Here is a 69,140-nt window from a genome sequence, read left to right on the forward strand (position 1 = left end):
TATGCTTAAGCTACGTGATGATGATGAAAACTTTATTTATAACAAGGGAGTTTTGGACACGTCGGTCCTTGGGCCCCCGCACGGCCCCACTGCACTCAAACGTTCATGTCCCGGAGGCTCATGACGCTGGCAGCCCGGCCGGTGGCGATGGCTGGCTTGGCCGGGTCCTCGGAGCGCAGTAGGGTCTCCCAAGCCTCCCATGAGGTAAGGTGCTCCAGGCCCCGCGGGGGAGGATCCGCCGGGCAGAGGAAAAGAATATGGTCGAGGGTGGCTTTGGGGTGTTGGCAGAGGGTACAGGAAGGGTTCGTGTGGACTGGGTGATATCGCGAGCGTATATAAGGGGAGGGCAAAGTGCGTGTTTGGAGCCGCCTCCAAAGTGTCTGATGGTAATTGTCGAGGGAAGGATGAGGTGGGGGGTAGAGCCGACGCTCGGCTTTGTAGGCCTGCGTCATTTCACTGAATGAGTGCATGCGCTCCCGCGAGAACCCCAGGTCGGAGGCCGCCGGTGCCCGGTTGAGAGAAGCTCGGGCTAAAGCGTTGGCGGCCTCGTTTCCGGGATTCCCGGAGTGGGCAGGCACCCATATCAGCTCCACATGGCGGGGCGGGTGCGCGGCGAGGGAGTCCAGTATGCGAAATGCAGGGACGTGAACTCTCCCGCGAGCAAAATTTAGTATGGCAGTTTTGGAATCTGACAGTATATATCGCGCCTCCGTGCGGGTGATGGCCAGGGCAATGGCGGCCTCTTCGGCCTCCTCCGAAGTGGCAGTAGGGGTTATGTGAAGTGTGGCAATGGGTTGGAGGGAGGGGTTCGTGATGGCGACAACCGCGTCCTCGCCCGTGCATGCGGCATCCACCCAAACGGCATACGGTTCCGTGCCATAGTATTTGTGGAGTGCCCGTGCGCGAGCTCTGCGGCGGGGTTCGTGGTAGGTGGGATGCATGTTTTTGGGGGGAGGTTTAATAAATAAATCGCGGTGAATGAGGCGGGGTACCTGGAGCTGTGTGGGATCGGTAACTGGTAGGCGTATACCGAGGGTGTGTAGGATGTGTCTCCCGGTGGTGGTTCTCGCGAGACGTATGTATTGTGTCTGTCGGTGGGCCTCAATAAGCTCCCCTATCGTATTGTGCAGGCCTAGTTGAAAGAGTTTTTCGGTTGAGGTATTTTGGGGTAGGTGTAATGCTGTCTTAAATGCTGTTCGAATCATGGCATCCAGGGTGGAGATTTCCCTAGCCTGGAGTTTCAGGTAGGGGAGCGTGAAGATAAAGCGGCTGAGGACGAAGGCATGAATGAGACGACATAGGTCATGCTCCTTCATGCCCCGGTGGTGTGCAGAAACGCGGCGGATTAGGTGTGATATCGACACAGTTGTCTGCTTGAGTTTCTGTATGGTGAGTGTGTTTTTCCCGTTGTTCTGGATGTGGAGGCCAAGTACCCGGAGAGTGTTTACCTCCGGGATGGGCCGGTTTTCCAGTGTCACGGTGATGGGGGCTGTGGGACAGTTTCGTGTTGTGGGGCGGATTATGAGGAGCTCCGACTTCTCCGGTGAGCAGGAGAGTCCGATACTCCGCGCATGCGTTTGGGTGAGGATAGCCGCGGACTGTAGGGTGTTCTCTATGTCTCCATCACTGCCATGGGTGGTCCATAGCGTGATATCATCGGCATAGAGTGTATGCCGAAGGTGAGGGATGGTTTGTAGCTTGTGGGCAAGGGGAATGAGAGTGACATTGAAGAGGAAAGGGGAGAGGACGGACCCCTGGGGGGTTCCGACCCCACTAAGGGTGTATGGGGGGGAGATGTGGGGACCGAAGTGAATTTCGGCCGTGCGGTTAGTAAGGAATGTTTGAATATAGGTGTACATACGTTCACCTATGTTCAAGGGGGAGAGAGCCGCCATGATCGCTTGATGGTCCAGGTGATCAAAGGCCTTGGAGAGATCCAAGGCTAAGACAGCTTTTGTGTGACCCGGAATGAGGGGGTCGAAAATGTCCTGCGTGAGTTGGAGCATGGCGTCCTGTGCTGACAGATGGGGACGGAAGCCCACCATGCTGTGCGGGTAGAGGTCTTGCTCCGCCATGTGTTGGGTGAGTCGAGCGAGTGCGACGTGTTCGAAAAGCTTGCCTAGGCATGAGGTTAGTGAAATGGGACGGAGATTTGAGGGTGTAAGTGGTTTGTGGGGCTTTGGTATGTAAGCTACGTGGCGGCAGTGGCAGACGTGCGCTGCATACGTTGGCATTGACAACGTTGTGTCATTTTAAGGAAAGGAAGTGCGCATAACTGGCTCCCTTGGTCAGTGGACGCCTAAATCGCGCTTACATGTACGTGGGGTGATGATAGATGCGGTCTGCAGGCATTGGCAACATTTTGCCCGAAACTCGGCGCTGAAGCCATAGGCTGTCGGCGTTCATTGTGTTCATTGGCGTTTGCGTTGGCAATGTTTTACATTTCGATCATTTTAATTAAAGAAAGGAAGTGCGCATAACTGGCTCCCTTGGTCAGCGGACGCCTGAATTGCGCTTATAGATGCGTGGGGTGATGTAAGAGATGTGGGCTGAATGCGCTGGCGCTGAGAACGGTGAGCAAACTCCCGCGATCAACCATTAACTGACACCTGCTAGGGTGGCAGGGTGGGTGTGGACTTTAAAGTACATATCGCGTGTTGCGCAAATAAACGCACGCGGTAGCATGCTTCTCCCAGTTAAACGGGCGCATTGTTCAAGCTGAAATTTCTAACCGAAGTGTCATTTTGTTGACAGAATTGTTTAATCCTACATTTTTTTGGGTTACTTGCCTGAATCGATCAAAAAAAAGTCGCATATTCGCATCGTCTGCGGCGACAGCGAAGGTAATCACGCCGTTCTGTCAGCGAAGGCACCGGTAGCGCCATCTCGTTTGTTGGCCGTGAAAATTCAGCAAAGGAAAGAGGTTCGGGAAGTTTGAGGACGTTCTTTCAACTGTTTTTTTAATGATCACAAAAAAACTTAACTTGCTGAAAACTTAGTTCGGCCAAGCTAAGTTTTCTGTTAGTATTAATAACCAGTTGAAAGAGCGTCTTAAAACCTCCCTAATTTGCTGAATCTTCACGACCAACAAACGAGATGGCGCCACCAGTGCGATCGCTGACAGAGCAGCTTAATTTCTTTCGTCGTCGCCGCAGACGATGTGAATATCCTACTTTTTCTGTTCGAATCAGGTAAGTACCCCAAGCAAACGTGGAACAAAACGATTCCGCCGACCAAATGCCACTTCTGTGCGAAATTTGAGCTCGAACAATGGGACCGTTTAGGTGGGATTAGCATTCTGCCGCGTGCGTTTGTTTGCGCCACACGCGACAAAAAAACAAACAGGAATTTCTTACCAAATATGAGGAGAACATCCCATTCCTCTCGCTCGCAACGCCTCCCAGGGCTGTGACAATCATTACAAGACCAGGAACTGAATGGCATGCTAATACCGGTAAAGTAAAATATCTGCCACGCATACACTATAGATTTTCTTGTTCAGCGAAATTGTTAGAAGCGTGAACGATTGGCTGCCACGTGGCTCAGTGCTTATGGCAGTCCACTGCTGATCCGAAAGGCACGGGTTCGATCCCTGCCACGGCGCTCGAATTTCGATAAGGGAGAAATTCTAGAGACCTGTATACTGTGCGACGTCAGTGCACGGTAAATAACCACAGGGGGTCGAAATTCCCAGAGCCCTTTACTACGGCGTCCCTCATAGCCTGAGTCGCTTTGGGTCTTTATACCCCATAAAGGAAACCAGAAGCTTGAAAATACATCATTAGGAATGGCTGCAATGACCTTAAACATTTTAAAATTTTATTTTGTTATGAAAGTAGGAACTAACGACTAAAACAAGCAAATATCCGCATCAGAGTTCGAAACTTTCTATAAAACATGCTCTTTTTTTTCAATCAAGTACGCTCTTCCGCTGCGATTGGGTGCAACCCTTTGCACAAATATGGATATCTTCTTTCTATGAAGGAGTTAGCACTCTACTCACAACGAATTCAGCCCGCCAGACTTGAATACGAGCTCAACTGCACTGGTGTCGCAGGAACTACTCGGATGTAGTTCAGCAGGAGGTACTCCATGGCAGAACTTGAATTGCCTTGCCATTTGCACAACGCACGTTTCTACCTTCTAATGGCATACAATCCCATTAGAAGCAGCGTAAAAGGCACAATCAAATTGATATTACAGGGATGTCAGTGGAGAGCGGACCAGTTGCAGCGACTATAATCTATTATGTACACCAGTAAGAACCGATGCTCACTTCTTTCTTTTTTTCATATCTAACTAACAACAATCGAGATTGCATATAATGTTATGTCTCAGAAATATTCACGACCGCTGAATTGGGATGCAGAGCGTTGTTATAGGTCGATTTTTTTTATATCATTTTCATCCTTTAGCTCAGGCTGCGTGCCAACCCGTCGCCAACAGCGACTACGGGTCAACGGCAACCCTCCTCAAGACCGTCCTCGCCACTTTGGAGCCTGCACAATCTTCGTGTGCTTCTTTCGATACCTGGCATGAGGAAGAAGATCAATTATCGCCGACAGAACTAAAACAGGTCACTCTTCAATATTTCCACGAGCAGCATGCAAACCGGGTGCACGTTTACACCGACGGCTCACTGAACCCCATCACTTCTTCTGGTTGCGTGGTCATCCCCGCAAGGACTACCGAAAATAGAGTTAGGATAGCTCACCACACTTCTTCGACGTGTACAGAACTCACCGCTCTTCGTGTCGCTATTGAACACATCAGTCAGCAGCGCCCTCAGCGGTGGTCTATTTTCACCAATTCCAAAGCTCCCCTCCAAGGCTTACAAGCTGCTCTTCGCCGAGGAGCCCATGGACAACTGATCGCAGAAATTCGACAACTACATCACTCTGCCATCAACAAAGGACATGACATTATCTACCAATGGCTACCGGGGCACAACGGCATAGCAGGCAATCACGGTGCGGATGAGGTCGCGCGAACTGCTCACGACGACGGCGATTTTGTGTCGATCCCCCTTTCGGGATCAGACGCAGCGGGCAGGCTTCACGCACTTGTGCGGGACATCACGCTTGCCGCGTGGAACTGCGGGAAGTTCTGCAATTCACGTTTGAAATCCTTGGACCCAGATCTGAAGGCGCGGCTTCCATCAGGCCTACCGCGACGAGAAGAAACTTTGCTGCGGCCTCTGGCTTGGTGTAGCTTTCACGAACCAATACTCATTCTTAATTGGTATGGCTGATAGCCCTGCATGTGCCATCTGCGGTCATGACGAGACTATAACCCACATTCTTTGTGACTGCCCTGCCTACAGCGCCGAAAGGCAGTCTCTCAGCCGTGCGATAGAGCGTCTAGATCCACGCCCACTGACGGAAATGAAGATTCTCGGCCACTGGCCGCGGCGATCGTCGGCGTTGAAGGCCTCCAAGGCAGTGCACCGCTTCTTGCGAACTTCTGGCCTGCATGATAGGCTGTGACTTCAACGAACACTGACTTTTTAGAGCGACGTCAATTTTCTGCTACTCTCCTTTCTCTTTCTTTTTTTTTTATCCCCTCACTCCTACTCCCGTGTAGGGTAGCAAACCGATTATTCTTCCGGCTAACCTCCCTGCCTTCCCTCTTCTATCTCATCCTCCTCCTCCTTCATCAAAAGAGGAATGCCAGAAAAACAACCTGAAACTTCACACATTTTAGGAGTTAAGGACAAAGAAACAATTTTAATCGGCAATTAGGCAAACTAATCCTGCATAGCACTGTGCATAAGATGCAGCATGGATAACCATGCTGTGCAGCTTATGTAGAAAGAAAATACCTTCTCAAGACATATTAGCTTTTTCACACTACAGTCTGGCAGCGAGAAACTTCCAGGCGGTTCTTAAATACATCATGTGCTCGATATTAGCTGAAAGCTAATTATTCATTGAAACTTGTCGACGACGTTGAGTAGAATTGACTATCAGTTAATGAACAGAATCGTGTGACTAAGAGAGTTTTATGAAAAGATAGAGCTGCAGCTTTAAGCAATATACCGTCTACAAGGCTGCAATAAAGCGCCTCCGTTTCAGTTGGGTTTCAGAGCCAGCAGAAGACTACATCTAGTGCAGTGACCGTACTTTTGTGTGCTCATCGCTACAATATCAGAAAATATGGTTCATAAGCTACACAAGTCAACGATTTAGAAAATTTAACCATCAGTGTTGTGTACTCTTCGTAAGTGAGTGAGACTCAAGCGACAACCACCACTAGATTATTCAATGATGGCCCCAGGCAGCACAACAACATTGGCCGAAGGTCGGTCAACTGTTGGCAAAAATTGGCACGAACATCGGTCCTACACTGGCATTTGGGCTGAGCGCTACCACTTTACATATTGGACCTACTTTCATGCCAGTTTTGGGCCAATGTTTGGACGATCAAGCGGCCAACGCAGTACCGATGTTCGTTCTGCAGCATGGGCCAGCAAAGGTCTCATACTGGTATCCAACTTTCAAACATTGGTAGCCAGCTTTCAAACATTGGTAGCCAACTTTCAAACGTTGGTAGCCAGCTTTCGAATAATGGTTTTCAGCTTTCGAATAATGGCATCCAGCTTTCGAATAATGGTTTCCAGCTTTCGAATAATGGCATCCAGCTTTCGAATAATGGTTTCCAGCTTTCGAATAATGGCATCCAGCTTTCGAACGCTGGCACATGCAACTAACCCACTCGCCAATGGCCGGCACTGTGGATGGATGTACACACCATTCTACCTAGCAAATATTCATAACAGAGGGTGCGAAAGAATTCCAGAAAAAAGACTCGTTTATTGCTTTGAGTTCCAAGAATCACGCTTTTAGCCCGCACAGGATGGTTTGCGCTACCACCAGCCACCCTGGGGAGTAAGAGCATGGTGGCAGAGGCTGTGGGAAAACAATTTATTTTCAAGTTTGGTGTGTGCCGATCAGGTTGGGCAAAGCATCTGGGCAAGCTGCTGCGGCACGGCTAAGGCATCCATAAAATGCTCAACGGAGCTGTCCTCCAGTGAACTAATCCGTCATATCCGAAGTAATCGTTGCACTCCACTTGCAAGGGGACTGCTGGACTGCATTCAAACAAATTCCTCGTCCAGCTCTTGCACGATGGCCTCACGAAGCGCCAAGCCTGCAACGATCGAGATGCATGATGGCATGGTAAGTTGAATTATGGCCATCACAGAACAAAAACAAAAATGATTAAATAACACCGAATTTTGTGAAACACAGTCATCGTGAAGACACTAGCAACATATTATACAGGATAATTTTTAATTTATTCTTAAGAACCAGCACCACATTAGTTGCACAAAGTGGAATTTAATTTACTAAACTTCTCTTATACCAAATGGTTTAATTTAGTCCAGTGCGTCGTGTCGCACTCCCAGTAAATATATTCAATGCGAGATAAGCAAATTAATGTGATATTTAAAACAGATTAATGTATTATTTTGTTTTAATATCATAACTCGTATCTCTAAATTGCGAGCTAATTTTTTATTCAAGTAAATATGCACAGGTTGTAGCGTCTCTTCCACATGGACGTCAAAACAACATTTTTGATTAGTTTTTTATTAATAGGGTGTTAAAAATACGGCTTGCGATTTTTTGCGAAATACGCTGAACGCAAGGAACTCAGGGCACCTTTGTTTTACCTTAGTCGCTTCGCATGCATGCTATAATTGGATTCGAAACTGCGACTTGCAAACCACACAAAAATACTAGTCTGATAGTCCAGAGTAATGCCCTTTTTCATTGCGAGAGAACTTGGGCAAAAGCTTTAACCAGAAATTGCGGATTTTCTATTGAGTCTGCAAGTGTAGAAGGCAAAAAGAAACAGTACGGAAGTATTACACATATTCTTACCAACTGGTCTGCAGGGGAAAATTAATTAAGCGGTTCTGATTTCCGTCGTGCATAAGCGGTTAAGGACATATTCCCGAATGCATCCCATCTCAGGTCATATGAGTTCAAACCCGCTGTTAGCCAAAGTAGTGAATCTTCAGTGCGTTCATCTCACCAAAGACGAAAAATAAATTCTGACCATTCGGCCACAATTCCACTGCGCACGACGTCAAGCAAGCCATTTCGCAATGAGAGTGGGTACACAGAAGTCGTCCTCGTGCTTTTTGGCTCGCTCTGTTTTCCTGCCGAAAAAATAAAGGCGCATGTAGTCAAGGCAACGTTTACTACAAAAACAACTTCAACTTCCAGACGTATATCAAGATAAAAGAGTTTTAGTACTTACAAATAAGATCTTGCAGGCGGTACGAACAGCGTCGGAGCTCTCCTAATATATGAGCGTGGCTTTTCGCGTGCACAGACTATGAACGGTGCTAGCTCGAGTGTGCATGCATTTTCGTCGTGTTGGTCGTGCACGTGGTTGGGCTCCGCCGTGGAGTCAAGAATGTCTTATTGTGATGCGTCGCGCGGTTCCAAGACGAGCAGTGGAGACGATGGTGGGGGGGAGGGGTTGGCTGGAGCGGATAGAGTCCTTTTCCCTTACACAGGTTTTGTGGTTCCGAGAAAAGTCCTCGAGCTGAAAGGTGGAGACAGGGAGATCGTGGAAGGGTGCACGAACAGCGAAGCGCGTAGCTGCGCGCAAGGGAAAATAGCTTTGAGGAAGTGACAACCAAAAAGAAAAAAAAGCGCTTCGCGGGGTGGGGGGTTAGCCCGCTACCTAAAAAAAGGGCGCGGCCGGGAGAACAGGTGGGGAGATATGGGAACACTTGAAAGAGAGAGGGAAAGGGGCCAAAACACGTGAAAAGGGTTTGGAATGTTTGGAGAACGAGTCACATGGCCACAGGCAGTACGGAAAGCAATACCTACAAGGAACAAGTGGATGGGAAACACGGAAGCGTCAAAGTATTGCTACAAAGCTGCAGCAAAAGCCCGAAAATTTTGAAGTGAAAAACTTTGAGCTTCAAGATGAATTTCGCCAAAACGACTTCAGACACTCGCGTATTTTGTGGGGCCGTATGATGTGGATTCTGTTAGTTCAAGATAGCTTAAAATGTTACCACATAATAACAAAAATATAAAGAAAAAAATATCCAAGCAGAATGCGCGCTCTTTCATAGTTTCATGTACCGTACATACGCCAAACAAGCTAGGTTAACATGCGTCTAACGCCAGTTGTCAGTCCATTTATTCAGTGGTCGTCGAATAATCCTCAAATTGTTTGTTGGTGTGGAAGTTTCGCGCAAAAAAAGCAGAAACAAACAAAGGCATGTTTAATTGTGGTTCGCAACTACTTTCGATGGTTTTCATCAATAAAGGTCATGTTCGAAAGAAAAAAAAACTTGCGAGTAAATATGCAAGGACGTGAGCAAGAGCTATATTGCCCCCAATGCAAATTACGCAACAGAAGAATAAAATGGTCAAAAACAACAATTTCCAACACTACGATTTGCAGAAAAGGAAGGAAATAGCAAATCAGAAAACACGGGAAAGGCGCGATCACAGGGCACGAGGTAGGGAAGCGTAGGAATCGCTTAGCACGTGTCCGCGTGCGTTTATGAAGCACCCGCCTAATATTTCACGAGCGCAACGCATAATTCGAAATTACGAGGCGACTGCTTCTTTTCTGGACGTTGCCAAAAATGAGCACAATTTCGGTTTAGCAATGCACTTGCGCTAATCTATTACGTTTGTATCGCGATCTCCATGAAGCAGACACCAGTTGCGCACTGCGGCAGTGAATTCCTAGAGCGAATAAAAAAAAGTGATTTTTTTATTTCAAAAATTTAATCAAATCAAACTTATTTGATTTTTGTTGAAGGCGCCTGTTGACAATTTTTGTTGAAGGCGTCTCGGGTGTAATCAGAACGTTAATTCTGATCAACAGGACTTCGATCGCAATTCTCCTAAACGTATTATTGCTGCTCACTGCGCAACCAGAGTGCAGCTTTTCCAACGGAATCATGGGTAGCTTTGCTCACAAACTGCAAAAGTGTTCGGTTAAAATATAATAATAAATAAAACCAAATCTTTGAACTAGCATGTTTTAGCGCGTTCGAAAATTATGAACTGCCGATATCGTACTCGACAATAAAAATAATTTTGAACCCATTTTAATGGATGACACAATGTTTACCAAAGTTTGCCAGTATACTTTGAACACTGAATAAGCGGTGGCAATCCTAGGCCAATATAGCCAGCTCCCGGAAATGGCATAGCCAATTCTGGCAAAGAGTAGAACAACACTGGCTAACATGGCCCATGATAGCCAGGATTCGATGATGGCACAGCCAGCAATGGCAAACAGTGGGGCAATCCTGGCTAACCTGGCCCATGATAGCCAGGATATAATTACGGCTCAGCCAATACTGGTAAAGCGACGGACAACCAGGGCCATTGTTGGATGTGCTAAGGAGTGGCACAACCAATATCGGATGCTCACTGGCAACTCTGGGCCTAGTTAGGGCCACGCTTTGCCAGTGGATTTCCAATATTGGCCCGCTGCCGTGTGCTACCTGGGGCTGCGCCGCTTAGCAGGTGCTATATATCTTACGGATAAGGAATTTGATAAGGAGTGTCCTGGTTTACGCAGCTGTGAGCTACTTGCGCCATAAGTCAACTAACTGCATATATTTCGCTTCTGTGCGGTCACCTTGACTATTGCATAGAGCTCGTTTACTCCAGGCATCAATCGAAACATCACCGCTCCGGCACAGTGTGTAATTACGCATTAATATTTGTACGCATAGATAGGTGGTGCTCTGGAAGAAAGTATTTCGGGCGGATTTTCATGGAGACAGAAATACTGCCGGACCGCAGTTGGTGCGCAAAATAAAATCTTATTAGCTTTATTCAGTATATGGCACCCCTTTGTTGTCAAATATATATAGGAAAGAGCTTTAAGACCCAGCTTAAAAATTCACTGTTATAGTTCGATGTATTCTAGGACTAATACCAGACTTTTATCGAGCATAGTGTGGGGAATAGGCTGGCCTGTTGGCAGTTAATTGAGACAAAAAACATACTAGGACTTGAATGGGGAATTTTCACGAATACAAACGGGTAGGAAAACCCACTACCCTGTGCCTGGTGTGAACTCCGGGATGGAGAATCTGGCATAGATCTTGTGCTTTTTAGCTCATGTAAACAGCTTCTTGTGTTCTTGTTTGTCGCATTTCTAAAAAATTAAGACCACAAACAATTTAAGTCTGAGCCATGCAGTGGGGCTGTTAAGGTATTTTCAGCTTTCAAATTTCGTTGAATGCGAGAAGAACTCAGAACCTCACTGCTCGAAAACTCAGGACTAGAACCGATCCGAAAAGAGCGCCTCATGCAACGCACTGAAGCGGACTCTTGGAATTCATTACGCTGGACGAAAAGTGAGAACAAGTATTAATCAGAGAATACACACTATGGCGAAGCGCTAGTGTCTGAAGTTGCGACTTGACTTAATGAGCCTTACGCGTTTGTCAGAATGACCATCCAGAAGCGAAATATAAGCAACTAGTTTCCTTATGCCTCATATAGCTCTGAGCTGAATAAAGCGGAAGCCTCATTATAAGCTGCGTTCTCTGTACAATATAGAGAAGCTGCTAAGCGCCGCAGCCATTACTGCCCAGTCTCGCGATGATTGGGGTTTGAGTAATACTTCATTCACCTACAATGCACAGGACACATGCTTGCCAGTTTTTCCCGGTGTCTTGATAGCTAATTAAATACACTCTGTGTCCTTATTCAGATGAGCAAACAGAAGTGCGCTCACAACAGTACTTGCAATGACCTGGCCACTGTAAACCATACCACAGAAAAAAGGCTTATTTGCAACCTTCTGTAAATCGTACTGATCATAGCCACAGCTGTTTATTTTGGAAAAATTCTTTTAGGGAGTCATAAGATTCTGTATAGTAACTAGTATTCAAATGTGTTCAATTTCACGAACAAGCTTCAAGCGCTAATTACATCTCTTCTAATATCAAACAGGGATGCATTTAAGAAAAGCCTGGAAATCAGTTACTGCCAGACGACAGTTCGCGGAAGCTGGCTTGGCTTGAGTTGGTAGTTCTTCCCTCTGTAATCTGCACAGTCTTGTTATCTATAATACAGGACCGCCTGCGTAATGGTCGGCAGTATTACTTTACCTTTAAGAAAAGCTAATTGTTTCTCTGTAGTTTTTTTTGTAAAATGTGACGGGAATAACTATACAAATCGCTTTCAGTTTGTTTTGTCTCGCCATTCCGCTTTTGATAGAGTTGCCATTGACATGCACCTGTTTTTTGATGGTGAGTTTACAACCAACCTCAGGAGAACAAGTGAAAAAAAATGATCGAGAAGTGTAGATTGAATACAGCGGTCTACGTGACAGTCCAGAGGCCGTTAAGATTTGTAACATTCGCCTCTAACTAATCCCTGTAACTAAAAAGATAACCTGCATCTAAAGAACAGCAGTGATCATCAGTTTTCAATCAGTACTGCTCTATAACATATTGCAGTTGTTGGAGAAGGTCCGTCCTTTGCAGACATTCCTCTAATCAGTTGTGTTTTGGTATTTTGCGCTATTTCAGATCTCAAAGTCTCTTGCTGCCAGACCTAAGTTCGCGGAAGCTGACATGGCTTGAGAAGGTATTTCCTTCCTACATAAGCTGCACAGCTTGGTTATCCATAATGCTGCAACTTATGTACAGTGACTTGCAGGATTGCCTTGCCTAACAGCCGATACAGATAGTTTGTTTGTCCTTCACTCCTAAAACGTGAGTAGAATTGAATTTCAGTTTCTTTTTCTCGGCATCCCACTTTTGATAGAGGGTTGCCGTTGACGCATAGTCGCTCTTGGCGACTAGGTGGCGCGCATCCTGAGCTAGAGGAGAAAAAATGATATAAAAGAATACATTTATTACAATGGTATGCGTGACTGTTCAGCGGACGTGAAGATTTGTGTGACATTGCATTTTATGCAATCTCGATTGTTGTTATTGAGATATGAAAAGAAGAAAGAAGCGAAGCGTAAATTCCCAATAGTCTAAAATCTATTATGGTCACTGCAAATGGTCTGCCCTTCATAGACATTCTTTTTATATCAGTTTGTATTTTTGCCTTTAAGCTGCTTCTAATGAGATTTAGTGCATTCAGGAGCAAGAGACGTGCCCGGTGTAAATGACAAGGCATCTGAAGTTCTACCTCGGAGTACCTATTACATAACTACGTCTACTTAGCCCTTACGATACCAGTGCAGTCGAGCCAGCACTCACGTCGGGGGTGTTGAACTCGATGTTAATAGAAGTGCTCGCTTCTTCAGAGGAAGAAGACATCCAAGCTTTTGCAAGGGCGTGCACACAGTCGCAGAAGAAGAGCGTACATCATTGCAAAAAACAGCATGTTTTACAAAATTTTTTTAACTTTGAAGCGAATATTTGCTAGTATTAGTCGTCAGCTACAACTTCCAGCGAACAATAAAGTCAAAATTTTTTACGTCCTCCAATGCAGCCCATTGTAGTTGTGTATGTTCACGCTTCTCATAATTTCACTCAACCAGAAAAGCCAGTGTGTCCATTGAAAATGTCTTACTTTAACGGCATTAGCGAGCCATTTTGTTCCGAATCTTATAATGGAAAGGTTAAATTATAAGGTAGTTGTCGCAACATAATTTTCAACTGCCGTCTCTCAAGCTGGGCTTCTATTCGCCGTGACACAGCCCACTGCAATGCGGAGTCTGGGTGTTCCAAGGTGAAGGAAAAGAACTGAAACTCATGATTTCATTAGTTTTTCCAAAACCCAGAGCAGCTACTATACAAAATAATAATTTTTAGATGGTTTTAAGTGGAAACTTCCTTTTCTGAGGTGTTTTCTAGAGCCAGCACGACATAAGAGCTTCGGCAGTGAACGCGCCTGCGTGGGCTCATTGCTGGAGTCGCCGAATGGGTTTGGTTTGGTTTTTGTCAATGTAACGTCTGAGAGTGACTCAGGCTATGAGGTCAAACAGGGGTGGAGGGCCCAGGGTAGTTTCTACCACCTGATGTTCCTTAACGTAAGCTGGGATATAAACCCGCTTCTTTAAGTCCATTTTGGGTTAGACAAACCCTTAAGCCATTTAATGAGCTTCCTACTGGCCAGATGGCCTGTGATGATTACCTGATGATTAGATGGGTTAAGTGTTTATCGAGCTCAAAAAACCCTATAGGTTAACGGCCCAGAATCGGTTCTTTAGGGTCAGCATCCGAACACCCAGGATTCGAGAACTGCACAAGCCACCGTGGAAGGTTCGCAAGCATTGACATTGTTATTTGCATGTACATGAAGTTGCATATATGACTTCAAGGCAATGCTTGTATTTTCGTCCTCGAGGTGTGGGAGGCCGTCGTTCAAGGTGCACCTGGCAGTCGAAATGATGTATTTATGAGGTCACTAGGACAGCATGCTATAATGTGCTAAAGGATTTAGCAAGCCTATCATAAGATGCAGATAAAGGGAATATAATTAGGGATATCTGATGGTGCTGCCAGCTAAATGTAACAAAAATTACGAGGAACTTTAGCGGCTAAAGTGGTGAAAGCGGAAGACAGAGTGCTGCATTCCGCTACGCGATTGTTCACTTCACATTCTGTTGGTGCATTAAACCACTCCGCAGGAGAAAAGGTGCTACAATTGCGGAGTACGCAATCCTCCACCAGGACATGTCGATTGCAAAAAGTACTGCATCGTCTGTGACACATCGAACCACTCCACCATTTACACGAACTGCCCGGCAAGACAGAAGAACTACACCACAAGAGGGAAAAAGACCAGCAAAGCTGATGAAGCCGTAAACCGACGCCATCCTTATGGAGACACTGCTGCACAGCGCACTCTTCTAGATGTGCAGGAGAACCAACCGACTGAGCAGAAGCAAAAGACGCGGAGAAGAACGAGACTAAGCACGAGCACAAGACTGAACATCGACCCAGGAATGAGCATCGGGCCAAATTGAACCAAACCCATGTCGACCGGCCGGGAGAACTGCAAGGATTTAGCAGCAACACAACACTGCCCACGAAAGGGAATCAGAACAACGCTCCAAACAAGGCACTCACCGTCCTTCCAAAGAAACCTTGGAACCTAAACACACAACAATGGCCACCCCTCGCACCAATGAGGAAGGAAAACCCAGTAGCCACCACGGCTGCCCACACACCTTTGGAGCAGGCCATGGAGATCGAGTCCAGAACCATCGGACAAACAAGATAGGAAAAACCACACGGAAAAGCACACAGTGGACTCCGTGAACACTGGACATAAGAATATGGAACGCGATTCCGCACAGCTTCAACCTCTTCGGGGGCCCAGTGGTACCAAGATAGGCGCCACCGAGCCACCCAGCACAGGTGGCAGTCAAATTAGTGATTTGTCGCGGGAGGTTGCTCGGGCAGAGCACCCCGAGTCTTAAACACATGACCGGTGGCACCTCCCTTAGCGAAAAAGAGGATGTGCTTAAAATGCATTTCAAACATATTGTATTAATTTCATATTTAGTTCGCATTTTTGTCCCTATGCTTAAACTGCAATACGGATGCTTTCTAAGTATGCTACGAATAATATATTGAACGTTGTTTAAAATACGTGAAAAGTACATTTTTGCCCGCTTAGCATATTTATAATGCATTAAAAATATACTAAAATACCCATTAAAACATTAGATTACATTATAAATACACTAAAGACATACATTTAATACATGAAAAATATATTTACTTTGATATATTTATGATATTTACTTTATGATTTATGATATTTACAAGTAAATGATATTTACTTTTATCATTTTGTTCAGAACAAAATGATAACCGCAATTATCATCAATCACAACGTACGTGAGATTATAAGGTCACCTGATGGCATGGGAACGGCAAAGATACCTACACAGCAAACCATGGCGGAAGGGCCGCAGCAAACAACAAATGCTCCGGCAAGCGCCTTGTTTTGTTGCGACCAACGTTACTAGAACCAACTCTTGGTTGCGACTGAGGGAAGAATGAAAGGAAATTGCACGGGCCTGCCTACTGGCTCAGGCGAGCCACCACCGCTGCCACGTGCAGACAGTAGAGAGTAAAAGGTCAGAGGAAACAGATAAAGAAAAGATAAGACAAGACGCACGTCGCAGCAACAACCGGTTTGGTTGGTTTATGGGGTTTAACGTCCCAAAGCGACTAAGGCTATGAGAGACGCCGTAGTGGTGGGCTCCGGAAATTTCGACCACCTGGTGTTCTTTAACGTGCACTGACATCGCACAGTACACGGGCCTCGAATTTCTCCTCCAAAGAAATTCAGCCGCCACGGCCGGGATCGAACCCACGTCTTTCGGGCCAGCAGCCGAGCACCATAGCCACTGAGCCACCGCGGCAGCCTGCAGCAACAACCGCGTCGTCCGAAGCGGACGCTGGCTGAAATAACAGGTAAGCGTCCGAAGCCGCGCTCCCTTCACCTCCATGCGCCTGTTGTTGTTGTTGTGACTGAGAGAAGGATGAAAATGAAATTGCACGGGCCTGCCTACTGGCTCGAGCCAAGCCACCACCGCTGCCATGTGCAGATAGAGGAGAGTTAAAAGATCAGAGGAAAGAAACGAGGCGCGTCGCAGCAACAACTGCGTCCGCCGGAGCGGACGCTGCAGAAAAAACATAAGTTGCCGAGGCCACGCTCGCCGAAGCGAGAACAAATCCCATCGAGAGCGACGCTCTATCTTGCCCCGCGAGGCGTTTATTTGCGCAAAGACTGTGGGCCCCAAAATTATCCGAGAAGTGCTCTACTGGTTGCGTTCTAATTGAAAGGCGATCCAAAACAGAATTGCTAGTCGAACCTTGCGTCAGAAATACATCAGGAGTCGAACTGTCAACCAATAGATACACGGGCGCGTATGGGAGCCGGTCGGCCTTGCCGGTCGTGGTCTTTTTTGCTGGCATATTCGGGCCCCGAAATACCCAAGGCGCCTTTGCCGGTATCATGCTATCACGTTCTCCGCACGTAGTGTAAAGGAAGTTCGTTCACCAACCCAAAGCCAGGAGGCCGCAGCCTCTGCTACCAGTACCCCCAAGCCTGCATGCCCTGACAAGTCGGCGCACATGAAAGCAACGCGCTCAGCTGCGCAGCGTTCGCGGCAGCAGCCCCCGCTTCCTGCTGCGGACTACAAGGTCCTTTTTTATTTTTTTTTATTTATTTATCAATACTGCAATCCCCTCTGGGGATTTTAGCAGGGTGGGATACAATAAATACATAATGAAAACCATAACACAGACAAAGCATATAATACAAATTAGATCCATGGAGCGTATAAACAGTTAAAGACAACACGTTTCTAAACAATACCTAAAACAAATGCCGACAGTGACGATTTTGAAATTTGATCATTGGTTAGTAGATTCCATTCAGTTACTGTTCGGGGAAAGAAAGAATACTTAAAACAGTTATTATGGGTGCTAAAGGCGGTTATTGTGCGCCTTTCAAGAGGCGGGCTGCAGCTGGACCTGGTTCCATCCAGATAGATAGATAGATAGATAGATAGATAGAACTTTTATTCACGTCAATTGCCAGACAACATAAATCAGGCCTACCAAAGCCTCAAAGGGCTTGAGTGGCAGCGCCTGGCAGACAGCTAACATTGGCAAAACAAAGGAAAATAGAGACGTTGCAATGAACTTTGCAAAAAAGAAAATGGTCACCAAACAGAATGAAACAAATATATAACTATTACAACATCAAGAAAGATTACAGTGATTTGAAATTAATACAGTAAATAGCTGAAATAACTACGGGGCAGGAAGCAACACGGAGACATACCGCAAAGTTTTTTTCAGGGTGTATTTAGTTTTCATGCGGAGTACAGTAGGAGGCAAGCTATTGAAACAAGCAGGTACATAGTAATGACGTGTGCGCTTACCGTACCGGGTTGAGGAGCGAGGAATGCAGTAGCGGTATTTTGGTCTTAAATCCCGAGCAGGGACATATGGAACGGTGAACTGACTGTACCAGAAGTGTTTTAGCACAATAGTTTCTGTTAATAAAGAGTTAAAACTTGGAAGCTTTAGTCTTCTAAAAATATCAATGTCATTACCAATGGACAGGTCGTAAGCAATATTCTTTAGAAGCAAACGCAAAAGCGAATTCACCCTATGTTGCCAGCGAACCGTGCAGTGACCATAAACAGTAATTCCGTACCTAAGTACACTATAGGCTAGAGCATGTACAACACATTTACGGACAGAAAAAGGCATAAAATATCTAATGTTATACAGGACACACGATACAGCACGAAGCCTTTGGCAAACAAAAGAAAGGTGCGATTTCCAAGAGAGATCACTGTCGAAGGTCAGGCCAAGATATTTGACCGAATGCGCATATTCAACTGGTACACAGTTGCAATTAAGACAAGAGGAAGTATGCAAATAAACAAGGTCAGTTAATTCAACTTGTTTTAATGGGTTATGAAAACAGATCAGTTTTGTTTTAGAAGTATTAACATTAATAAGATTAAACTTAAACCAGTCCATGGCTTTAATAGCAGCTATCTGTAATGCTGTAACAGCATCAGTGTATTTCTTTGCACATGCAACAATAACAGTGTCATCAGCATACTGAAACAGCAAAGATGGCACACTGTTAGCAAGGTCGTTAACGTATAGATTGAATAATAAAGGACTTAATATAGAACCTTGCGGGACTCCAGAGGCAATTGCCGTGAAATCGCTATGGAATCTTGAAATCGACACATATTGGCGCCTATCTTGTAAAAAGTTAGTAAGCAGTTCCAAAAACGAACCTCGAAATCCCAGCGCAGAAAGTTTATCAAGCAAAAGAACGTGGCAGATGCTATCAAAAGCCTTGCTTACGTCCAGAAAAAGAGAACATGCGACTTGATTCTTATCAAAAGCTGAATTTAGCACGTCAGAGAATTCTTCAAGAAGAACCGTTGTTCCTTTTCCTGCTATAAAGCCGTACTGACAAGGTGATAGAACACTGTGCGTATTCAAAAAATTCGTCATGGTGAGTAATAGATGCTTCTCAAAAATTTGGCCAATGCATGGTAGAATAGAGATAGGTCGGTAATTACTCATAATGTTTCTGGAGCCACCCTTGTACAAAGGTATAACTTTAGCAGTTTTCATTGAAGCAGGTATTATACCAGTAGAAATGATAGTGTTAAGGATAACTAGTAGAACACCTTTAATCACTTCAAAATTTCTGCACAATTCAGAAATCGTGAGGCCGTCATGACCAGGAGATTTGCTACGTTTAAGACTGAAAAGTATACACCTTAAATCACTTTCAGTAATATCAGGAAGGAAAGCAGATTCCATCACACTGAGAGGCATAGGACAGTCGGTAGGAGGGGTTCGAGATGCACCAGAGACCAGAGAAAAAAAATTGTTGAAGTCATTCGCAATGCTCTGTCCATCTTTATGAAAATGCGAGATGAAATATGTATCATTGTAGATAGCAGCGCTCCCTCCTTTCAGACTATTCACCAATGACCATGTTTTCTTGCTGTTAAAACGTGCGTCACTAAACTGAGACCTAAAGTGGTTGCGCTTGGCCAGACGGATCATGGCGTTGACACGGTTTCGTTCATGTTTAAACTGCAGTCGTAGCTGAGAACAGTTTGGGGCACGTCTTGATCGAGCCCAGAGCAGATCCTTCTCTTTAATGGCTGCCAATATTGCGGGAGACATCCACTTATTGTCTAAATTTCGTTGTTTAACATTCACCATGCGGGAAGATTCTGCTTTGTGTGAACGAAAAACATCGACGAACCGATCATATAGGTCCGCAGGGGACACACTGTGTATAAAAGAATCCCAATCATGCTTTGCTATTCTTTCGTCAAGACGCTTATAATCAAGTACTGAGACCTTTTGCTTGCTGTGCATAGATGCAGGATGGCTGGAACTATCTGTTAACGAGCAACAAATGAAATAGTGGTCTGCAAGCTTGACCTCAACCACAGCAGACCGCACCGACAGGTTTTGAGAACGCACGTTGATGTGGTCGATGCAAGACGCGACCAGCTGCCCAGCTAAGTATTCCTCACGTGTAGGGCTGTGGATTGTAGTCGCTAGCCCCCACTTTGATAAAGTGTCCAGATAATCTGCGACCGTTGACACAGTGGGGCGTAAAATATCGATATTCATATCACCGATAATGCACACGTGTTCTTCGCGGGAGAACGATGATAATGCAAAATCTAGCTCAGCTAAAAAGATTCGACCGTTACAACACGGAGGGCGGTAAATTGTGAGAAGAACCAGCGACAACCAAGGTGTACTTAGGCGGAGCGCAACTACTTCTGCTTGAGTGAAAGGAACACTAATTTCAGAAACGGACCAAGAATCCTTAACAAAAACTGCGATTCCTCCTCCCATTCTTTGTAAACGAGTGTAAGAATATAACTGGTAGCCTGGCAGCGAGAACTGTAGTAACACGTCTGACGAAGCGTTCACTTCACTGAGAGCAATGACGTCAAAACTTAAGTGAAAAGGGTGAATTAACGCACAAAAATGGTCCCAGTGTTTCCGTATACTGCGAATATTAACATGAGTAAACTGAAATGAATTGCCTGTTTGATACTGAAAGAACTTCCGAACTTCAGAAAAATCGGAACACTTCACGAAACCTGTATCAGACATGGTTATGTTAGTTTCTCAAGATCCGAAAACTTGTTGATGCGAATGAGAGGTGCGCCTTCGGACCGCTTTGCAAGGACCTTCCCATTTTTGGTCCAGACGAACTCAAAACCCTTTTGTTTGCCCTGAGACCTTGCTAGTCGGAACAGCTCGCGATTAACCCGAGACAGGTTATCGTTAAAAAACAGCCGAGGAGACTGGTCGTCTTGCACCAAATCAGGAAGGCCCTTCCGAGCTCCGAGCCATTTCTGCTTAACAGAAACCGACTGAGTCTGTACTAGGATCGGTGGGATATAGTCGCCTCTGGACGGTAGCCGATGGACTGCTGAGATATCTGCTGGTTGAAAATCGGTAATGTTTAGTTTGCCTGCTAAGGTACTTAAGAAAGTGTGCAAGTTTTCATCAGATTTGACCGGAAGGCCGTGAATCTCGAAGTTACATCGTCTGCTGTATTGTTCGAGATCATTTATCTCTCCACTCATCCTGTCAATCACTTCTTTCTGGGAAACTACTGTTGAAGACAGTGATTGAACTTGTGACCGAAGATCTGCAAGCTCAGCCTGATTAGTGGTCACTCCAGCAAGCACAGAGTCATACCGTGACGAAAGGAAGTCAATAGCTGACTGTATGTCCTCGACTGCTGAAGCAACCTTTTCACTAGCTTCCTTGACCAACAACAGTTCTTCCATTTTCACCATCAGTGCTGATACAGTGGTAGTCAAAGTATCCAGCTTCACATTCAGAGCAGACAGTTGCTGCGAGAACGAACCACCATCGGGGTTGGATGCTACGTCAGGTTGCGCCACCGAATCATCCTTGCATGAAGGACACTTCCATGTTTCACGTGTTACCGTACTCATCTTCTTGTAGGCGTTATCAGTAACTGACGAGCAGTTTTTCCCCAAGTGAAATTCGCCCTCACAGGCACAGCAAGTCATAAATTTCCCATCTTTCGGTATGGCTTTTGAGCAAGAAGTACACAAAGAAGACATGGTGCAGTCAGCGGCAAAACACGAAAAGTGATGAATTACAACAGGTGTAACCAACACTCACCTGCCAAAAGCGAAGCAAACGTTTAGACCGGGACAAAGGTTTGCCGCTGACTGCAACGGTCCACGAAGTTGACGGTCTTTAAATAGTCGGTGATCGGCGCCAGGGGGACATCTTTGGCAGGTCCAGAGCGAATGAAGGCAAGGATGGCTTGCGATGTCGAAACAACAGCTTTCTTGAGCCGCATGCGCAGATCAGTCACCCGAAGCAGTTGCGAAGGTGATAGCCGTTGAAGATACGAGCCGCTTTCCGGCTGATACTGTCCCCTGGCTTGCAGAGCTCACCTGCCAAAAGCGAAGCAAACGTTTAGACCGGGACAAAGGTTTGCCGCTGACTGCAACGGTCCACGAAGTTGACGGTCTTTAAATAGTCGGTGATCGGCGCCAGGGGGACATCTTTGGCAGGTCCAGAGCGAATGAAGGCAAGGATGGCTTGCGATGTCGAAACAACAGCTTTCTTGAGCCGCATGCGCAGATCAGTCACCCGAAGCAGTTGCGAAGGTGATAGCCGTTGAAGATACGAGCCGCTTTCCGGCTGATACTGTCCCCTGGCTTGCAGAGCTCACCTGCCAAAAGCGAAGCAAACGTTTAGACCGGGACAAAGGTTTGCCGCTGACTGCCGCTGACTACTACGGGAAGCCATCCTCCAAGCGGCGTCCCAGCTTCACGAACCAGCGCGTACCCAAATCGGGGTACACCCGGTCAACAATACCTGCACCGTAAGCACGCCCCTAAAAGATGACGCGCTCGCTCTGGTTCGAGTAACCACCATCACAATCCAGGGCAAGGTATTCGCCATCGCACCTTACATAGCACCGCCGGACGGAGCAGTACGCGGAGTGATCTCTAGTGCGTACTGGAATGAGACCCCGACAGAGATCCTACAAGACCTGATCACCGGCAACCCAGACGCCCTCATCGTGGACGCCAGCCGAATGGGCTCCACGCGTTCCATCCTAATAACTTTCCGGGCTGGACCTGTCCCACGCGCCGTTCGGTATGGAGGAGCCCTCCACAGATGTACACCGTACCGAGGGCATATAGACGCCTGCACGAACTGCCGCGTCCCCGGCCACCGGGCGGATGTATGTGTCCAGCCAAGATCAAATAAGTGCCCCCGCTGCGGTCAGTCCCATCCCAAAGATGTGCCTTCATGCACCCCCAGCTGCATTCTCTGCGGAGGCCCTCATATGAATGGCACCGGGAACTGCAAGGCACGGGGCCGCAAACTAGCGTCCACGAGGAACGCTCTCTCTCCTCCGGATACATCGCGGCTTTCCCGCTGCGATCAACCAAGAACAGCCAGCGGACGCAGCTCGACAGCTTCCCGGTCGCCTTCCACAACCCGGCAGCATAGCAGCAAGAACGCCTCGCGTCTCACCTGGGCATACCGCGTTTCCGGCAAAACCACCCGTCAACCCCCACCACTCCAGTCCTCCCAGGCAGATCCGAGAGATCAGGAACTCAAGGCCTTGCGTGACGAGGTAAGCCCCCTTTCCTCCCTTCTAATCACCCCCTCCCCCTCCATGCCCCCTCAACCCGCACCCCCTGTCATTAACCCGACTTCATCATCCACAGACACTTCGAGCACCCCTCCTGCAAAGAAGCAGCGCACCTCAGACGCCACACCCCCTCCCGTACCCTCAGAAATAGACGCTAAATTAGTAGCCCTAGAAGCCAAATTTGACCACAAACTCAAATAGCTAGACGCCCGCCTCGAGGCCAAATTCAATCACCTTGCCGCCACCCTCAGCGAAAAACTTGAGCAGCGTATGGACGCTATGCTTACCAAGATGATGGAACTCTTGGAAAATAATCTTACCCATCGCTTCACCCAGCTTCAAACACCCTCCACTACCCCCTTCCTACCTCCGCAAGCACAAGCCACCTTTCCTGAACAACACATACCAATTGACACACGTCTTACTACCATCCTCAATCACCCACCATCCAATATGGCGGGGGTGGGGGACACTACTAATTATCTCCCCATTTAACCTGGATGATGATGATGGTGATGTCCTCGGGCTGAATGGCACATACCCACGGCGGGGGATTGGACAGGGTGCATAGCGGATACAAACGCACTCATGTACAGGGAATGGAGTATATTTAAATCTAAAATTTTGGGACGCAGAGCTTGAATTTGTACAAAACAAAAAATACGGAGAAAGAAAAGTTGTGAATTCACATTCTAGCAGAGGAATCTACCAGATGAAATTATATAATCGTGAATAAAATCCAACACTGGTTTCAGGGCATATCCCTTGGCGCTTGCCCCGAAGGATAAGAGAATCGGAATGGATAGAGGAAGCCCAAGCCGAGCGAGGAGGATCTCCAAGTAAATTCTACGGAGAGCAGCGAGCCGCCGGCAGGAGAGGAAAAAATGTTCTATAGACTCAATTTCGCCACAAGACTCACAAAGGTTGGATATCGAAAGCCCCGATCGGCATAAATAAAGATTTAGCCGCGGTATCCTGCAGCGCAAAAGGGTCATGGACACCTCACATTGCCTCGCACTGCACATCCGCACACTCCAAGGAAATGCCATGTGTTGAAAATCCGCTGCAGCGAGGAGAGGCTCATGGATCAAGGTGTAGAAACGCTGGAATCGCTGAAAGTGTGCTGGAGTCAAGTAAACAGTATTTGGGACGAAAGGGACAATAGGAACCTGGAACTGCCGCGGCTTCCGGGCAAAGCGCGCGCCTCTGCAGCTTCTTTTTCCGACCATCACACCCATGCCCCACATACTATTTCTACAGGAGACTGCACACCGGGCAACCCTCCCAAGCTACACATCTACACATTCAGATACCACTAACACACCCAGGGCGTCCACACTCGTCCACCGCAGCCTCACCTACAAAACTCATCACATCACGTCTGAGATGCCCTGCGTGATCACTGAACTTATACATCACACACATTCAGTTCCTTCTATATTTATACCAAACATATACCACCCCCCCTCCCAGCCGATGGCCTCGCTAGAATCACTTCTGCGAGACCTACATCATTTAGCAGGAAAACATCCCCTGCTCATCGGTGGGGACTTCAGCAGTCAGCATACTGACTGGGGATACACAACCGCGACACATCGAGGTCGCAGGCTCTGGCTGCTCCTGCAGAACCTCCAATTCACTGTGCAGAACACGTTTCAGACGCCTACACGGATCGGCAACAGTGTCAGCATGGACACCAGTCCGGACCTGACGCTGAGCCGCTGCATCCACGGCGTTACCTGGAACAGAACACAACATACACTGGGCAGTCATCATTACATTATACAAATCACTGTCCCATACAAACCACCCCGTCACGCAAATACAACACACAAACTCATTAACTGGGATGCCTTTCGCACTGTACGCACCGCCCTCCCAGACACTCCCATCGCGGACATCGACGCATGGGTGCAATCACTCACGCATGACGTTCACCACAACACGCGGCACATTGAACTACAACCAAAACCCCTACACTCGACACACGCCTAGCCCACCTCTGGGAGGCTTATCACAGCCTCCTCGAACGCTGGAAAGGCAACAAATTTAACAGGGCACTTAAAAAGCGGCTGGCCGCGCTGCAGACACAAATCCAACAACACTCTGAGGAGCTCTGCCGGTCCAACTGGAGACAGATATGTGACGGAATGGCAGGAAACCTGTCCAGCAAACGCGCTTGGCAACTTCTCCGATACCTCATTGACCCCACACACATCAAATCAGCGACAAAACACCACGTGACACGCCTCACACACGAACACATTGACGATCCCGACACCCTCCTAGACACACTTCAAACCATGTACACCTCTCCAGGCGCCCCCACACCTTTACCCCACTAAACAGGACAAGAAAATCCCACAGTCGACACCGACATCACGGAGACGGAAATCAGAGCGGCCCTCCTGATTCTCCGCGCCAACTGCGCACCTGGTGCAAACCAAATCACAAACTCCATGCTCCGTAATCTGGACGACCGATCAATCACCCAGATTACGAAATACTTCAACCAGTGCTGGAGTGAGGGTAGCCTCCCGCAGTCGTGGCGCCACGCGAAGGTAATATTCATACCCAAACCCAACAAACCACTTACCATCCAAAACCTTCGCCCTATTTCGCTAACCTCATGCCTCGGGAAGCTCCTCGAGCATGTTGTGTTTGCGAGACTCACAAGTCACATGGCGGACAACAATCTTTACCCGCATAGCATGGTGGGATTCCGCCCCCATCTATCCGCACAGGACGCCATGCTGCAACTCACACACGACCTTTTTGACCCACTTCTTCCAGGTCCAAGGCAGTCTTAGCTTTGGATCTTTCCAAAGCTTTTGATCGCATTGAACATCAGGCGATCATGACTGCCCTATCCCCATTGAATGTGGGTGTGCTCACGTATACCTACATTCAAGCATTCCTCACTGACCGCACAGCTCAGGTACACTTCGGCCCTTTGTCTTCCCCCTCCTACACGCTTCAGAGTATCGGCACCCCTCAAGGGTCCGTCCTTTCGCCTTTTCTCTTTAACATTACCCTCATCCCCCTCGCCCGAAAATTGGCAACTATTCCCCACCTGAAGCACACTCTTTATGCCGACGATATCACCCTGGGGGCCACCCACGGCAGTGACGGCGGCATAGAGAACACCTTACAAGAAGCAGCCACACTCACCCAAAATTATGCACGGACCATCGGACTGTCTTGCTCCCCAGAGAAGTCCGAACTGCTCCTCATCCGTCCTAAGAACCACCGCTGTCCCCGCTCCCCCATTGTCATTGAACTGAATGATGACCCGGTACCTGAGGTTGGCACCCTCCGTGTATTGGGCCTGCACATCCAGAACGACGGCAAAAACAACACCACCCTCAATAAACTCAACCAGGTTGTAGGCGCTATATCGCACCTCATCCGAAGGGTTTCGGGATATCACAGAGGCATGAAGAAGCGCGACCTATGTCGCCTCATTCATGCCTTTGTCCTCAGCCGTGTGCTGTACACTACCCCATACTTACAACTATCCAAACATGACATAAATGCTTTGGATGCTTTGATTCGCAAGGCATTCAAGGTAGCCCTTCATCTTCCCCTCAACACACCCACAGCAGATTACTAGGCCTGGGCCTCCACAACACGATCGGGGAACTGGTGGAGGCCCACCGACAGGCCCAATACATCAGGCTCACACAAATCTCCACAGGTCGGTATATCCTGGACTCCCTCGGAATCAGAATACCGGCCAAAGACCCAACCCTCCTCGCCATCCCACGACCCCTTCACCGGGAGCTCCTCATCAGGCCGCTCCCGAGGAATATGCACCCGTCCCACCGTGAGCAGCGCCGCAGGGCCCGTGCGAAGGCACTCCATCGAGCGTACGGCCCCGAGCCGGACGCCGTATGGGTGGACGCTGCCTGCACGGGTGATGAAGCGACAGCAGCTGTGGTGGACTCCTCTTTATCCGCCCTGCTCACTCTACCTCTCCCTCAAGACACCTCCCTAGAAGCTGCAGAGGAAGCCACCATTGCACTTGCTATCACCCGCACGGAAGCCCTGTACATTTTAAGTGATTCTAAAACTGTGATTCTAAATTTTGCTCGAGGCCGATTCCATGTCCCTGCTTTTGGCATACTAGACTCGCCCGTTGCACCCCCGCCCCGCCAAGTGGAGCTGATATGGGTGCCCGCGCACTCCGGGAATCCCGGAAACGAGGCCGCCAACCTTTTAGCCCGAGGTTCTTTAAACCGGGCTCAGGTGCCCTCGGATCGCGGATTCACGAAGGAGCGCATGCACTCACTCAGCGAGCTGACGCAGGCCTACAGAGCCTCACGCCAGCTCTACCCCCCGCCCCACCCCTCCTTAGATAACAAACACGCAACGCTCTGGCGCAGACTACAGACACACTCTCTTCCCTCACCCCTTACCCTAGCCCACTATCATCCCTCCTTCCCCACTCCGGCATGCGCCCTATGCCGAGAACCCTTCGCTTCTTCCCTCCACATCCTTTCCCTCTGCCCGGCGGACCCTCCCCCGCGGGACCTAGAGAACCTCAAGACCTGGGAGGACTGGGAGACCCTGCTGCGCTCGGAGGACCCGGCCGTGCAGACCATCGCAACCGGCCGGGCTGCCAGTGTTATGGACCTTAGGAACATAAACACTTGAGTGCAGTGGGGTCGTGCGGGGACCCTGGGGCATGCCCCGAATTCCTTGTGCAATAAAGTTTTTTCTCTCTCTCTCTGTAAATAAGTGGTGATTACCTTCCTGCAAGAAGTTACCATAAACGAAAGGACTTCAGAACAGAAAAGGCTTGGGCCGGTTGGTAATTCATTGCAACACAGTAATCATAGCGCGGGAACAACGCAGGCCTTTTCGTCTGGTCCGGTCTTTGTCCTGCATTTTTCCTGCGCTCCGATTACTGTGTTGCAACGAAAGGACGTCAGGAAATGAAGAGTTTTCACTGTTTCCTGAAACGTCATTTCGAGCTCCAGATTGTTTCACGGCAGCTTGAAGTGTAATGCAAATATGTTTTCGCGGACTGCCCATTTGTTCGAACAGAAGTATACTTGGACGGATTAATTACGTATTTACGAAAGCACACTTTAAAAACATGTCCAACACCACAGTGCGATTTCCCTAAACTCGATTTCGAGCATTAGGTTGTTCAAAGGCAGCTCGAAGTGTTCTGCAAATATGCTAATGCGGACTGCCAATCTTCTAGAATTTAAGCATTCTTTGGACGAATTAATTTCGTATTTACTTAAGTACACTTCAAATACGTTGACAACACGCATATGTCTTTTCCCGAACGTGATTTCGAGCACTCGACTGTTCAACGGCAGCTTGAAGTGTGCTGCAAATACGTTTAAAAGGACTCCCCGTTTGTTAGAATTGAAATATACTTGGGATGAATTAATTTCATATTTACGTAAGTACACTTTTAATATGAAATTAATTCATCCAAAGTGTACTTCAATTCTAAACAACGGGCAGTCCTTGTAAACGTATATTTAAGCAGTTTAAGCATCTTTTTAATGTATTGGTTGGTTGGCTTATGGGGTTTAACGTCCCAAAGCGACTCAGGCTATGAGAGACGCCGGAGTGAAACTCCGCAAATTTCGACCACCTGGGGTTCTTTAATGTCGGTGCACGTTAAAGAACCCCAGGTGGTCGAAATTTCCGGAGCCCTTCACTACGGCGTCTCTCATAACCTTAGTCGCTTTGGGACGTTAAACCCCATAAACCAACCAACCAATACACTAACAAGATGCTAAAACTCGTAAATATACGTTTACAAGGACTGCCCGTTGTTTAGAATTGAAGTCACTTCGGATGAATTGATTTCATATTTCCGAAGATACACCTTTAATACACTGACAAGATGCTAAAACTGCATACATGCTTTTTGACGTATTTGAAAAGTGCTCGAAGTATGCCTTAAGTGAGGTATTTTTGACATATTTTAAGAATATATTTCGAATACCCAGACTGAAATTTCAGGAACGTATTTCCTACATATTTTTAGTGCATTCATGAGTACAAAATATGTTTGAAATACAATTTAAATAGCCCACCGTATATTCCAAGCGTATTAGTTTTTACTGACCGGTGGCATGAGCCATCGCATGGCTGTGGTGCAGTGGCAGTGGCGGTGTCATGGTGCCCGGGGAGGTGTGAGGATTCCCTGCGGTCTATGAATCTAATGTAGAGAATGACCAATTAAGCATATTGTGACGAAGACGACGAAGCTGGCAGTGGCGCGGGACGAAGCGCCCGCGCTAGACCAGCGGCCATTTTAAATCATCTCTTATCCATCGTTCACCACGCCTCATTCTTCGACTGGCCGCCACGTTACATTTGGTGTGAGGTGCTGGGGTCTCTTCATCGCCATCCTGGTCCCGGAGCTTCGGTGTCCTGCGCCTGCCGTGGACGTCGGCCTTGAATGCCTGATCCGCGCCGCCCGGCCATGTCCCATCCCGCCCGACCTGAACCGACCTCGCCGCTCACCCCAGCCCCGTCCCCCGCCCGGACCACAACACACGACGACCCAAGACCCGACCGACCGAAGACCCACACGTGAAGACACCGCCCCGCTGCCCCTGCCGTCCGGTGCGTCCATGGACCTTGGCCGTCAGCTCCTGGCACCCTCCGGCCCGGATGCTTCGTGGACCGGGACTCATCCTTCGATCATCTCATCCACTGTGGCGGCCAGCCCCTCACCACTTTTTCCATTCCGTCCCACCATCCTCTGAAGCTCATCACCATTTTGCGCGTCTCTGTCACCGGTCGGGACATTTGACTCAGTGGAAATTTAAGCAGTCATTTCTCCATATTTCACTCTGTCTCGAAACCGTGGAGAAACTTGGGTCTTCAAGGCTGCTTTTACTAGCCTGCCCTTGAGACTAATAAAACAAAAACAAAAATTCTTTCCCATAAGAAAAGAACTCCATGGGTAGCTTCAGTTCCATTCACTGCAATTGTTGTGGGCTCTGTCATGCCTATGTAGCCACACTCAATAACCCACACCGAAACCCTCTTGGCTGTTTACTTTTGACAACTGCTACACATCAGACTGCACAAGACCTGTTACTCGAGCTGCGAGACACCACCACAGAGACAGATTTTCCATCCTTCAGTTAAAGGCACATTGAGGACAACTGCATGCAATTTTGTTCTCAAATAGTTATTCGTTGCCTCTTTGCGGCTATGTTTACTTCGCCTTTGAAAGAATAAACGCAATAGTCTGAGCGAAACCTATAATATAGCACTCGATGTTATTAACGAGATGAATGGGTTGCGATCATTTTCTAGTGAATGGCGGTGAAGCGTAGCCACTCATATCGAACCCGAAAAATCGGCGTCGAAGTATCCATAAAAATTTCCGATATCGACCACTGACGGCGACATCTCCCTTTAATTTTTTGTTCCTTCCTAGCTTATAAAAGGCTGCAGTTTCTGTTAAAACGGTCTGTTTGAGCAAAGAAGCGTCTCCTTGTCGACACAGGCAAGCCTCAATTCGTCCTCAGTGTCAGTTTAATAAAATACATAAACCGGTTCATTTTTCGTTTTCGTTTAGTGGAATAAAATTCTGAATTGCAGTCATAGCCTGCTTCTTGCGTGTATAAGCGAGCATATATAGATAACCTGAAAGCAAATTTTTTGCCTCCGTGCGATATTGTGTGATTTAACCGAAATACTTGAATCTGCACTAAACAGAAATACTTTAATTAAGCGGTGAGCGGAATGTTTTTTTATTGGAAATAAACTGTTCGCACTTATGAAATTCGTAAGCCTCCGAATCCGCACAATATCTCTCAGTTGAATGTAAATGAAATAAAACAAGTAAGTGATATCTAATCTCAGTGTCACCGACATTTTCGAACTTGGCCGTGGATCTAATTACACACGGAAGGAATACATTTACAATGGAACGATTATGTAGCGTGAATAAACAGTTTGGGAACTAGATGTTTATATATATATATATATATATATATATATATATATATATATATATATATATATATATATATATATATATATATATATATATATATATATATATATATATACATATATATATATATATATATATATATATATATATAAGGAAAGGGGTATGAGGGGCTCGTTATAAATATGAGAGAAGCCAACAGCCACAGAAACCAAGGGGCACAGGGGATTTTTTAATTTATTTATTTTGTGGTGTTAACCAATTTATAATATTACTGAATATGTCGTCGCTTAAAGATAATTGATTAGAAAAGCAGAAGAAAAAACAACCATATGCCGCCGGTGGGATCCGAACCCACGACCTCCGAATTACGCGTCCGGTGCTCTACCACTGAGCTACGGCGACGGCTGTCAAACCTTCTGCTTTCGGGGGTATTTATGTTTTACAAATAACCTAACCTTGGGAGTGTTCACCAGCGCCACCCACGTTCTTAAGCGGCGGACGTAGCACGTCCTGAGTTACCGCTGATGTGACGTAGAACGTCATCGAACGGCGAGGGTGGACGCTGTGTGAGAACCCTCTTATGCTTCCTAAGGCATCAAGGCTGCCAGAATCGAGGCCCTCGTTAAGCAATTAAGCAGACAAGGAAAGGGGAATGAGGGGCTCGTTATAAATATGAGAGAAGCCAACAGCCACAGAAACCAAGGGGCACAGGGGATTTTTTTAATTTATTTATTTTGTGGTGTTAATCAATTTATAATATTACTGAATATGTCATCGCTTAAAGATAATTGATTAGAAAAGCAGAAGAAAAAAATTACCGACGATTACGTTACTTCCTAATGCGAAATTTGAGCGCAGAAAATAAGCTGTTTCACCTTTTCGATAGATTGAGGCAAAGAAATCGAGCAACACATGTATGCGCTATCACAGAGTTTTTTTTTTTTATTTTTCACACGTATTCCTTTAACAAAGATTCCACTAACAGTTCTTGACAGTCATGAAGGAAGCTTTGTGGTCGGAGAAATAGACTGATATATGTTCGACTTGGTACACCAATGCTTAATTCTCAAAGACGAGATCTGGTTGGTGGTTTGGTTTGGTTTATGGGGTTTAACGTCCCAAAGCGACTAAGGCTATGAGAGACGCCGTAGTGGAGGGCTCCGGAAATTTCGACCACCTGGGGTTCTTTAACGTGCACTGACATCGCACAGTACACGGGCCTCTAGAATTTCTCCTCCAAAGAAATTCTAGCCGCCGCGGCCGGGATCGAACCCGCGTCTTTTGGGTCAGCAGCCGAGCACCATAACCGCTGAGCCATACAAGTGCCTCGCGAGGTTGTCACAGCCGTGGGACGCGTTACGAGCGAGAGGAACGGGATGTTCTCCCGCATAAGTGTTAGGAAATTGCTGTTTGTCTTTATGTCAACATTAAAGTCCCCCACTACTAACATCGGTGTGGATCGATGGACGGTTAATGCGAGTTGCAGGAAGTGCACGACGTCTTTCGTGAGTGCGGTAGGGGCGAAGTAGGCAGCTACTACCAGCAAGCCGTTGGGCAACTTTGCGGCGCACAGTTCGCCAACTTCATGTGACGTGCCAAACATTTCGACTGGTATTGCAGAGATACCTGTGCGCAAGTAGATAGCGACTCCCGCCGCTCTGTTGTGGTCTCTGCGAGCACCACAGCAGTATAGGAAATCTATGATATCTAGAGGCTCTTCGGGATCCATCCAGGTTTCAGCAAAGCAACGTACACAGGAATGGCGCAGAATGTGATCGTGGTGTACGTCGTTGGCATGTGCGGCAAGGGAGCGTACGTTAAGAATGTGGTTGTGAATGATGAATCAAGTGCTGCCAGCGAATGACGCGTACATTGGCTGTCTGCGTGTGTTACGGATGTGTGGTTAACATGTTAAGCTTCGCCTGTAAGAGTGCAACGCGACAGCGTCTTGCAACGCTGCCAGGGAGTCCACAGAACGCCATCGCCAATTCGGCTGTACGCCTTGCTGGACGGTAAACTTATTTTTTGAGGAAAGGAAATGTATCTCTCTCGCATATCTGGGTGGACACCTGCACCTCGCCGTAAGGGAAAGGGGAAGATGGGAGTGAACGAAGACGCCGTATTAGCTAGACGCGCCTTTGTTCATTCCAAACCATTCAGCTGGCATTACGGAGTGGCTAGCGTGCTCGTATCGCACTCCGGAGACCCTGGTTCGATTCCCCAACTTGACCAATTTCGTTCTCGGTTTTATTGATTTATGCGGTCTAACTAGAAAGGTTAATTAGGCTATTTCATATTTATATTATTATATTTCTATCCATCGTGTTCTGTCATTAACCTGTCAATTGTTGGAACTGTCTAGGATGTTCGACACAACGTATATGAAACGAGCAACGTCTTACTGAGTGGGGAAGTGCGTGGTGGTGGAGCGAACGCGGCTGTGCTGGTGGACGCTTCGGTGTGTGTTCCGGCCGCTGGCTTGCGTCGGTGGCCGGTGTGTGACCTTTCCACGTGTTTTGTTAAGGTGTCCTTCGGCTGGCGGGCGCCTCATTATGGTGAGCCAGCCACCTACAAAGGCTCTGGCCTTTGATGTTGTCGTCCCTGAGGGGGCTAGTCCGGAGGATGTCGTCGATGCGACAGCCTCCGTAGTTGGATTGGAGGAAGTGTACTGCGTCCAGCACTTCGGTGGACGCAACTACCAAGTCACTGTGAAAAGTGAAGCCGCCATGGCTAAAATCGTTGAAGCTTCCTGCCTCACCATCGGCAAGGAACGCGTCGCCATCGTTCCCCTGAGCCCGCAGGTGACCCAGGTGACTGTTCTTTTTCTGCCCGCACGTGTACCCAGTGACGCCCTTGCCAAGGCTCTCTCCCCTTTTGGCAAGGTGCTGCACATTAGTCGCGGCGTCATGGGCTCGCGTCCCACTGTCACCACCGGGACCCGCTACGTGCGGATTGAAATGAAACCAGAGTCACCCGTACCCAACTACATCAAGGTCGCGGGCCACCGCGCGACGTGCGACTACAAGGGCATGCAGCGCGTTTGCCGGCGTTGCGGGTCCACTGCGCACTTCAGGGCACAGTGCACGGCTCCTTTCTGCGCCCGCTGTGGGGTCTTTGGGCACCAAGGCCAGGGTTGCGTGCTGCCATGTCGTCGTTGTGGTGATCCGCACGCTACTGTGGCGTGCGCTATCAAGCCCTCGTACTCGGAGGCTGCGGCCCGCCCTGCGCCCCCGCAGGCCGCTCAGGGAGCGGTTGAAGCCATCAAGGAGACCTGCGGATCCAACACCGCCGCCGTTACGGGTGCTTCCACTGCGTCTCAGCGTCGCTGCGTGGAAGAGCCGGAGTCTGCTGTTGATGCGTCCAGTGCTGCACCAAGCGAGCAGACAGTAAAGGTTCCTGCTGCGTCAGCCTCAGTCTCTCCGAGCGTCCCTGATGAGACAGGGGCCGAGCCTACTGTGTCCCTGGAAAAATCTGAGGCTGAGAACGTGCCACCCTCGGAGCCCGCGCTAGAGCCCGCGGCCAGCGTTGCGGTTTTGAGCAGGGACGCCGACATAGCTGAGGTCGACGGTGACGACAGCAGCTTGACGTCCTCGGCCTCTTCAGTCAACCTCGTCATTGACGAGACTGCCATCACGCCTGAGGAGGACCCGACGCCGCCATCGTCGTCTTCGTCATCGCTTGTACGAGAGCCAAGATCATCTCCAGACGCTGACCCTGTGCAGTCGCCGTCCTCTTCAACATCGAGGATCAGCGCTAGCACTTCTAGCGAAGAGTCTTCGGATATTGAGATGGTCGCTTTAAGTTCGAGCTTAAAGCGCCCACGTGCGTCGACTACGGACTCGGACAATTCTGCCGGTCGGCCAAGGAGGCCTCGTGCCTCCTCTGGTCCGACCCTCCGCAAAAAGTGAGGTGGTTTAGCGCCGTTCGCGGCGCGCTTTGTATTGCCTAAACATCACGACTGTTCAGGTTTCATTTTTCATTTCCAAAATGACTAACCTTCAAATTATTACTCTTAACGTGCAGGGGTTCCGCAGTGTTTTGAAGCAGGCAACGGTGGTCGCATTCGCTCGTTCCTCGGGTTGCGATATCGTCTGCCTGCAAGAAACCAATTTTTTTCGTCTCAGTGACGTGTTGAAATTCAAGCGTAGGTTTGGCGTCGATGCCTTCTTTTCGTACGCCAGCACGCGTTCTAGCGGCGTTGGCGTTCTTGTTTTGAACCGCTCACTGTTGCGCGATCATCATGTTACCTACGATGCGCTTGGACGCGTGTTGGCGTTCGACTGCACGTTTAACGCACTTCACCTGAGAATTCTTTGTATTTATGCGCCTGCGCATTCCAATTTGGTAAACGCATTCTTTAAAGATTTGGATGTGTATTTTCTTGGAGGGCGTAATGTTGTGATGTTGGGCGATTTCAACTGCGTGCTCGATACGGTCGCCGATGTGCAAGGCCCTGGTAGGGGTAGGCCAGGCTGGAATGCGCGTGAGTTGCGCCGCTTAGTGAATCATTTCATGCTCACGGACGCGTATGAGCTCCTCTATGGCAACGTCTTTGTGTGGACTTGGCGTCGCGGGTTATCGTCGAGTAGGCTAGACAGAGCGTACGTTCCGGCGTGCCTTTCGCGGTCAGTTTGTGTAGCTAATGTACTGACGCTGCCATCCTCGCCGGTGCACATATCAGACCACCGCCCTTTTCTTCTATCACTCACGGTTCCGGCGCCTGCAGTATCACCCCATAGACCATGGCGGTTGGATGTACGCATACTTCACGACGCCAGCACTAAAGAGGGGCTCACACGGGTCTTGCGTTTTTCGGTTGTTGGGGCGGTGCCTGGTGACTGGGACCGTCTGAAGGAGCAGTGGCGTCACCATTGCGCCGCATCTGGTCGAGCCCTTAGGGCTCGCGTGTCAGATGAGGTGCGTGTGGTGACGGCGAAGCTACGTATTGCTCAACGCACCCCGTCGCCTTCGTCGCTTATGTGCGCATGGAAAGAGGAGCTTTCGGAGCGCCTACAGCGTCTTTTACGTGCCTCCTCTTTGACAGCGGCTGCATGGCGTTGTCGACGCAGTCCAACTGCTCATCCTGAGGTGCTTCGGTTGGCCCGCCAAGAGCTGTTGTACACTCAAGGTGCCCCTGCGTTTACATCTTCCGCCGGGGCTACGTCCCAACCAGGTGGCAGGAATTTCAGTGCGTTTTTTAGCCATTTCAGGGGTATTGCTCAGTCGGTCATTCTAGTTGATCGCAATGTCGTTTCCGCAGCCCCATTTTTAGCAGGCTTGCCGCAGGTTTCAACTGAACTCCATGACGGCCTTATGGCTGTGCCAACAACAGATGAAATCAAGGAGGCGTTGGACTCCATGAAACGAGGCTCAGCGCCTGGTCCAGACGGCCTTCCTGTGGAGTTCTATTTAGAATGTTGGGATATTGTGGGCCCTATTTTCTCGGAAGTATTAAAAATATGCTTTACTGAGCACGTATTTCCTGAATCATTCAAAAGAGGCCGCATTGTCCTTATTCCTAAAAAGTCTCCTATGTCGACATGCCCGGCAGATTGGCGCCCTATCACCCTGCTAAATTCAGATTACAAAGTATTAGCAAAATTACTCGTTCGTCGTCTACGAGCTCTCCTCCCGTCACTTATTTCCTGCCACCAGGTTTGCTCCATCCCAGGCCGTGAAATACACAGTTTATCTTCTGTAACGCGAGACATCCTAGCGTATACTTTACGACGGCGCGCACAGGGTCTTCTTGTTTCCCTTGATCAGGAAAAGGCGTTCGACTTCTTAGAGCACGAGTACATTTACGGGATGCTGGATGCTTTCGGCTTCCCACCTTCATTCGTGCTTCTCATTAAAGAGATGTACAGAGATATTTCAAGCACTCTGTTCCTCGATGGCCGGGAAAGTACCGCATTTGATGTTCGCCGCGGCGTCCGTCAAGGTTGTCCGCTCTCCCCCCTTTTGTTTGTCTTAGCATTAGAGCCTTTCCTCTTGGCAGTCAATCGCCACTCCTTTATTAGAGGTCTGGCTTTGCCAGGCAGCGAAGCGGTACGCGTCACTGCTTATGCAGACGACATCACTCTGTACTTAGCTGATGAACGCAGCCTGCTTGAAACTTTAAATGTTTTCCGTGAGTACGCCTCCTTGTCTGGGGCTGCTCTTAATTACTCGAAAAGTTGTTACTTTTTTGTGGGGTCTTCCCAGACTCGTATTACATCTTCAATACCTTTGCAGTGGTGCGCGCAGATGCGCATTTTAGGTGTGACCTACGACTGTGCTGGAATATGGAATGGTGTGTGGTCTTCGGTCGTCGAAGACATTACAGCTCGTGTGCGAAGGGCGCAGACATTCGAGTTGCCTCTGCTTGAGAGGCGCTACCTGGTTCAGTCCGTCATACTTGGTGCCTTCTGGTACCTCTGCTACACTGTTAAACCACCCCTCCGTGTCATAAGGCGAGTGCAGACTACAGTTTTTTCGTTCTTTTGGTCAGGCGGAACCGAACTTGTAGCCCGTGCTGTTCTTGGACAACCACGGGAGAGAGGAGGGTTTGCCTTTCCAAATTTGTCCGTCACGTCCTCGCTGTTAGCGTTGAAGAGTATTTTGCGTATCCTGCTAGGAAACGCGTCTCCGGCGCGAATCCTGGCTCGGTACTTTTTGGGCCCTTCTTTACGCTTTTTGGATCCGGCGGCCCCTGTTAATCATGGACCCCAGTCAGAGCAACCTACCGCTTTCTACGCTTCATCAGTGGCCTTTTACAGGCATGTAAGAGCAGTAGCACCTGCTGTCAACATCGTTGCAGACCGTGTGGTGGACATTATGGGCACACTATTGTTACCTGTTGTGCCGGCGTCTCGCCGCTCACCTATGCGCCGCGTTCAGTGGGCGCGTTTAGCGTCGACACCTCTCCCAGATCATCTACGTGACTTTGTCTGGAAACTTGGCTGGGCAGTGCTCCCTACTTGTGACCGGTTAGAGCGGTGGGGTGTGTTACGCTCCAGTACCTGTCCGAATTGCCCGCTCCCGGAATCTAATCGCCACGCTACAGTCACCTGTGTTGTAGCGCGTGTCTTTTGGCGCGCGGTTCATGCGGGATTTCGTGGGCAGGGCATTTCGTGCTTCGTCTCCCGCGGCCGCTTCCCCAGCGGCCGTTTTGCTCGCCTGTTAATAGTTGCAGGTCTTTTTAGTTTATGGCGCAGTCGATGCGCCGCGGTCGCTAGTGGCTTTCGACGCCGCGCTGTGTGGCCAATTCTCGGCCGTCTCCGACGGGAGCTGATTAGTTTTTTGTCCGAGGAACTCTTTTTCTTGGGTGAGGAAGAGTTTCTCCGACAATGGTCATGCCCATTTATTTCTGTTAATAACGGTCGTCTTGTCTTGGTTTTTAGGCCAAACTGGCGCTAAAGTCTCCTTTTCAATGTTTCAATGACTAATTATCGACTTTTCACTCTTCTGTCAATCGGTATATGTGCATTCTTATTTTACATTGCCCATTCCTGTTAGTTACTCAGAAATGTTTACGGTACCTGTTTAATTGGCTCACCTTACATGCTTAATGTCATGTGTTTTTGTTAATGTGAATGTATCTTGTAACCTTGGCATGTGTACATATGCAAATAAATTTTTTCTAAACATCGTACTTATGTTTTTTTCAGCAGCGTCTCCTTCCGCGGACGCTGTTGTCGCTGCGGCGCGCGTCTTTCTTTTCTTTTCTTCTGACCTCTTCATTCTCTTCTATATTAATTAGGCTAATTGATTAATTAAGCAATTAACTAAACTCAGTCCAACTTAGTTGCAGCATCACTATACGATCCCTTTGATTGGTTGCATGGTTACTAGCCAAAGTACAATTGGCCCCATTTGAAATTCGCGCACTGTGACGTCACGAGCATTTCGACCAATTGAAAAGCGTGACATTGGGGGCGGAGCTGGTTACGAGGCCGACGCCGACGCCGACGCCGACGACGACGCGAAACCCAGGAACGGACGCCAAAGAGCTGCGCTCCAAAAACAACCATATGCCGCCGGTGGGATCCCACCGGCGGCATATGGTTGTTTTTTCTTCTGCTTTTCTAATCAATTATCTTTAAGCGATGACATATTCAGTAATATTATAAATTGATTAACACCACAAAATAAATAAATTAAAAAAATCCCCTGTGCCCCTTGGTTTCTGTGGCTGTTGGCTTCTCTCATCTATATATATATATATATAAGATGCGAAATTGAGAAACGCTTCGTTTATTGGGAGTCGACGTTTCGGACAGAGCCTGTCCTTTTTCAAGACTGAAGTTACATGGTTCTTGCTTCTCTTCTTAAAGGGTCTTCATCTGTACAGGTGTTCGACACCTGAGCCAAAACAAGCTGACGCTGCAGAAGGAAGAACGGCTCAGGGAAGAGAAAAAAAAGAAAAATTAACAAAAAATACACAAACAGGACAGGGAGTGGGGAGGGTAAATGTCGTCGCCCGCCACCCACGTATGCGGTCGCGGGGAGAAAAGAAAAAAGGAAAAAAGGGGAGAAAAAAAAGGAAAGCGGGAGGGGAATATGGACAGAGAACTGAGTCCTAACACAGCGGACAGCTAGCAAAGTGCACAGAGACAAACAGTGGCCGACGCACAGCATAGATTTGAGATGCACTCAAATGTTGCCCACTTAAACGAGTAAACAAGATACAATGGAGCAAAAGGGCGGGGAAAAAAAAGAAGAAAGACATCCGCCATGTGCAACTTCTTTGGCAGGATGAGTCAAGGTGGGCAGAGTGGAATTTAACGAGACACACGGGGGGTGTACCTGCACACATCCACAGAGGCAACAAAAAAAAGGAAAAGAAAAGGCCGGAAACGGAGGCGACTTTGGGGAAGAATCGTCTCGTGGGGCCACTATGAATGGCGGGGGTGCTTAAGTTCTTTGACGGCGCCGCTCTCGTCAAGATGGTCGAACGGGGGAAGGTAAGAACGCTGTGTGCGATGAGGCCATCGGTGTAAGCGTATGGGAGAAAGTTTGCGAGGCCTGTCAGGCCGGCACTCCAAGATCAGTACTGGATTTGAGGGGGCGTATTGAAGACAAAGCGCCCAGGTTCTCATTAATGCCTTGGGCAATTGTTCCAAACTTATAAATAAAGTACGACTCGCGTTGCTCCCGTTCCCGGGTGTTGTTGAACCCACCCTGTAAGACTGTTAATTTAAGTGCTTCAAATGGGTGTTTTTTGTCATTAATGTGTTTTGACAAGGGGAGGTTAGGTAGAGATAGGGCATGAGCGCGGTGGTTATTAAAGCGAAATCGTAGAGGGTTAACCGTCTGCCCAATGTACTGCATCGCGCCAAAATACATGCGGTTTGAGAAGCTTGCAGGCAAAGCAACCTCTCCAGTGAAACTAACTCGTCGAAATAGCCAAAATTTGTTGGGCCACAGCGCCGAGGATAATCGCGTTCTCAAAATTCTAAAAACGGATATGGACATTACTTACGGTGGGCTACAGGCCTCTCAATAATTAAGGAGCCCAACGGTAACAGTTTAAAAGTTAATTATTAAATATTGGTTAACAAGCCTGCTAGTTAGCACGTCTTAGCTGCATTATGATGTACTACACCTCTGACAATGCTATGCCAGAAAAAGTGCGCATCTAATTCAAATAGCTTATCTTTAAAAATTGCAGAAAGTCTTAGGTGAAACACCCTGTATATATATATATGAGAGAAGCCAACAGCCACAGAAACCAAGGGACACAGGGGATTTTTAATTCATTTATTTATTTTGCGCTGTTGTTCGATTTAGAATATTAGTGAATATGTTATCGCTTAAAGCTAATTGATTAGAAAAGCAGAAGAAAAAACAATCACATGCCGCCGGTGGAATCCGAACCCACGACCTCGGAGGTCGTGGGTTCGGATCCCACCGGCGGCATGTGATTGTTTTTTCTTCTGCTTTTCTAATCAATTAGCTTGAAGCGATAACATATTCACTAATATTCTAAATCGAACAGTGCAAAATAAATAAATGAATTAGAAATCCCCTGTGTCCCTTGGTTTCTGTGGCTGTTGGCTTCTCTCACATTTATAACGAGCCCCTCATCTCCATCCCTTGTTTTGCGATTTATATATATATATATATATATATATATATATATATATATATATATAAACGTAATTCGGTTGACACACGGTCTCTGACGAAGGCCAGACCCTGGTCGAAACGTTAGAATAAAGTTGTTGTTTTTCGACCGTGTGTCAACCGAATTACGTTTATGTTCTACCGGATCCATCCGATCTTCACCCCCTTCTTATATATATATATATATATATATATATATATAGCGAAGTATACGCTTCGTTAAAGCAAACATATTTATTCAACTCGACGTTTCGATCGGAAGACCGATCTTCTGCAGGAGTGATTTTACATTGTGAAGCATCCCCTTTTATAGGGGCGGGCACAGAACAGGTAAGTGGGAAACACAAAGCACATAGCAGAAAAATACGCATAAAAAATTATTAGAGGCAGTGCGACCCACACACACATACACCCCAAAAAAAGAGTGCGAGGAACAGGTACTCAGTCAGAAAATACAACGTCCAGATGCGGCCTCTGCTTTGTTAAGCACCACAGGCTTGCTTATTGACAGTCGTGTCCAGCTGGGAGGTGCTCGACAGGTGCGTGGCCGTGCAACAACTTTCGTAGAAGAATGCGAAAACTTGTTCCTTCTCCTGGCCGCGAGAGCAAACAAATAAAATATGACCCTCCAACAGAGAGAGCAGACAACAGAAAGAAAAAAAAGAAGAAAAAAAAAGGAAAATGAACAGAGCAAGGAAGAAACCTCGAAAAAAAAGTGAAATAGGTAAAGGAAAACCTTTAAAGTAGTGCTTTTTCTTCGCACCCAGCTATAGTGCACCCACCCCTGGTTGAGAGGAAGTATTGAAAGGAATGTAAAAAAAGAAAAAAATATAAGAAAAAAAAATATATAAAAAAATGTGAGCTTACATAGTAAAATTAAAAAGGAAAAAAAAAAGAAATTGTGCGGCATTCGCGTGACCACAAGGTGAGCACACCCGGGGGGGAAACGGCACAGGTGTGGCACAGGTGTGGCATGCAGAAAGGGGTTTGACCTCAGACGACTTAGTCAGTGTTGCTTTGTTTAATTTCGTAGGCCCCTGACCTCGGAAGAGAGGTGAGGGTGCCGTAAGTTTCATTAATGCCATTTTGCACTGTGTTAAATTTAAAAATAAAATATGATTCTCGTTGCTCGCGCTCACGATTGTTTTTGAAGCCACTCTGTAGTATTGTTACTTTAAGTTTGTCAAACTCGTGACTTTTCTCACGGAGGTGTTTCGAAAGGGGGAGGTTGGGGAGGCATTGGGTATGTGAGCGGCGGTTATTAAATCTGAAACGGAAGGAATTGTCTGTTTGACCTATGTATTGCATTCGACAGTCGCCACACTCGAGCATGTAAACCACGTTGCTGGAATCGCAATTCAGGTCTTCCCGGATAGAATGCTTGAAATTTGAATGGGTGCTTTTAGCCAGTGCCGTGGTTTCCATGTGTTTGCAGACTTGACATCGGCTTTTTTTGCATGGTGTGCAACCTACAGCTCTCGGTTTATTGACTGTCGAATGGACAACATGGTTTTGCAGATTTTTTGGTCTCCTATATGTTACTTGGGGGACCGTTGTGAAAATATTTGAAAGACGGTCACTCTGTTCTATGATATTAAAGTGTTTTTTTAGAATGTTGTTAATATTCGGGAGATTATTTGTGAAGGTTAGTATAAGATTACAGCGCTGTGATGATGGCTGAGATTCCTTAATGACATGATTAATATTAGTTGCTTCTGCCTTTTTAATGGCATCGTTGATTATAGAAGACGGGTAATGTTGTTTTTTTAGAGTGTCCCGCATGCGATTAGCATTTTCGTAAAAATCTTCCGATCGTGAGCAAATTCCTTTGAATCTGATGACCTGTGAGTATGGGATGGAAGTTTTGCAGTGGCGTGGGTAACAGCTGTTGAAATGAAGATACTGTTGTCTGTCTGTGGGTTTTTTATAGATACTAGTGATTAATGTACTTCCTTCTACTCGAACCAGAACATCCAGGAAGTTAATTTATTGGTTGAGTAGGTGTGTGTGAAAGAGATATTGGGATGGATTTTGTTGAATGAGGCGATAAAATGGATGAGTTCGTCCTCGGTTTCTGTCCAAACTATGAATATGTCATCCAGAAAGCGTTTGTAAAAAGCTGGTTTTGTTGGATATGAGGACAGAAAGCCAGATTCAATTTTGTTCATAAATATGTTGGCGTAATTTGGAGCCATTTTTGTGCCCATAGCTGTACCGCTAGTTTGAAGATAATATGAGTTGTTGAACTCAAAGGTGTTAAGTTTAAGGACCAAATCTGCAAGTGTCTCGACGGCACTTGGACTAGGGGTGTCTAGAATTTGTATTCTTTATAGGATCCAACCGTTGCCTGAAATTTTTTTTTTGGTGTATGTGTGTGTGGGTCGCACTGCCTCTAATAATTTTTTATGCGTATTTTTCTACTATGTGCTTTGTGTTTCCCACTTACCTGTTCTGTGCCCGCCCCTATAAAAGGGGATGTATTCACAATGTAAAATCACTCCTGAAGAAGTTCGGTCTTCCGATCGAAACGTCGAGTTGAATAAATATGTTTCCTTTAACGAAGCGTATACTTCGCTATATATTCTTATAAGCAGTCTAGTACTTCACGCTTTCGCAACCTATATATATATATATATATATATATATATATATATATATATATATATATATATATATATATATATGCTCGTCGTCGAAGACAGCCTCGGCGACGACGTCGTCTAGCTCGTCAGTGGAGAGCGATAGCGAGAGATGAAGAAAGTAATCCGAGGTCGGAAGCCAAACTACCAATCCGGCGCCAGTGGCAACGAGAAGTGTCATTTCAAAGTTCTTTCATCACTAAGCACTTATACAAGATTGTAACAGCTCGCGCACGCAGTTCACATGACATTGTCTGATCGAGTGTCCATTGTTTTATTGCGGTCTACTGTCACATTTTGCTTCACCGCGCCAAATAATTTGTTTTTGCACTGCAGTCTGGAACGTCTCCAAACTAAAGAACCGCCGGCGCTAAAATCCTTTCTGTGCATTTTTAATAAACCATTAGTACTACTACTTCTTTGACGCGGAATCAGGAAAAGCACATTTGTAGACCCAGTTCAGGGAGCAGCATCGTCAGTCTCAGTGCTCTGAGCAAGCAATGTACAAGCACGCCTAACCGCGATAAGCGATGAAATGCAAGAAATTTACTGAAAGGAAAACATTCGCTGACGTCCAACACGGCTGAACCTAGCAGACGAGTGAATACAAAGCCAGCGGTAATTATAGCGAAGAATGGTGTGACCAGATTGCTACGTCATTGCATGACGTCGCTTCAGGCGATGAGAATCACAGCTCTAGAGGTCAAGATCAAAAGTCAAGGTTAAATTTCATAGTAGAATTCAAGGTCAAGGGTCAAGTAACCACTGGTTATCCGTAATGTAGTTGCTGGCTATTGGCTAAGTGTATACCATACAGGCATACCATTACTATGCGCAGCTAGACGTATACAGTCGCACATTGTTAGCCTCCGGGGTGCACTTGGTTTGAACTTGGTACGGCGTCAAAGCCTAGCACGCAAAGCCAGAAGCTAAGAGTTGTACCTAGCGTAGCAGAGCTTTCACTCTAAAAGCGCAAAATTCTGCAATGGCTGCTCCAATGAGGCGATCGAAGTGGCGCGTTGTAACGCCTCACTCATGGCTGGTTTGCAAGAGTCCGTTCGCCTACTAAAGCACATTGCACCGCATGATTCGGCGATTTCAGCCATCAAAGAGAACACGGGGTCAGATATAAGTGAAAACGCTCCGCACCTGTTGTTTTGTGTTACCCCTTACTTTAGGGCGTTAGAAGTTTCACAAAAGCCTCGAAAGAAAGACCTTCATTATACTGGTCGGAGGGCAGCCGTCTGTTCCAAGCCAATTCATAACTCTCTCCATTCGATTCCCGGAAAGACATTTCTGAGCGATGAGAATCACCAATGAAAGGGAGCATAGTGTTTATAGCACTTCGTGATTTGGGACACACAGCATGAAATAAGGAGACAATTTTGCTTCGATTTTGTGTGAGACCGGAGCGTGTGTGATCAGGAATTGAACACACTGCACCATGCGCATTAGGACAGGAAACACTCAGCAAAAATGTACATTAAAAACCTACAGGTAACACAAAGTTTAATGCGCAAGAATGCAAATGTACTCATATGTTTCCCGGTACTGGGGCTTCTGAGAGAGATCACTGTTTCACAAGCAGACGGGGTTAGCCCGCGTCACATCACCTTCTTTCTGTGTTCACCAAACCGGTTATTTTAAGTACTGTGGTACCACCGCCTATGCAGGCCACTTCCTTACTTGTGTAACGGAGACCAATTTTGATTCAGAGCTGCTGAGGGACCCGAGACCAAGCCCGGCTGGGCCTCGCGTCGACCTAAGCGGTCCGAGCCTAGGCGTAGAGTGACACCGCACCGAGGCCGTGCCCGGCCCGGTCTTGAAGACGTCGGACTTAGCTGGGTGGTCGTAAGTTTCGAATCTCGAGCTGAGTCCGGGCTCGCTGTTCAGATTTAGGGCAATGAAGGATCTAGTTCGGGGTCACAGTTATTTTGGGCCGTAAACGAAGGTTGCGGGATACATATTTATAATTGCAAGAAGTTAACTGATCTCAGACCCACACACTCAAAAGAAAATCGTAGTTGCTGTAGGGATGTGCATGTCACTTGGTTGAGTATGCACGAAATGCGTATTCAGCCTTGACCTGTCCACTTTATTTTCTCGTTTCTGCCAATGGCCGTGGCTTCCAACTTTCCATTAAGGCATACTTCTGGCGCCGTCAACAGGACTCCCTTATTCATGGCTGACTTCAATTCTCTCCTCGGGGGCGTCGCCAGCAATGTCCCGGCCAAAAAGTCTGTAGTCTATACCCGCAGCTCCGCTTAGAACAGCCGCTGCGAAATAATGGCACAGAAATGAACGCTTTTAAATCACAGCTGAATCATTGAAACGTGCTTGTGGAGATATCCGACACTTGGGTCGAGAAAACGATACACAACGCGTGCTAAGTACACAACTGAAAAAAAAAAAGCATCGAAGTTGCAGGGCATATTTTTTAGACGTGCAGTGTGCAGTAATGGCTAACGTCAAGATCAGATCTCTCTAACTTGATGAGAACAATCTTCATGAATTTTTGTTGAATTTCAGTTTGTGAATATGCTTTCTTTGCAACCGCTTCACAATCCTTCTGCTGTATTCGTAGATGTTAAATGGTTATAGCGCTACTCAAACACTTTAAAAATACCTCGTATCGAAACTCAGTTAAAGCCGACGTAGTAAGTAAAAACTTCCCAGCAAATCTCACTGGCCATATTTTATGTTCAGCATCTCCTGCCTAGGCGGGAACTTGATGCGCAGCGGTTCACCCTGGCGTCCCATACCCGCAACAGAATTCGATTTTTTTTCATACGAGCATAACAAAACGGGGGGTAATGCGGATCATAAAAACGCTCAGACCGGCACAGAAGCCTTACTAGCTGCGGAGGGACGACGCAGTTTTAGCTGCTTCCTGGTATACGCGGCTTCAATATTCTGGTATCTGTCGTTGGGGATCTATGCCGAGTTGCGCCTCATGGTGGTCATTCTTCCTTCTATGGCAATATTTCGCACGATCATATGAGTTTTTAAAACACAGTTTGTGCGTTTCTGCGCGCAACTAAAAGTTCGTACCGATAAAAGCAGCCCCGAAGACGATGAGAGTTGACAGGTTTGCCATGTTTCTCGAGAGCTGTAAGAAGTCAACGGAAAGCATTTCAGTAATTTTTCCTCTGTTGAAAATAAAAATATCGTTCAAATAGCGACGTTTGCAGGAGAAGGCAGAACGAAAAACATCAGCCACAATTTTTCTATTCAGTACCCGCGAAGAGTTTAAATTTTCTCAAGCATGAAATAGTCGTCAACACGCTTAACGTTAAAAGGGATGAAATAAGGCTGAGAGAATAAAGAAACCATTTTTTTGTCTCTCTGCAAAGACCCATAAACCCAACTGGCCGTTTCGGGCAATAGTTTCAGAGGCAGGGACATGGCAGGAGCATGTCGCAAGATACTTGCAACAGAAACTCAATGATTTAACGACCGATGACTCTTTTAGAATAAAAAATCCTGACAAAAATCACCTTCCTAAAATGATGGGATCACGATAAAGAAACTGCAGATTTTCAGTCGACATAAAAGATTTTTATTACAAGATTCCCCAGGCGGAAGTCTTGTCAGCTTTGGAATAAGCACATCGAAAAGCATGGTGTTATAGCCTTCCAAAACTAGTGCGGAATTTCCGCGGATGCCTTCCTAGAATTGCTATCATTTTATCTTACTGCGCCTTTTGTAGAATGGAATGGGGATATGTACACTCAGAATGACGGGATATGTATTGGTGCGTGCCTAGCCCCCATTCTTAGCGATATGTTTTTGGCCTTGTGTGACAAAACACTCCAAGATCGTTCAGAAGGGTTCGGTGTGTGCCGCATTTTTAGAATTGTTTGGTTTGGTTTATGGGGTTTAACGTCCCAAAGCGACTGAGGCTATGAGAGACGCCGTAGTGAAGGGCTCCGGAAATTTCGACCACCTGGGGTTCTTTAACGTGCACTGACATCGCACAGTACACGGGCCTCTAGAATTTCTCCTCCAAAGAAATTCCAGCCGCCGCGGCCGGGATCGAACCCGCGTCTTTTGGGACAGCAGCCGAGCACCATAGCCACTGAGCCACCGCGGCGGCTTAGATTTGTTGACGATTACTTTGTATTGGTACAGAACGACAACCTCAGTTTTGAGCAGCACTTCCTTAAGATTCATTCAGTGTTCACAGAGTGTCTTGAGCCACTGGTTTTAGCACATGAAACCCCACTTAACGATTCTATCAGGTTCTTAGATCTCACCCTTCATTTCACTCCGTCCCAAGTGTGTTGGTCGTATGAGCCTCGAGCAAAAAATTCCATTCTGCCATAAGCATCAGCTCATTAGAAACTTGTAAAAAGGGCCATTATTCATTCTGTTTTGATTAATGTTTTAAAGAGGTGTTGCCAGCATAGTATGGGACAAAGCTTTGCGACACAAGTTGATCTTCTACGATGGCTGGTTATCTGTCCGATGTCCTAGTGTCAGTGGCAGAAAAGCAGCTGAAAAACCTGAGACCTCGCCACACTAGCGAACCGGTTAAGCAAAGGGAAAAAAGAAAGGTTGTTGTTTAGCCTTATCTCCATCAGGTGTCGCACAACCTCCGGCAAATTGGAAGTAGGGCAGGGGTTGACGTAGTATTTTCAGCGGCGGAAAAACTTTTCAGGTTGTGCGAAAAAAGTTTACTGCACGACCAACGAAACGCGCAGGTGTAGAGTTAAACACGGGGAGCGTTTTGTCCCGTGTTAAGAAGATGTGATGTATTCACTGTCCATGTCCTGTGGGAAAAAATACATCGGGCAGACTGGCTGCTGTCTCAACAAAAGGCTAAAACAGCACAATGAAAATGTCGCACGTTTTGCTACCTCAGGCCACGTAGCCAAACATTGCAGGGACTGCAGCGCAGAAGATGACAGCGACGATAAATGTGAACCCATGTACAGGCAATGCAGTGTCATAGGGAAACACCGAGACGCATTAACAAGAGAAATAATAGAAGCTTGCACGATTATAAGATTCCAGGACGAGTGCATAAGCGCACCATCAGTGGCGTTGTCCCAGAAAGAGATCAAATATCTAGAATTTGAAATCTGACACGTGCCGGTTAACCGCCGTTCTTGCACCCTTGCGCGTGCCTGCAGCTATTCTTGTATGTTTTTTCCTGTTATGATCTCCAGGTGGTATACGTAAAAACCTAACTGGACTCGAACAAAATTTAGTTGACAGTACAGCGCTTTTGTGTCCCCCTCTGGTTCTGTGCCGTCGTTGCGCTGTAATAATGAACCAATGAACCAAATAAATGGTTTACTTATAGAAAAAGCTTCTGTGGTATAATCCACTCACCAAAGTCAAAACTGAATCTATATTTTGTCGTTGAGCTGATACCCTTAATGACTCTCGAATTGATAGCTGTAGGCAGCCACTGGTAAGTGGAGAAGTATATACTAAGGGCAAAGCGAACAAACACCCAATGAAGACCAAGAAACAGCTTTTGTATAAACTTACACCCCAGAAAGCGTTGCGTGGAGAACTCGGACAAAAATACCGCCAGGAGATGTAAACTCACCCGACCCTCGTTATCGCGTGCCTTAAAACCCCAACAAACAACTCTTGTTTGTCGGCTATCTTTTCGCATTCGTCGTTATTTTATCTGGCCACAAAGAAAAAAACATCAGTGTTCACATGATTGCTGCCCTTAATACCAATAGCTTTATATTTGAGGAGAGAAGCTTGGAGGGTTTGGAACCTCGCGTCCAATGTCCAGCGCGTTAATAAGATTTGATAGGTTCTCGAAGATACGAGTATGTGCATTTTAAGTAATGCGTTAATAGTGTTCTGGTTATTCATGGCGGTACCAAAAGCCTAAGCAAGGCAGACCGTGAGGACACGGAACTATGGCTATAAATGGCGCTTTGGTACGGCAGAGTACAGGGGTCATCTTGGTCAAATATAATGAAACCCTTTAGCTTCTCCGGAACGTGAAAGATTTAACAAGGCATGCAGAAATCTGTTTAATCCAGCGGAAACATATTACAATAAATGAAGACTCTAGTTTTGCGATGAAGTGGAATACATACCGGTGCACTGAAGCTTAGGCGACTGCAGGGCGATCCGAGAGGATTTGATCTTGCCTGTGAGGTGCCGCTTTTTATACACTTCTCTCTGAAGGCGAATGTTCGAATCAGAGAAACAAAAACAATGCAAACACATCCATGAGGTTTTAATAATCGGCAAATTGGAATATAAAAAGGAATCGTCTGCCTTTTAGCAACTGGCAACGCACTTTTGAAACGCCGTGACAGGTTTTAAATGGATTCCGCCATTTGAAAAGTTCCCTTTCCTAGCTGTAATTGAAAAAGTGTTTCAACATAATTGGGTTTCCTACTTTAGCGCATGGTGAAATCAAGCATTTTAATTGATAACTTTGTTATTCTGTGCTGCTTGACACACGTCAAGCCATTGATGCGATGGAGTCCTGCCCTGGTTGGATCAAAGACCAAAGAAACTATTCCCTGAATTTATCTCGTCAAATTACTGATAGGCTTGTTATCCATTGTTAAATCTGAATATCAACTCGATCACACTCCTGAAAACTTGGTTAATATACATCGCACTCTCTTTAAAGCCACCATGAAGAAAATAATGACATCGTCCAGCTCAACGAAATTTTCAAAACAGTCCGTTATCATTTCATTCTAGAACGTTTCTTTTTAAATATTTACTACGGTAAATTATATTTCTCATTTTTTTCCGCTAATTTCTTAAACTGAAACACTACTTCTCTAGACGTCGAATTTCAAATGGGGCTGACCCTCGCAGGATTTAAGGTTTCCAATGATTTGATGGTAAAAAGGAAGAACCTGAACAGAATGATTCCAAGGCTTCGACCTTCGGGCTCTGCTATAAAATTTCAGCGTGAGAGGAGAAGCAGATGAGGAAGTTTTACGTACACGAAGACGCGTGTTTTATAGCGCAGGCTGTATAAACGAACACACCAAAATCAGCACACACGCAGAAAGAAATTGTCGCAAAAATTCCCAAGCCACAAGTGACCAAAATGCCCACTCTAGTCATCGGTACATCTCCCCAATGCGCTCCGCATCGGTGCGCTCCAGAAAAGTTGTTTGGCAAGGAGCATGGCCGTCACGTTGCAGTGTTTGCTTCAGTCCCATGTGCTATGTCGTATAAGATTCCGTGGGTCAGTGGATACAGTGCAAGCCAGAAAGTGCGCCTTTCCAGCTTTGGCCAAAAGTGCTAACGGCTTCCACAGATTTGTGCGCAGCTGGTCGCGCCTTCTCGCACCCGCTTCATTTAAAGCACATTATCTACTACATTCCAATCTCGTTGCCTTGCCTGCCACTCCCACTGCGAGAGTTAATGACATCCTAGCCGAAATCAAGAGGAAGAAAGGGGCTTGTCCAGAACACGTGCAATGTATGTAAGGCGAGGGCGGGATAACCACTGGGCCTTAAAGCTAACGGATGGAGAGACATGGGAGAGGCCTCTGCCTTGCAGTGGACGTAGTCAGGCTGTTGATGATGACGCTTTACCATTAAGAGTGAAATAAGATTAGGGTGGGAATTCGGTGCGCGCACACGTGGCCAGTGCAAATGCACCATGCGACATTAATTACTACCAAATAGTCCACGAAGTCTTGTGGAGGTTTCTTAAGAACGACCGAGGCCGGCATCAGTACTTTGGCTGCTCTGACACCGAAGCGAGGCGTAAGAGTGGAGGGCTCGAAAGTTGTGCTGCTGCAGACTGTTTTATCGAGAATGAAGTCAAGCATTGATACCGCCAGTTGTATGATGTAAGTGGGCTACAAAGAACCATGAACGTGTGAACTACTTGGTGGCATTGAAGTGGTGCCGTTAAGTATTCAGGTGTGAAAATGAGCTTTTTATTTTTGAAAGCGCGAGGTATTCTTCTGTACTGCGCGGAACTGTATGATTTTCTTTGACAATGGGACGTTTCGCCGATTCCTGTGAGCTAAGCACGTTTTCCGTGCGTAGCTGACGTCAGGTTGTCTCGACAAGTATTTCCTCTGAGTGCCCATTCTCGACACGTGAGCAACATGCGACTTCTTGGGATGACGTGTCTAATTTTGTTTGCTGAATTGCTCCATGGTTGCTCCATAGAAAATACAACACTTGCCTTCTCTTGGAATCCAATCCGTTACTCTTAATGACCAGCTGTTATCTTGTCTTCGCATTACTTGCGCTGCCCAATTACATTTATTTCTGATTTCGACTGGGATGTCATTAATCTTCGTTTGTTTTCTCATCCACTCCACCCTCTTCCGGTCTCCTAATGCATATGGTGTTCTAAACTCTTAGAAAGTCTCACATCGAGAATAGCAAGACGAACAAGCTTTCTTCTTTACCTTAGAGCAGTCTGCCGCAGCTAAACTTTCGAACCCTCCACTCTTACGCCTCGCTTCGGTGTCAGAGAAGCTAAAATATTGGGGGGGGGGGGGGGGGGGGAGGGGGGGGGAGGTCGTTCTTAAGGAACCCCAACAAGACTTAATCGATTCTTTGGTAGTAATTAATGTCGCATAGTGCTTTTGCATTGGCCACGTGTAGTCATGCTAAAAAATTGCAAGGCAAAACGAAAAAAACACTAACTGGCATCATAGTAATGTTGAATGTCTACTGCAGCGACTGCAGCTCTGGTTTTCATCATACTGCTTTTACAGGAACCGAGTATGCAAGCACCCAATTGCCACCCTAATCTTGTTTCACTGTTAATGGTAAAGCGTCGTCATCATCAGCCTGACTACGTCCACTGTAGGGCAGAGGCCTCTCCCACGTCTCTCCGCTCCGTTACTTTTAAGGACCAGCGGTTATCCTGCCTCCGCATTACAGACATTGCACGTGTTCTGGACAAGCCCATCTCTTCCTTTTGATTTCGACTAGGATGTCATTAACTCACGCAGTGGGAGTGGCTGGAGAGGCAACAAGATTGTAATATAGTAGATAATGTGCTTTAAGTGAAGCGGGCGCGGGAGAAAGCACGACCAGCTGCGCGCAAATCTGTTGAAGCCGTTCGCGCTTTTGCCAAAGCTGAATAGGCGCACTTTATACATTGCACTGTATACACGGTCCCCTGGAATTTTATAGGACATAGCACATGAGACTCAAGCAACCACTGCAACACGATGCCAGGCTCCTTGACAAACGACTTTTCTGGAGCACGTCGATGCGGAACGCATTAGGGAGATGTACCGATGACTAGAGTGGGCATTTTGGCCACTTGTGGCTTCTGATTTTTTCCGACAATTGCGTTCTGCGTGGGTGTTTATCTTGCTGTGCTCGTGCTATAACTAACGCGTTATCTGTTCGTAATGCTTCTCCGTCTGCCTTTCCTTCCACACGAAAGTTTTACAGCAGAGCCCGAAGGTGGAAGCCTGGAATACATCATGAAATCACGCTGTTCAGGTTGTTCCTCTTCACCATCAAATCATTGGAAACCCTTAATTCCGGCGAGGCTCTGCCGCAATTGTAATTATACGTATAAAGAGGTATTGTTTCAATTTTAGAATTCAGCAGAAAAATAACAGATATAGATAAACATAAGAAATATTCAAAATTCTCAAACGTTCTAGAATGAAATAACAACATAGTGTTATCACAACTCTGCTGAGCTGAAGGTTGTCATTATTTTCTTCATAGTGGCTTCACGGAGAATGCGATTTATAATAAGGAGGTGTGCAGGATTTTGATTTACGTGATATTCATATTTAACAATAGATAGCAAGCGTATCAGTCGTTTCACCATTTAAATTCAGGGAAAAGTTTGGTTTCTGAGCCACCCCGGCCAGGACTCCATCGCTGTATTGATTTGACATGTGTCAAGCGGAGCGAAACAAGAAATTTTTCGATTAATATCCTTGATTTCGCCCCACGCTAAAGTAGGACACGGTATTATGTAGAAAGCCCTTTTTTAATTACAGCTAGCAAAACGGATTTTTCAAACGGCGGAATCAATTTAAAGCCTGTCACAGCGTTTCAAACATAAATGACCAGTTGCTAAAAGGCAGACTATTTGTTTTTATCATCCCAATTTGTTGATGAATAAAACCTCATTGATGTGTTTGCATTGTTTTTCTTTCGCTGAGTCGTACATTCGCCTTCAGCGAGAAGCGTATAAAAAGCGGCGCTTCACATGCAAGTTCACATCCTCCCGGACCTCCCTGCAGTGGACTCAGCTTCAGTGCAACGGTACGTATTACACTTCATCGTATAAGTAGAGTCTTCATTTATTATAGTATGTTTCCGCTCGATTAAACTTCTCCCTGCATGCCTTGTTAAAACTTTCATGTTCCCGAGAAGCTAAAGGGGTTCGTTATATTCGACTAAGATGACCCCTGTTCCCTGCCGTATCAAAGCGGCAGTGCAAGCTAGATTTTCCGTCTCCTCACGGTCTGCCGTGCTTAAGCTTTTGGTACCGCGATAAAGAATCAGAATGCCATTAACGCATTACCTAAAATGCACATATTTTTGAGAACCTATCAAATCTATGTAACACGCTGAACATTAGACGCGATGCTCTAAAGCCACGCTGCTTTTAGCTTCTCTCCTCGAATATAAAGCTATTGGAATTAAGGGCAGCAATCATGTGAACATTGATTTTCATTGTCTGTGTCCTCTAGCGTTTACGCGTTTTCTAATTTTTCTGTTAGTGGTCAGATATGATAACGACGAATGCGAAAAGATAGCCGCCAAACGAGAGCTGTTAGTGGGGGTTACATGATACGCCATAATAAGGGTCGAGTGAGTTCACATCTCCTGGCGGTATTTTGGTTACGAGTCCTCCAAGCAACGCTTTCTGGCATTTAAGTTTATTCAAAAGCTGTTTATTGGTCGTCATTGGGTGTTTGTTCACTTTGCCCTAATTATATAATTCTCCACTTACCAGTGGCCGCGTACAGCTATCATTTCGTGAGTCATGCAGGGTATCAAGACAACGAAAAAATATACATTCAGCTTAGAATGTGATGAGTGGATTCTCTCACAGTAGATTCTTCTACGAGTAATGCATTTATTTGGTTTCTTTATTGTCTCAGCCTTATTTCTTCCCTTTTAACGCTGAAGCCTGTTTATGACTATTGCATGCTTGGAGAATGTTAAACTCTTCGCGTATACTGAATAGGAAAGTGCGGCTTATATTTTTCGCTCTGCCCTCTTCTACATACGTCGCTGTTTGAACGACATTTTCATTCGCAGCAGAGGACAAATTACTGAATTGTTTAATCTTGACTTCTTACAGTTCTCGAGAAACATGGCAAACCTGTCAACTCTCATCGTCTTCGGGGCTGCATTTATAGGTAAGAACTTTTAGTTGTGAGTAGAAACGCAACACACTGTTTAAAAGAAAAAATCGAATTATCGTGTGAAATAATGCTATAGAAGCAAGAATATCCTCCATGAGGCGGAACTCGGCAGAGAGCGCCTACAACGGATACCAGAATATTGCAGCTGTGCATAACCGGAAGCAGCTAAGATTTCGTAGTCCCTCCGTAGCCAGAAAGCCTTCTTTGCCCATCTGTGTTTTCTTAATTCGTTATGAAGTCGTTGTGTCGTCATGAAAAAAATAGTTTTCTTTTGCGCGAAAGGCAGGAGAGCACGAACCGCTGCACATCATGTTCTTGGAAAGGCAGGACATGCTGAAAATACAATGCGGCCAGTTACATTTTCTGGGAAGTTTTTACTTCCTACGTTGGCTTTAACTCAGTTTTAATACGGGGTATTTTTCAAAGAATGAAGTCGCCCCATCTGCATAGAAGGTTTTCAAATAGAGGAAAGGATTGTGAGCTAGGTGCGAAGAAAGAATATTCTCATCTGGTAATATAACAAAAATTCACGAAGATGGATCTCATCACTCTAAAGAAATATGAACTTGACGTTAGTCATTACTGCACACTGCGCGTTTAAAAAATAAACAGCGCAACTTCAATGCTTCTTGTTTTTCAAATCTGTACTTACCACGCGTTGTGCATCCTTTTATCGACCGAAGTTTCGGACAACGCCACATGCACGTACCAGTTATGAATTAAATCCTTTCATTTCTGTGGCATTTCTTTTCGCAGCTGCTGTCCTAAGCGGAGCTGCGGGTATAGACTACAGACTTTTTGGCCGGGACATTGCTGGCGACGCCCCCGAGGAGAGAATTGAAGACAGCCATGAATGAGGGAAGTCCTGTTGACGGCGCCAGAAGTTCCCTTTGATGGAAAGTGAGACGCCACGGCCATTGGCAGAAACGAGAAAATAAAGTGGACACTTCAAGACTCTATATCCATTTCATGCCTACTTGACCAAATGACATCGCGCTCAATATGAGTTGCAACGCGCGGTCATCAACCGGGGCTCGTTCCGTGGTGTGCCTCCTCCAAACAGTCGCTCGGAATTCTGGTAGAAACTGCTGTTCCAGGAAACAACAGCACCCCCGCTCAGGAAAAAGTTTCTCCCAGAATTCCGAGCGACTGTTTGGAGGAGGCACACCACGGAACGAATCCCGGTCGACGACCGCGCGTTGCAACTCATATTGAGTGCGATAGTACATCCCTACAGCAACTACGATTTTCATTTGAATATATAGGTTTGGGATCAGTTAACTTCTTGCAATCATAAATATAAATCCCGCACCCATGGGCTACGGCCGAAAAAAAGGCTCTGTTCCCGAACTTGACCCGTCGTTGCCCGAATTTCGAAGATCGAGCACGGCCTCAGCTCGAGATAAATGGCATAAGACCACCCAACATTGTCCCGCGTGTTCAAGCCCCTCTCCGTAGCCTGGGCCCGGACCAGTTAGCTCGACGAGAGGTCCAGCCGGGTTCGATCCCGGGTCCCATAGCAGCTCAAGAGGTAAATTGCTTACTAACTCAAAGATGTCTCCCGTTACACAATTCAGGAAGTAACCTGCAAAGGCGGTGGAACCACAACACTTAAAATTACTGGTTTCGTGAACACAGAAGGGAATTGATCTGACGCGGGCTAACGCCGTCTGCTTTTGAAGCCCCAGTTTCGGGAAACATAGGAATACAGTTGCATTCTGGCGCATTAAACTTTGTGTTACCTCTGGAATTTTTACTGCATATTTTTACTGAGCATTTAGTTCCCTAATGTACATCGTGTAGTGGGTTCAATTCCTGACCACACAGGCACCAGTATTACAAAAAAACAATCAAAATTGTGCCCTTGTTTCATGCTGTGTGTCTGAAATTTCGAAGAACTATAAAAACTATGCTCACCTTTATTGCGGAATTTCATCGCTCAGAAATGTCTTTTCGGGAATCGAAGGCCGACAGTTCTGAATTGGCTTGGAACAGACGGCTGCTTTTCGACCAATATAATGAAGGCCTTTCTCTCGAAGTTCTTGCCTACATTCAAACGCCGAGTCGTGGGCGCTAACACAAAACAGGAGGTGCAGAGCGGTTTTTCTTAGATCTGACCACGTGTTCTCGCTGATGGCTCAAATCGCCGAAGCATTCGGTGCAGTGTGCTTTAGTAGGCGGACGGACTCCTGCAATCCAACCATGTGTGAGGGGTTACAATGCGTCACTTCGAACGGCGCGTTGGAGCAGCCATTGCGGAATTTTTCGTTTTTAGAGATGATGCTCTGCTACTTTAGGTACTACTCGCAACTTCTCCTGGTTTTGCGCACTAGACCTTGAAGCCGTACCAAGGTCAAACCAAGCAAACCCCCGAGACTAACAATGTACGACTATATAAATCTTGCTGCGCATAGTGATGGTATCCCTATATGGTATAGTCTTAGCTAATGACCAGCAAACACGTGACGTATCACCAGTTGTTATTTGGCCCTTGACCTTTCTGCTATAAAATTTAACCTTGACTTTTGAGCATGACGTCTAGAGCTGTGATTCTCATTGCTTGAGGTGACGTCAAGCAGTGACGTAGCATTCTTCGCTACAAGTAGGCTGGCTTTGTATTCACTCGTCTGCTAGGTTCAGCCGGGTTGGAGCTGGGCGATTTTTTTCTGTTCAGTGAACTTCTTGCCTTTCATTGCTTATCGCAGCGAGGCGTGAGCGCCCCTCGCGTATTCATAGCACTGTGACTGACGATGCCGCTGCCTAAACTAGGTCTACTACTGTGCTTTCCCTCATTCCGCGTCAAGGAAGCGGTACTAATGATTTATTAATTATGCAATGAAAATATTTTAGCGCCGGCAGTTTTTTATTTTCAAGACGTTCAAGGCAGCAGTCTGAAAAAAGATCATTGCCATTATTTTCCGCGGGTGAGGAAAATGTGAATATAGTAGACCGCTATAGAACAAAGGACACTCGGTCAGACAGTGTGGTGCGAACAGCGTGCGCGAGCCGTTTTCCCATAGTGTCTTGCGATGCAAGCGTTTTCAAATGATACTTCTCGTTGCCACAGGTGTCGAATACGTAGTTTGGCTTGCCGACCTCGCATTACTGCATCATCTCTCGCTAGCCACCTCCTCTGGCAAGCCAGACAATTTGATCGCCTCTGTCTTTGCAGTCCGGCGCGACGAGGATGCTACTGCGAGTCTTTGTCTTCGCTCGTGGCCCACATCGTTTCTGGCTAAAATCATTTTGTTCGGGCCGCGTGGCGGGAGCTAACAGCCGGGAACGCGGTGAGCAAGGACTCATAGATCATCGGCAAAGTTTGCAAATGTCGCTAACACTGAGATTGTGTACAACTTACTTGTTTTAATTCATTTTTGTTTGACAGGGAGATATTGTGCGGGTTAGGAAGATTACAAAATGTACAAGTGCAAATTTTTACCTTGAATAAAGAAAACATCCAGGGAACCCATTGATTAAATTATTTCTTTTTAGAGCAGATTCCACGATTTCTGTTAACTGACTCATTATCGCACTGAGAAAAAAATTAACTTCGAGGTTATCTATATATGCTCGCTTATACACGCGAGAAGCAGCCAATGCATTAAATTCAGAATTTTATTCCAATTACCTAATCAGAAATAGAACCAGCTTATGCATCCTATTAAACAGACGCTGGGGACGAATTGAGGGTTGCCTACGTCAATAAGGAGGCCATGTTTTGCTGCAACAGACCTTTTTAACAGAAATAGCAGCCTTTTTTAAGCTAGGAAAGAACAAAAATTTACAGGCTGGTGTAGATTTCGCCAATTTTATGGATACTTCGAAGCCGATTTTCTGGCTTCGATATGAGTCGCTACGCTTCATCGACATTCACTAGAAAATGAATGCATCCCGTACATCCCGTTCAGGACATCGAGCGCTTGAATCGAATAGCGGGAGTATTTTGAAGTCTAGCATTCTTCCAAGTTAATGTGTTTATTTTTTCAAGGGCGAAGTAAACATCGGCACAAAGAGCCAGTGAGTAACTTTAACTCAGAACAGGAATTTCATGCGGTTGTCCTGAATGTGTCTTTAACACAAGGATGGAAATCCAGGCTCTCTGTTGGTGTTTCGCAGCTCGAGTAACATACCTTGTGTAGTCTGATGTGCAGCATTTGTCAAAAGTAAAGAGCCAAGGGGGGTTCAGTGGGGATTATTGAGTGTGACTATATTGGCTTGCCCGGTGGTAAAAATTTTCTGGTTGTGAGAGGAACACTTGCCTTCAGCTCTTACAAGCTAATGACTGCTATGGACCCCACAGCAATTCCAGGAAAAGGAATTGAAACTATCCGTGCAGTTGTTTACTTCTGGAACAAATGTTTATGTTTGTTGTATGAATCTGAATGGCAGGTTAGTAAAAGCAGCCATAAAGTCCCAAGTGTCTCCACTGTAGGACATCAGTTTATGTTCTGTAAGGAGTATTTCGAGACAGAGTAGTCCAGTAAACGCACTATACGCAGAAAATGCTACCTAGGAAAAGCACGTTAGCTTCACTGAAAACGTTCGTGAAAGTGTTTTGAAGCACAATTTAATCTTCACTGACCTTTCTGGGCTCTGCCGCGGAATGTGACATGCTTTGAGCTAGTGGCACAATCTCATAAATCTGGATGCCACCTGGAGTTCCTCTTGCCAGGAGCTCTCTTTGCTGGCACTGTGCCTCTAGAATGATGATATCAGTTCCGTTGCGGAAGCCCAGCTTGCCATATGTGCGTTAAGCCTAACAAATTTTTGATCGGCGATATATTTTCCCAAGCTTTTCAGGGAATGCAGTATGACGCCTGGGAAATGGGTGCACGCAAATTATCGCAGGTGCCTACCCCTGAGGCACTCTCGGTTGAGTTGCACAATTTCCCCACATCAAGTGGATGCTAAAATTAGAATACCACCACTGCGCTGCAAGACCCAGTTCACTGTGGTTTGCCTTGGGACAAGGTCACGTGAGTATGTTCGACCAGTCTGGTGTACATATTACGCTTGCTCGGACCGATGTGGTGGGCACAAGAAAACGCAACAAACCGATTCGGTGCACCTTGAAGTTGACATCAGACCAGCCATGGAGGCCGCATTACACTTCAAGCATAACTTCCAACTGCCGTCTCTCAAGCTGGGGTTCTATTCGCCGTGACACAGCCCACTGCAATGTGGAGTCTGGGTGCTCCAAGATGAAGGAAAAGGACAGAACCTTATGAATTCATTAGTTTTTCCAAAACGTAGAACAGCGACTGCACGAAATAATAATTCATAGATGGTTTCAAGTGGAAACCTTCTTTTCTGTGGTGTTTTCTACAGACATCTGGACATAAGTGCTTTGGCAGTGAACGCGCCTGCAAGGGGTCACTGGTGGAGTCACTGAATTGGTTTGGTTTTTGGCGGTGTAACGCCTCAGAGCGACTCAGCCTGTGAGGTCGAACAGTGGTGGAGGGCCCAGGATAATTTCTACCACCTGATGTTCCTTAACGTGCACTGGCATCGCACAGTACAAGGTACTCTAACATTTCATCACCATCATGATGCGACCGCCGCGGCGGGGATATAAATCCGCTTGTTTAAGTCCATTTTGGGTTAGACAAATCCTTAAGACATTTATTCAGCTTCCTACAGGCCGGATGGCGTGTGATGATTACCTCATGATTAGATGGGTTAAGCGTTTATCTAACTCAAAAAACCCTCTAAGTGAACGGCGCAGATTCTGTTCTTTAGGGTCAGCATCCGTGCACCCAATATTCGAGAACTGAGCAAGCCACCGTGGAAGATTTGCTAGCATTGATATTATTATTTGCGCGTACATGAAGTGGCACACATGAGTTGAAGGCAATGGTTGTATTTTCGTACTCGAGGAGCGGGAGGCCGTCGTTCAAGGCGCACTTGGCAGTTGAAATGTTGTATTTTTGAGGTCACTAGGAGAGCATGCTATAACGTGTTAAAGCTTTTTGGAAGTCTATCATAAGATGAAGAGAAAGGGACGATAATTAGGGATGTTTGATGCCGCTGCCAGCTAAATGTAACAAAATTGTAACGGGATCACCATTTGCATGGATTTCGCTTCTCAATGTTCAATACGTGGGAGTCATTTGCTCTCGCCGCAACTCTAGACACCAGCGCTCCCTCACGCGTGCAAGCTCTCGTTCAGACATACATATAGAGCCCGGTGGCGTTGTAGATGGAACATTTCAAGGCGGGTTTTGATGCTGACTCGGAGAAAATCCACGCGCAGTAAAAGCGTGAAAATAAATTATTAGCCGTAGGCAACAGCCAATAGGCCTTCATTCCCGTACATGAATTGAAAGAGTGCTTTCATTCCCATTTCAAAATTTCGCCAAAATTGTTTGGTATGTTCTGGAGTTATTGCCACAGTTTGCTGTTTTTTTTCTAGTGCTGACAGTACGACAGCCATTGTGCTTTTATTTTTTTTGTGGCACTGAACTACCACGTTGCATCGCGACTACCATCGGTGTACCAAATTGGTCGTGTGCATTCTCATGTGTGCATGAGAGCGGTCCGATAAACTGTAATCTGCACAGAACACTGGTCTGAAACACTCTCATGTGCTTGGCTCAGGCAAAGAACAGAGAATTAATCATTGCGCTCTAAATATCCTTATTACGTGTCAGGCAAATGAGCATAAGCTGTTGTTCATATGTGACTACCTTTCCTTTGAAATATCTTAACGCAAGAGCTTTCGTACCATTTGTCAGAAAAAGTTGTCTGCCATCGGCGTTTCTGTCGGCATCGACGTTGGCGAACATTATAAGCCTTTAAGCCGGAACGATCGGAGCAACGGGCCGTTCCTGCAACTTAGGTTGGCCACCTAGGTCACGTCACCTTGTGGCTTCATCAGATTGCCATGAAGACGTGTGTGAGCCGGACCTGCGTCACTCCAAGGTATTGAAGAATCACAGGGTACAACTCAAGCGAGGAATTATAGAAGCCTTCGCAATTAGTAAAAGAGGTACATATTGTTCTATTGCTCCCCGTGTCAGTTTGCTGTATAAAGAGATGGTATTTATAAACAGACGTTAACGTTTGACTGGCGCGTATGCGATCCTTTGTTTTTGGTTTGTTTATGCTTTCGCAACACTCCTATTTATTGCCTCGTTTCAATAAAGCCTTGTTGTTGGCAGCACTTGTTGGTTGTTTCTACTCTATCTGTCGTCCAGTTTTCGCGCTAGCTCTGTTCATCAGAACGTGGCCGCCGAATTACGAGCGAACTAGCACCTCGGCAGATGACAGTGATTTTTCGCGGGAGCTTGCTCGGGAAGAAAACCCGGGTCTTATACACATCACCGGTGGCACCTGCCATCGCATGGCTGTGGTGCAGTGCCAGTTGCTGGTGTGATGGTGCCCGGGGAGATGTGAACATTCCTGCGACATATTAATGCGATTTAGAAAAGGACCAAAAAGCGTATAAAGGCATTGCCCCCTAACGCTATGGTGTCATCCTACTGGGCAGGGGTCTCACTCTGGCTGACCGAATGCTCGCTTTTAGACTCTGTTGGCGCCAGCATCATACGCTTGCTTCTTTTTCAAACAGCACAAATGAAGCATCATTGGAAAACCTGATGTACACACTGTAAATTTATGCTCATCCATACACTGCAGATTTATTTTGAACTGCTCAAAATGTATTATTGCAAAAAAACGAATTCGGTACTTTCGCTGATATCACCTACCTAGAGAACCTTTTTCGCTTAACACAGCATGATTTCGCCAGCATATTGAATAGCTGTTAATATAACATCAAATAAAATCTGAATGTGTGTGTGTTCGTTGAACTGTTTCGATGGAAAGCCTTTCAAGTACAGAATTATTTCGCTACGTTGGGCACGAATGTGCTTCCTGTATCGCGGTGAACAGCAGTTCTATTTTTACCCATTTAGGCAGGCCATATACTGGTGGAGTGTACGAAGTTTATTAAACTTTTCTTTAATTGTTTATTAAACTTTTCTTAGCAATTACGGAGGCAGGTATGAGAGTTATTAGAGAATTATCATTCAATGAATTTAATATTAGACATTGTGAAAAGTGGTCAAAGTCTGTGCAACTATTTTCTATAGGTACTTCGGAGTGGAACCTTTTCAGGTACCGACAGGCTTATTTTGAGACGATTGGATCAACCGACAAACATATGTTCAGTGTTCTAAGACAACAGCCTCTAATCGACCTTCTTAGACACAGGAATGTCCCGGAGACCACCACCTAGTATACAGACAGACAGCTAATGGGCAGGGGCTTGACTGTGGCCGGAGATTGGCACCGCTCAAGGCTTCTAAGTTCCACCCTACAACCTCATGCCATGGTGCGGATGACAGCTTTGGTACAGGGGCTAAGGGTCTGTGGTAGCGACAAGAACGGCCGCCTTGAGACTGAAGTTGCCCTTGCAGAGAATCAATTTTTACTCAGAACAAAGAGAAGACGCGGGTTCGATCCCGGCCGCGGCGGCCAGAATTTCTTTGGAGGAGAAATTCTAGAAGCCCGTGTACTGTGCGATGTCAGTGCACGTTAAAGAACCCCAGGTGGTCGAAATTTCCGGAGCCCTCCACTACGGCGTCTCTCATAGCCTTAGTCGCTTTGGGACGTTAAACCTCATCAACCAAACCAAACCAAACCACTCAGAACAAAGATTGATGAAGTCGTCACCAGTGTCAATTTAAGACCAGGTTGTGAACCATGCAAGTTACACCAAATTGTGTAACCGGCTTTCTGTGGCCTGGTTTTTATTTATTTATTTATTTATTTATTTATTTATTTATTTATTTATTTATTTATTTATTTATTTGTACAGAATACCCCTAAAGGCCCTTGAGAGGGTATTACATAAGGTGGGGGGGCACAGGCAATTGAACAGAATAAAACAAAACCACAAATATAAAACAAGCAACAAAAGCACAAATAAGACACTTTGCATGACATAAGTAAGCAAAAGAATCAAAAGGAATGGCAGCGCGGCAAAGAACGAAGATTACTGCAGTATTATAATTATACAAACAGAACACTAATGCAATGAATCATTTTAGTAACATACCCTGCAAAAAAGGAAGCCATGAACAAATAAAATAACAATGTGCGAGGAGTTAAGCAGTAGTTATTGAAGATATAAGCTTAAAATATTTATCAGGCTCAGTGGTGGTTGCGATATCTGAAGGCAGAGTGTTCCAGTCAGATATTGTGCGTGGTAAGAATGAATGCGTATAGTTAAATGTTGTGCACGTGAAACGCCTAACTATAAAGGGATGATCCCGGCGGTCAAAAATCGAAGGAGGCAAAGAAAAAAAGTCGTTATGAAGTGATGGACGATGATAAAGTTTATGAAAAAGTGATAGTCGTGCAATTTTGCGGCGGAGACATAAATCCTGGAGACCTGCGCGTTTCTTTAAGGCTGTGATGCTGGTGTTACGTGAATAATCAGAGTAAATAAAACGAACAGCGCGGCTCTGCAATGATTCAATGTTATGTATTAGGTAAGATTGGTAAGGGTCCCAAATAGCCGAGGCATATTCAATTTTAGGTCGAATTAGAGTGGTATAGGCAAGGGCACGGAGGTGAGGAAGAGCATGCTTTAGGTTATGTTTTAAGAGACCTAATGACCGATTAGCAGATGCAAGCATAATTTTAATATGGTGGTTCCATGGTGGTTTCAGTTGATGAACTTCTGAATTGTAAAAAGAAAAGAGTAAAAATTTCCTGAATGTACCAGTATCAGTGGCCATAACCCCTTGGAAGGTAAGCATAGGAATACAAAGGATACCCCAACAGATCCATAAAAATGATTGAAACTTGCAGGGTAAAGATGAAAAACACTAACTGGCATCACAGTAATATTGAATGTCTACTGCAACGACTGCAGCTCTGGTTTTCATTCATACCGCGTTAACCGGAACCGAGTGTGCATGCACCCAATTGCCACCCTAATCTTATTTCACTTTTAATGGTAAAGCGTCATCATCAACAGCCTGACTACGTCCACTGCAGGGCAGAGGCCTCTCCCATGTCTCACCAATCTGTTACCTTTAAGGACCAGCGGTTATCCTGCCCTCGCATTGCATACATTGCACGTGTTTTGGAGAAGCCCATTTCTTCCTCTTGAATTCGACTAGGATGTCATTGACTCCCGCAGTGGGAGTGGCTGGCAAGGCAACGAAATTATAATATAGTAGATAATGTGCTTGAAATGAAGCGGGTGCGAGAAGGCGCGACAAGGTGCGGGCAAATCTGTAGAAGACTTTGGCGATTTTGTCCAATGCTGGAAAGGCGCAATTTCTGCTTTGCGCTGGACCCACTGATCCACAGAATTTTATACGACATAACACATGGGACTGAAACAACCACTGCAACACGACGGCCAGGCTCCTTGCCAAACAACTTTGCTGGAGCATGTCGATGAGGAAAGCATTGGGGAGACGTATCGATGACTAGAGTGTGCATTTTGGTCACTGGTGGCTTGGGAATTTTTGCGACAATTTCCTTCTGCGTGTGTGCTGATTTTGGTTTGTTCGGTGATACAGCCTGTGCTATAAAACACTCGTTCTCGTGTTCTTAAAGCTTCCCCGTCAGCTTGGTCTCCCGCGCTGAAATTTTATAGGAGAGTCCGAAGGTCGAAGCCTTCGAATCATTCAGTTCAGTTTCTTCCTTTTTGCCTTCAAATCATTGGAAACCTTAAATCCGGCAAGGGTCTCCCGCATTTGAAATTCGACGTCTAGAGAAGTAGTGGTTCAGTTTAAGAAGTGAGCAGGAAAGATAAGAAAGATAAATTACCTTAGGAAATATTTACAAAAAACGTTCTAGAATAAAATGCCAACGAACTGTAATGAAAATTTTGTTGAGCTGAACGTTGTGATTATTTTCTTCATGGTGGCTTTACACAGAGTGCAATGTATATTAACCAAGTGTCCAGGAATGTGATCGAGTTGATATTCAGATTCAACCATGGATAACAAGCCTATCAGTAATTTGACGAGACAAATTCAGTTCATAGTTTCTTTGGTTTTTGATCCAACCCGGGCAGGACCCCATCGCATCAATGACTTGACGTGTGTCAAGCGGTGCAGAATAACAAAGCTTTCAATCAAAACGCTCTATTTAGCCCCGCGCTAAATTAGGGAACGCAATAATGTTGAAACACTTTTTTAATTACAGTTAGCAAATGGGACAATTCAAACGGCGGAATCAATTGAAAACCTGTCACAGCGTTTCAAATATGCATAACCAGTTGGTAAAAGGCAGACGATTTCTTTTTTCATCATAATTTGTGAATGATTGAAACCTCAAGGATGTGTTTGCATTCTTTTTCTTTGGCTGAGTCGTACATTCGCCTTCAGCGAGAAGCGTATAAAAAGCGGCGCTTCACATGCATTTTCACATCCTCCCGGACCGCCCTGCAGTCGCCTAAGCTTCAGTGCTACGGTATGTATTCCACTTCATCGCAAAACTAGAGTCTTCATTTATCGTAATATGTTTCCGCTGGATTAAACAGCTGTCTGCATGCCTTGTTAAATCTTTCATGTTCCCGAGAAGCTAAAGGGTTTCATTATAATCAACTAAGCTAACTTCTGTACTCTGCCGTACCAAAGACCTATTGATAGCTATTGTTTCTTGCCCTCATAGTCTGCCTTTTTTAAGCATTTGGTGCCTGCTTAAATAATCAGAATGCTATTGATGCATTACTTAAAATCCACACATCATCGAGAACCTATCAAATCTAATTAACGCGATGGAGATTTGGGGCGAGGGTCCAAACCCTCCAAGCTTCTCTCCTCAAATATAAAGCTAATGGGATTAAGGGAGCAATCATGTGAACATCGATGTTCTCCTCTTCGTGGCCTGATACAATAAAGACGAATGCGAAAAGATGGCCCACAAATGAGAGCTGTTAGTGGGAGTTTTAAGGTACGTCATAACGATGGTCGGGTGAGTTCACGTCTCCTGACTGCATTTTTGTTTAGAGTTCGCCACGCTACGCTTTCTGGTGTTTAAGTTTGCACAAAAGCTGTTTCTTCGTCTTCATTGGGTGTCTGTTCGGTTTGCCCTTATTATATACTTATCCACACACCAGTGGCAAAGTATTCTCTCAGCCTTATTTCATCCATTTTAACGCTCAAGCATGCTGATGGCTGTTCCATGCTTCGGGCAATTTAAACTCTTCTTGGGTGCTGAATAGAAAAGTGCAGCTTATATTTTTTGTTATGCCTTCTACTGCAGACGTCGCTATTTGAACGACATTTTGATTCCAACAAAGGACAAATAAAAGAAATGTTTTCCGTTGACTTCTTACAGCTCTCGAGAAACATGGCGAACCTGTCAACTCTCATCGTCGTCGGGGCTGCTTTTATAGGTACGAACTTTTAATTGCGAGCAGAAACGAACACACACTGTTTCAAATATTCATATGATCATACGAAATTTCGTCATAGAACGAAGAATTTTCTCCATGAAGCGGAACTCGGCAAAGATAGCCTACGACCGACACCAGAATATTGCAGCTAGGCATAACCGGAAGCAGCTAAGATAGCGTCGTCCCTACGCAGCCAGAAAGCCTTCTTTGCTGATCTGTGGGTTATCAGTCCGCATTACCTCCAGTTTTGTTATGTTGTTATGAAAAAAAGTCGTTTTCTTTTGCGCGAAAGGCAGAAGAGGACAAACCGCTGCACATCAGGGTCTTGCAATGGCAGGACATGCTGAAAATGAAATGCGGCCAGTGAAAGTTGCTGGGAAGTTTTTACTTGCTACGAGGGCTTTAAATTAGTCCGATTACTCGGTATTTTTCAAGTATTGAGGCAGCCTCATCAGCGTGTAAGATCTACAAACAGAGCAGAAGGATTGTGAGCCAGTTACAAAGAAAGAATATGCTCATCCGGTAATGGAACAAAAATTCAGGAAGATGGTTCTCATCAAGCTAGAGAAATATACACATGACGTTAGTCATTACTGCCCACTGCACGTCTTAAAAATAAACCGAGCAACCTCAATGCTTAGTTTTTTTCTATTGTGTACTTACCACGCGTTGTGTCTCGTTTTCTCGACCAAAGTGTCATATATCGCCACATGCACGTCCCAGTTATGAACTAAATTCTTTTATTTCTCTGGAATTTTTTTCGCAGCGGCTGTCCTAAGCGGAGCTGCGGCTTTTCCCCCTGAACTTGTTGGTCGAGGCATTGTTGGCGGCGGCCGTGAGGAGAGAACTGAAGACAGCAATCAATGAGGGAAATCCTGTTGACGGCGCCAGAAGTTCGCTTTGATAGAAAGTGAGACGCCACGGCCATTGGCAGAAACGAGAAAATAAAGTGGACAGTTCAAGACTCCATATCCATTTTGTGCCTACTTGATGAAATGACATTCACATCCCTACAGCAACTACGATTTTCATACGAAAGTATAGGTTTGGGATCAGTTAACTTCTTGCAATCAAGAATATAAATCCCGCACCCATCGGCTACTGCACAAAACTAGACTGCGCTCACGAACTAGAGCCTTCGTTGCCTGAATTCTGAATATCGAGCCGGGCTGAGCTCGGGATTCAAAGTTTAGTCCCGCCAAACTTAGTCCCGCGTCTTCAAACCCGGGCCGGGCACGGCTCCGGTGCAATGTCCCTCTACTCAGCCTGGGCCCGGACCGCTTAGCTCGAGGCGAGGCACAGCCGGACCTCGCATTCTTGCACATTATACTTTGTGTTACCTCTAGATTTTTAATGTGCATTTTAGTGAGTGTTTCCTTTCCTAATCCGCATGGTGTAGTGGGTTCAATTCCCGACCACACAAGGCACCGGTCTTATTGAGAAGAAAAGCAAAACGGTCTCCGTATTTCATACTGTGTGTTTGAAAAACCCGAAGTGCTATAAAAACTAAGCTCCCCCTCTTTGGTGATTCTCGTTGCTCAGAAATGTCTTTTCGGGAATCGAAGGCAAACAGTTATGAATT

General features: G+C 46.2%; 1 long non-coding RNA gene across 1 annotated transcript; it reads right to left on the reverse strand.

Moving 5' to 3' along the window:
* Window positions 1-45,939: 45,939 nt before the first annotated feature.
* LOC149339522 (uncharacterized) lies at window positions 45,940-46,962 on the reverse strand. Its single transcript, XR_016283809.1, has 2 exons — window positions 46,917-46,962; window positions 45,940-46,141 (listed from the first exon to the last, which is right to left on the reverse strand). It is a non-coding gene; the product is annotated as an uncharacterized LOC149339522 (long non-coding RNA).
* Between the last annotated feature and the right edge of the window lie 22,178 nt (window positions 46,963-69,140).

This window comes from Amblyomma mixtum, chromosome 6 (assembly GCF_055824585.1).
Source record: "Amblyomma mixtum isolate Tamu chromosome 6, ASM5582458v1, whole genome shotgun sequence".
Taxonomy (NCBI): domain Eukaryota; kingdom Metazoa; phylum Arthropoda; class Arachnida; order Ixodida; family Ixodidae; genus Amblyomma; species Amblyomma mixtum.